Below are 72,089 nucleotides of genomic sequence, written 5' to 3'. Positions count from 1 at the left end.
CAAACAAGAAAACACAGCCGTTCCAGTTGTAAATGTGCCTTTCTCCGTGCACTTTCGCCGCTCTGAACTGAAGTCGGGGACTCGGTGTGCCGCGCGCTGTTCTCGCACGGACCTCGCGAGTGCCTGCATGTGGGTGTGTTTGCACTGTGGGGCGTATTCTCCGTATGGGTGGGCGTACCGCACCGTGACGGCCGTACCGTAAATTCACGGGGCGAATACACGTACCGTTACACCCCTATTATATTATATAAATTATAAAATATATATATATTGAGGGCGGCTGGGTGGCGCAGCGGAGATTGCGCTCGTCACCAATGCAAGAGACTCCGGTCTCGAATCCGGGTGTCAGCATTGCCTCCGGCTTGGGCCGGCCGTCATACTGGCTCATTTGGCAGAGCCAGCGGGTGGAAGTCGATGGGTGGTAATCTGGACGTTGAGGACAGCGACTCCTACAGGTCGGTTGGGGGACGCCTGCACAGCAGAGACAGGAAGTGGCGGGGGGTAGTGTGAGCCTCCCACGACGTGTTACACCTCGCCAATGAGAGTCCGCGCTGGCAGGTGAAAAGATGTGACAGGCTGCCTCCTCGTGTACCGGAGGGGACACGTGATGCAAGGCTTCCATCCTACCTACAACCAACCAGTGGGGGGCATATAAGAGCAACGTTCAAGACAGGGGAGGGGAGAATTGGAAACACGAAATTGGGATGGGAGAAAAATTGAAAAATAAGGAGAAAAAGTGGATACACATTTTTTTAACAACAGGTGATTGTATAGATTAGTATTAGGTCGCTTTCACACAGGGGCTGTTTGGTCCGGACTATCGGACCAGAATTCGATAGTCCAGTTTTTCGGGTTTGTGTGAATGCGCGTCGAACTCGGTCCGCGGACCAAACACACGAACTCTGTTCCGCCCAAAAACATAGGTCTCGGTTCGCTTCATCGGACCAAACGCGGACCAAATATAGGAAGTGCTTATTATTATTATTACCACTGCGCGCGGCATTCACTGCAAAACAAGCACACTGCATCTATCTATCTATCTATCTATCTATCTATCTATCTATCTATCTATCTATCTATCTATCTATCTATCTATCTATCTAACTGTGCATCTTGGGTAGAAGGAAGAAAAAACGCGGCTTATTATTATTACCGAGGCGCGCAGCATTCACTGCAAAACAAGCACACTGTACACATATAGGCAGAAGACCAAATAAAACAGCTACTTGTGGGCACTCATAAAAACAACGCAGTGTACAAGTTGTTTAGCGAGAGGATGGTGGTAATTGGCTTCAATAGAACAATGGATCAATGCCATGTCAAAATAAAAAAAACTCCACCACCGCTGATCTGGAGGGCTCGCAGTCCACACACACAGACACACACGCGCGCACGCACACACACAGGCTCGCAGCCACACACACACATTTCCACTCTCTATTGTCCAATAGACAAGCGCCATTTTCAACCGCGTGACATTGTTCAGAAAGTTTTGGTGCGCACGGACGTTATACATTGTTGGACTTGCTATCCAGTCTGCTCCGGTTCAGTTAGCTAGTAGCAGAGGCTCTGGCTACTGCTAGTAGTAACGTCTATGTTGTGATTTTTAATGCACAATAAATATTCAACATTCTCTTTTGAGACTCCGCCTCAGACTCTTATCCTTTGGCACTAAAAGCTAAATATGGTCACCGGTATGGCTGTCCACAACATGTCATTAATTGCGTGCATGCGAGAGGTCGATCAGTGACGACACTTAGGTTAGTCACGTTAACGTGAGCTAGATGGAAAGACAATGTAACGTTACTGGTGAAAAAGTGATTTACCTTGGAATACTCCTTTGCCAACTTGCTGTACTTTGCTTGCAGGTCTGCAGCCATTATTGCTGGATTATGAATAGCCCCAATTTTAGCCAAGGTAACGTTAAGCTAAAACTAGCTTTTCAGCTAGCTCTTGCTAATGCTAATAACACCAGCAAGCGAACACATCAGAGCTCCCACCGCTCTGTCGGGACGATGGTATTTAAGAAAGTATCTGCTGTTAAAATGACAAACAGCATTGACACTTTAATTCATGGTCGATTAAAAACACGTTTGTTTTATAATGCTCACTCTCAGCAGGAGGATACCGCACGTGTTGTTGATAAATTACGTCATATGGGATCGGAGCATAGAATTGAAGCGTACTCACCGATACCAGCATTTTAGGCTGTATCGGAGGCATTTCCGATACTGGTATCGGTATCAGAACAACTCTACAAATTACAACCATAAACTGGACACCCAGGGCATTCAGGGGATGTATGGCTTTCCTACTGTAGGTATATTGTCACAGGTTTTATACCAAATTACAACATGACTTTTTCTATGGTGTTCCTCGAGGTCTTGGTGTCTTAATGTGGTATTTGGGGGATTTTTGACCATGTGTATCAATACTAGTGGTCAAAAATGTTAAAATGTTGCCCCAAATCTGTGTAACAAATGGTATCATCTCAAAAATCGCTGCAACAACTTATGAGACATAACAGAGCATGGGAACGGCCATCATACGCTTCCATCATAATGTTCTAAGTCTTTATACACTCTGCACTCACACTACAATGTAAATATGCGCCTAACCGAAACATGTTTACCGTATTACAGATTCATGAATAGAAAGACTCTACAGTGACTCAGGAGGTGGAGCGGGCGTCTAGTAATCCGAAGGGTCCTGGTTCGATTCCAGCTCCCCTGGCAGCGTGTCAAAGTGACACTTAACCCCTAACTGCTCCCGATGAGCAGGTTGGCACCTTGCATGGTCACCTCTGCCGTCGGCGTGTGAATGTCTGAGTGAATGTGAGGCATAAGTTGTGAAACGCTTTGGTTAAAAGCACTATATAAATGCAGTCAATTTACCATTTAGCCTACTTGACACACAGTGCTGAGCTTCATCTAAATTGAATCTTCAGGTTCCTAGCTTTCAGATGATGTCATCACTTCTAAGTGGCATGTGCTGTTGACCAGCTACCTCCCTCTGGGTCTCTTATGGTTAATGTCCCCAGGTGTGTTGGATGCTGAGAAAAGGCACTCACCTTCATCCCTCACTGCACTGTGCAAACTCACTCTGTGTGTGTGTGTGTGTGTGTGTGTGTGTGTGTGTGTGTGTGTGTGTGTGTGTGTGTGTGTGTGTGTGTGTGTGTGTGTGTGTGTGTGTGTGTGTGTGTGTGTGTGTGTGTGTGTGTGTGTGTGTGTGTGTGTGTGTGTGTGTGTGTGTGTGTGTGTGTGTGTGTGTGTGTGTGTGTGTGTGTGTGTGTGTGACTGGTAAGCTACGGTTTAGCTGACGTGTCTTTTGGGGATGTGGTGAAATTCCATGTACGCTGAACTCAGCAGAAAGTATTCCTCCACCACCTTCCCCCTTTCTCCCTCCCTCTCTCTCCCTGTGTTTACTCCCCGCGGTCTCTCCCTCATCCTTCCCCCTCTCCTCAACAACAGTGACAACGGTGGCTCAGAGGAGGTAGAGCGGTCGTCTGGTAACCCGAAGGTTCCCGGTTGGATTCCGGCTCCTCCCAGCAGCGTGATGATGAAGTGTCCTCGAGCGAGACACTTAACCCCCTAACTGCTCCCGATGAGCAGGTCGGCACCTTGCACGGTTGCCTCTGCCGTCGGTGTGTGATTGTGAGCCATGAGCGCTTTATAAATGCAGTCGGGCTGTTAACTAATATTCTATATTGGAATGAATAATCGAATTGTAAAATAAAACATACATTCAATTGTGAAAATGTATATTAGATTGTGAAATAAGAATGTGCCAATAACAACAACAACTGCATTGCATAAAGGCAGAGAGTTCAGAACCCAACTCGTCACAAAGAGAGTGATTTGCACTCTGAGCAAATCTAAAAAGCCCCGTTTGGAAATACTTTGGAATTGTATCAACTTTTGGGACTTTATTGTAAATCATCCCTCAGGATAAAACTAGATATTGAATAATGAATAGAGACAGAAGCGTCATGCAGGTCTCCAGTGGTTTGATGATTACTATTTCCCGTTTCGTGTCAAGGAAAAGCTATTCTTCCATGTTTATCACACCTTGTATTATTATTATTGTCATGTCCGTTCTATATACCGTAAAATGTTATCTCGCTCTGAGAGACCGCCCCTTCTCAATTTAGCACCAGTTTCTCCTCACAATGTCTGACGTTGTATTGGTTTGCCCTCTTGTGGACATAATGCGCAATAGATATTTGAATGTCTCAAACCTGTGTGTGTTTTTTTCCCAATGAATTTTGGGCCAATTTTGACAGCCCTAAAATGCAGTCCATTCACCATTCACCTTTAGTCTATTCCTCTGGGGCCTCAAACACACCAGCTACCCCCAGGCAGGGATGAGCAGCGGAACACACCTGGAGCTGTATTTCTGCAGCACGGCCTCCAGGGTGGCGACCAGCTCGTCTGAGTTGATGGTTTTCTGGCTGGCCAGCAGGTGCATCTTCTCGTACAGGTCGGCCATCTCCATGCGGGCCTGGGTGAAGTGGCACAGCTGTTCCGAAAGGTGCGACAGCAGGTCCTCCAGGTAGGGGGCGGAGCCTGGCTGGGCGTGGCGCCCCATGGTCACCACCCTCTTCAATTCATTGTACAGGGAGGTGTAGACGGTTCGGATGGAGTCCTTCCTGCTAAAGAAGGACTGGCCGCCTAAAGTGACAGAGTGGGCAGATTGGGGGATGGATGGGGTGGTGGAGGACATACATTTATTACGAGCAGCTCCAAAATCCAATGACTTGCCCAAACACAAAGAGGAGTTTGTATTGTAAGTGTGCCACCATTACAGGAAAGGTAAATTACTATAAAATGTCATATGGGGCACCCAAGTGGCGACCCATGTTAACACGCTGCGTCGCGAAGCGGCCGACCCGGGTTCGATTCCCGGACCCGGCGTCCTTTGCCGAATGTCTTCCCCCCACTCTGTCTTCCGTTCTTCCTCTCTCTCTCCCTCTACCGGACTGCCCGGTAGTACAAAAATACAAATCTACCAAAATCATAATAATAAAAAATAAAAAAAATGTCATATGAATGGGCTTCAACGCCATCTGCTGTTTAGAAATATATAGCTGCCAAAATGACAAAATAGTTTATGGCTGCACTCAAATCCAACTGAAAAGCGAATTTCTAGTTTGGTTTTACATTCTGCTTTGGCAATTATATCCTGCACCCCTGACTAAGAACTTGGGGGCCAGTAGGCGTCTAGTTTTTTACCAACCCAATTTCCATTTCCATTTCCATTTCCATTTCCATTTCCGCGTTCGTGTTCTGCGATCTGATTGGCCACTGACGTTTCTGGTGCGATCTGATTGGCCACTGACGTTTCTGGTCATGTGACATGTGCGCCCAATCGCGTGACGCCTGTTCCTGCGCCCATTTCCGCCTCGAACAGCCTGCAAACTACCTAACGCCTAGTTTATCACTGGTTAAGCTTAGGCAACTCTTTCGAAGTTGGTTAAGGTTAGAGTTTGGAATCAGGGCTGGCATTCTATCGCCCAGCTCTAAGACAAACTCTAACTTTAACCAACTTCGAAAGAGTGCCTAAGCTTAACCGGTGATAGAAACAGGCGTCACACGATTGGCGCACATGTCACGCGACCAGAAACGTCAGTGGCCAATCAGATCGCAGAACGCGGAACTGGGTTGGTAAAAAACTAGACGCGGCCAGTAGCTATAATACCTGAGCCGTTTTGTGTTCTGAAAAAAATAAAACATATACACATTAGGTAAAGGCCTAATATTACCCATTTTTTGCCCGAGGAACGTCATGTTGTGGTAGGCCTTCTCCGCCGCGGCCAGGTGCGCCAGCGCGGCGAGCAGAGCGGCCCAGAGCCCCGCCCCCCCGGCCCAGAGCCCCGCCCCCCGGTCCTTCTCCTTCTCCACGTAGCTGGCCGCGCGCTCGAAGGAGCAGAGCCCGAGCTGCGTGAAGAAGCTCTCCAGGATGGCGCGCTCCCGCGGCACGGGCCGCAGCTCGTCTTCCCGTGACACCTTCAGTTCAGTTCAGAGTTCAGTTCAGAGTTTTTATTTGCCACATGGAATCAATACAATCAGAGTTTCTTCATTACACAATCATAAATATCATTCCATGGACAAAAGGAGCAGGAAGAAGAATAAATCTTATAGTTACCTGCCCCTTATTCCTAAACTAAACAAGTATTTACTTAATGGTCGGCGTACAACCTAATTTACACAAAATAATAATGTATACCATTAAACAAGAAACACACAATCCACAGTTAAACAAGAAAAAATTAAATAATAATAAAGAATAAATAAAATAAAAGATTTAAAAAAAAAATCTCACTATTCAGATCACATTTGATTTTCATACTGACTAATTTTTTTTTTTTTATAATTTTTTTTGAATTGATTTGATTGATTGATTGAAAAGTTTATTAACAGATTGCAGAATGGGTACAGTACAGTACAGCTCAATACATACAATTGTTAAGGGGATGCAGACCAGAGAAAGACTTTCGTCTTGTTTACATCAGGGTCCCCCATTTTCAATTCATCATAACATATATAACATACATGACATACAGATAGACAGTACTGCTACATCTATACATTTATGACATATCAGATTTGCAAATACAGTACTGTTTGTGATACAAAAGTGTCCAGAAAAAGAGTGTATATACATTTGGCGTAGAAACTGTACATTGGAGGAGGTTGGGTGGGTGGGGTGGGGTTGGGTGGGGTTGGGTGGGTGGGTGAGGGCTGTACATTGGAGGGGGGGGGGGGGGGGGTTGGGTAGGGGACACACACACATTTTACACTGTACATTGGAATACTGACAAAGCCTTACTTGGTCATTTACTGTACAACTAGGTTAGGACATTTGTAGGGGCCAGTTTCGAATTGCAGTCTCACGTAGGTGTTTTTTTAGAGTGTTTTTGAAAGTGGGTAGTGATTCACATTCCTTTACAGCTTTAGGTAGGGCGTTCCACATTGATGTGGCATAATTGCGAAACGTGTTTAGTCCCTTGTTTGAGCCGAATCTGGGTTTTACATGATTTGTGGAGCTCCCTCTGGTGTTGTGATCGTGGTATTCACTGACCTTTGGGAAGTATTTTGACATGTACATGGGTACCTTGGTCGCGTAGTGTATCTTGTAGACCAGGCCCATTGCAAGTTGCTGTACTCTGTCGTCTACTCTAAGCCATCCTAGGTTGTCAAAGTGGGCAGGGGTGAGGTGGGTTCTAGGAGTCAGGTCAAGCAGTAGTCTGACTAGCTTGTTTTGAGATGTTTGTAATTTGTTTTTTAGTGCCTTTGAGGTGCTTTGGTACCTGTCTGATCTCCTCCACCAGTACACTCCATCCCGGAACCTACGATCCTCTGATCTAGGTCTCCTCTCCATCCCTCGCACCAGGTTACGGACTTTTGGGGACAGAGCCTTCAGCGTGGCGTCCCCTACCCTCTGGAACTCTCTCCCCCCAGAAATCCGCAACGCCCCAACCCTGGACACCTTCAAATCCGCTCTAAAAACACACCTCTTCACCAAGGCTTTCCCCATCAGTTAGTTTTAGATTAAATTAGGTCCATTATCCCCTACTTTCCCTCATCCCCTCTTCCCCCTCCCCCCCTACTTTCCTTGCCCTATTTTTTGTCCTGATTGTAAAGCGACCTTGGGTTCTATGAAAGGCGCTATATAAATTTGATTTATTATTATTATTATTTTTACCATGAGGTGCAAGCATAGTCGTAGTACCCTTGAATAAACACTATTACATCCCTTAAGCTCGCTATGGAGAGAATTCCACAACTTTACACCAATAACTGAAGGACACATCTGTTTAAGTGTGGTACGTGCAAACTGACTTTCTAAATGAAAAAGATTTTGTAGTTTTTCTGGCAGTGTATTATTTCTTGCCCTAAACATAATTAACATTGTTTGAAACTTAACCATGTCTTCAAGTTTAATTATTCTAGATTTAATAAATAATGTGTTTGTGTGTTCTCGATAATTCACTTTATGTGTGATTCTTACAGCCCTCTTCTGTAGTATATATAATGGTTTTATATTGGTCCTATAAGTATTCCCCCATACTTCACACAATAACTGAGATAAGGTGAGATGAGTGAACAGTAGAGTGTTCTCATTGCCTCATACTTCTAACACATCCTTTACTTAGTTTATTCATAACAAAAATACGCTTGGACATCTTTTTTTTAACGTGTGCTATGTGAGATTTCCATGTTAATTTATCATCCATAATCACACCAAGAAAACAAAATTCATTAACTCCGTCATGCATACCTCCGTCATGATGCGAGATAATATATCAACTCAGATAATAACCGTCAAGGAGATTGAAGCGGGTGTTGTGGCCGCAAGGAATGACTTCTTGAATGAGCTCCACCATAGTCAATAAGCTGAGTTAACGCTATAGCCGTTTGATCTAAAACCACAAGACCGACCTGAGCACGCGCGGAATACAGCGACACTACTAAACATTGTTCGCCAAAGACCCAACAATCAAGTCAATAATGTTCACATAGTCAGTAAATGAACAGAAAAAAAACATATTCAACCGGCTGGATGGCTAACCATCAGACGCCATGACAGTTCCGCGTGACATGTCAATACTACGGAGAGTAAAACGTACCAAAAAGCACCGATTGCAATAGCTAATGGTGGGGTGCTAGCGCCACCGCGTGGTGATTATAGTAAAATACACATATACAATCTTCTACTTCTTCCCGAGCATGGGGGTATAAAGAAGATTACAAGTCATTCCTAATACATTTTCACTGCCTTTGTGAAGTGAAATGTTGGGTTACAGTAGGGTTAGCTAAGCTGCAATACACATATTATTTTAGATTTGCAGTGTGTGATTGATTGATTGATTGATTGAACATTTTATTAACAGATTGCAGAATCGGTACAATACAGTACGGCTCAATACACACAATTGTTAAGGGAATGCAGACCAGAGAGAGACTTTCGTCTTGTTTACATCAGGGTCCCCCATTTTCAATTCATAGTGACATTTATGACATACACGACATACAGATATACAGTACTGTTACATCCAGACATTTATGACATACAAGATATACAAATATACAGTAGGCCTACTGTTTACTTACAGACAGAGTTTCGAAAAGAGAAAATATACATTTGAGGGGGAGGAAACTGTACATTGGAGGGGGGGGGGGGGTTGGACATTTACCGGGGTCAGTTTCGAATTGCAGTCTCCCGTAGGTGCTCTTTTAGAGCGGTTTTGAAGGTGGGTAGGGAGTCACATTCCTTTACAGCTGTGAGTAGGGCGTTCCACATTGTTGTGGCATAATTGCTAAAGGTGTTTAGTCCCTTGTTTGAGCCGAATCTGGGTTGAACATGATTTGTGGAGCTCCCTCTGGTGTTGTGATCATGGTATTCACTGACCTTTGGGAAGTATTTCGACATGTACATGGGTACCTTAGTGGTGTAGTGTATCTTGTAGACCAGGCCCATTGCAAGTTGCTGTACTCTGTCGTCTACTCTAAGCCATCCTAGGTTGTCAAAGTGGGCAGGGGTGAGGTGGGTTCTAGGCAGTAGTCTGACCAGTTTGTTTTGTGATTTATGTAGTCTTGTTTTTAGGATCTCGGCCTATCTCGGCTTCTGTATGATTGTAATGAATAAATTACTCTAATATACATAGAATGTCTATATGTATGGCTGGCTCCAATACACACAATCACACATGTGCTTACATTTACAGATGGAGAATCTATAATTGTTCGTATTATTGCATAGCCCCCTCTGGGCAGCAATAACAACAAAAACTGTAGTGTATAATAATCGTTCTACTCTAACATAGTCCCCTCTGGGCAACAACTATAAATACTGTACTGTACTGTATATAATACTGTACAAATTATATGATTTTCTGTACCCGCAAAAAGCTAAAACAGAAGGCCGGCTGTCACAAAACAGTCACATCTAGAGACCTCAAAACTTCCTCTAGAGAGGCCTTTAACCTAGAACTGGGGAGCTTGGACTGGTCAGATGAACTCAGTGGTACACAGGTTGAAGAAACATGGCTTGGATTCAAAACCAAATTCACAGAAATACTCAACAACATGGCACCCATAAGAACCACCAGGGTTAAAAATCGTGCTGAGGCATGGATGCACACTGAAATACTGGCCGCTATGAAAACCAGAGACAAAAAATGCTCTGAACTTCATAAAAGTCAGACAAAGCTTTCCAAAAGCTCAAACAGTGAACTCCAAGCCCACGTGGTTGAACTAAAAATTCAAAGAAACAGACTAAGAAATGACGTAAACACCATGATCAGAACCGCAAAAAGAAATTTCATCAACGACAAAACTGAGGAAAACAAAAACAAACCCCACGAACTTTGGAAATTACTCAATAATCAACTAGGCTGCAGTAAAAAACTTAAAACCAGATTCTCAAACATAAACATAAAGACGGACAACACGCTCATCACAGACAAGCTGGATGTAGCCAATTACTTAAACATCTTTTTCACAAACATAGCCACAACACTGGTAAACAAACTACCCTCCCGTCCCACTCAGGGCATTATGGGGTAGAACACATAGTAGCATACTACAAAAACCTAGGGGTCCACAAAGACGACTTCAAACTTGAAATGGTAACAACCGATGAGGTACTCAAAAAATTGAGCGCCCTCCAACCTAACAAGGTGTGGGATATTTGTAGATATCCTGATGAAGAATGTGCTCAGTCAACCGAGGCTTGGATAATAACAAAGGTTTATTAACCAAACAGATAGATTACATAGAGAGAATGGCTGAGGGGCTCTCCCCAGGTAGTCAGCTGAAGTGACCCAGGTAAAGCGACCTTGATTGTGGTCGGGAGGAGCCCTTTATAGTTCAACAAAGGGGGTGTGTGGTCCCATTTGATAGGTCAGATGGGGGGGAGGGGGTACAGGTTTGGGGACACAGGGGAGGGGGGTGATTCCACAGAGAGGGGGGGGGGCACAGGTAAGGGGAACATATTTACATGAGGACATATTATACCACAATACTCACTTTTCTTTCTTATAATGTGGGTGAGATTAATGTATAATATACCAGGATTGTTTGGAACAGGTAAAAGTGGGGACCGATGTAATCCATCGGTTATCAGATAATGAAAAAAATAGAAAATAATTAAAATAATGAAAATGTTGGCCAATGTGTTCTGTTGGTTGGCCTAATAATTTAAACTAGTATTATTTATATACATGATTCATGACATGTGGTCTGTGTTATTTTGATATCAGAGATGTGGGAATAGATGTCACCCTTTTCTTTTATTAATCGGTCAAAATACCTATATCAATGAGTGGTCCTCATCTCTGATATCAAACAACAATTAACATAATCATTTGAAGCTATCGCTGTGCAAATATCTTGGCATACCTTCAGTCGTTCATGTCGTGACTCTGGGGAGCTAATGTGATCGTTGTGCATACAGGCATCGTAATAAACCAATTAAATACATGCACTGTCTGTGTGGTCAGAGTGCACAGGGTGAAAAAACAAAATTGTGTGCATAATTATTAGGAATAGGATTTACACATAAGGCTAATGTGTACAAAAACATTTTAACAACCGTTAACCTGGTGGTTAATAAAACTAACATGATTGATTATGGGAAACTGTTTGCACGTTTTATGATGATTCTTGATGAAATTACTTAGGATCCAGTTGTATTTACCCTGAGTTTGAGTGTCACTTTCATCTGTGATTGCCTCAGTTTTGTTGGTCTTTACTTAGAATCAGGCAATTTTCTCCATTTCTTCTCTATAAATGAGGAGATAAAACGTCTTATGCATCGCTTCTGTATGTAATTCTAGTGCATATACTATCAATGGTTCACCATACAGGTGCAAAACAACGTTACATGTCCTCTTCTATGAGAGAATAAAACAACTGATTCTTTCTTGTCTGACAATACAATTTTGTAACCTAAGTGATTCAAATGTGATGTAATGTGATCATGTGGTCACTTCTTCCTTCAGCAATACATTTTAGCTCATTATTACTAACCATTGTTAATGCTTTCTCATTGATTTCTTTTCATCACATCCCTAGTTCATCGTTTTGCAGATACATACAATTGTGTGAAAAGTTTCCTGCTTGTGAAGGTATTAATCTGAATGATGTTGCGTCGTTGTTGACAAGGTGTTCTCTGTCGGTCGTGTGGCAGGGCCAAACAGTAACACATAAAAATTAAATAAATACATACAATAGACATTACCTTAGTGGCTAATGTGTCAAAATAAAATTGAAAACCGTTAACCTAGTGGTTAATATAAAAGGTGATTATGATAATCGTTATGCATTGTTCTGTGGTGCATACTATCAATGGTCAAAACAAACTTGGTGTCTTGGAACAATCCAACTGGTTCTGCCCTGTTTAACAATACCATTTTGCAATGTGACTCTGTGATCATTTCTCATTGTCATTATAAAATTGGTTAATGCAATCTTACTGATTGTATTTCATCATATTCCTAGTCAATAATTTTCCAGATACATATGAACTCTGTGAAACAGTTCTTGTTTGTGAATCTGACAGTTGCTGTGAAGTGTTGATCATCTGTTCTCGGTCTGTCGTGTGGCAGGGCCAATACATACATAACAATGTGGACAATGTGTGTTCAGAAGTATCTTGTTCCACAGGTCTCTGATGATGTCTCTTCTTGACGGTGCAGTCGGGAACATTCACTGGTCGTCGTTCATTCAGAGGGGGCCTACAGGAGGTCGCCGTCCGCTCTCTGTGTACCTTGTCAAGGGTCACTTGTCTGCGCTGCTCTCCATCACCACCACATGTCTGCCACTGTGCTCACGCTTGGCCCCCATCAGGCCCAGAGACATGGTGGTCAGGGCGTTTTTTGATTGTGTTGTGCTGGTTTCGCTGTCCTCTCCTCGTCATTGCGGTACCACTTGATGGAGGGCGAGGGCCCGCCGGTGTAGTGGCTAGTCAGTAGGACGCTCTTTCTCACACGGATGACAATCTTGTCATGGGAATCCACCTTGATGGTCGGGGACTTCAGTTCCCGTTTGCAGGTGATGGGTTTGGTCTGTCGATGGGTTTGGTCTGTCGTGGTCTGCAGTGCCGGGGTGGAGGTCGTCAAAAGGTTGATCTCCTCTTCGTCAGTGTCTCCTTGTTCAGTCTCCTTCGTGGTCCCCTGCTCCACTTTCTTGGGGATGTCTGTGGGCTGGGTTGGATGGTTCTCCCACGGTTGTTGTCGTCGCCTCTGGTTGTGTCCGCAGCTCCTTGGCGGCGTCCCTGATGGTTCTATGCTGTCGTGGGTCGCTCAGGTCACTGGGTTGTGTTCCTCTCTGTCTGGTCCTGCTGTCGTTCGTGGTTCAGGTCACGCATCGTCTCACTCGTCCTGTCCTCTCACCAATTCGTGATCTGAGGGTGATAAACACTGCCTTAGAAAACTCCTCGCATAAATGATTCAACGCCTTTCTGCTAAAGAGGAAAATCATTTAGGGTTAATTCAATTTATTGTAAATAAAATCACTTAATTGAAAATAGGAAATGCAAGCCAATTGCATTAGCAGTGATTCCTTGTGTCAAGAAGGTCACATTCACTACAATCTTATCATTAGGCTTTAAATAAAATTAGTAAATGAATGGCCAAAGTCTTGAATCAGATAAAATTGAAGTTGATCTTACCTCAGGATGCGTACGATGGTGTGCTTCTTCAAGATACTTACCTCGCCATGACTTCTCGGTTGTTCTTCACATCTCAGTGTGGCTCATCATAGCATAGCATGGGGAAAAAACATAAAATCTAGGTAGCCAGTTAATTTTGCATGAAAAACAATCATTCGTTTTGTCATCTAATCCTAACTAACCTTACTGTCATGCATTTGTCCTAATAAACTAACCTACACTGTAGCACTCAACACTTTGATGACCATTGTTACTCAGCTGATAGAGGTGTGCCCTGCCTGATGTCCTGTCGTACAGAACCTGTGAGTCGCTTTGGATAAAAGTGTCAGCTAAATGATCAATGTTGTTGATATCTTGTACATTTAGATAATTGTGCTGCAATTTTGGTGGTTGATAATTTTGCAGTCATGGAAAGTATTAGTTGTTAAAAGAATAGTCTAAGGAATAGTCATGCATGTTATTGGTTATAAACAGAGAATAGAAGGAGGGGATTGTAAGTAGTTGTTTTCATCATTAATCTTTCATCTCGGGCACTTCTCTAATTCATGTGCCTTTTGAAAAGAGATGATGAAAACGACTGGTTAGTTATTGTTAGTATGGGAGTTAGGTAGATTTTCATAACTGCAAATTCATCACCGGTGTCTAATTCATGTTAATTAAGTGGTTCTCTGTTGCCATCCACCGCCAGGTGAGTTCATCAAGTCTGTGGTCACGAGTGTAGGCATTTGCATTGCTTTGTCTCCCAAGTGTAAATCTGCATCTAAAGCGATACTTCCTACTATACTAAGTAGAGATACTAAGTTGAGTCTCTATAGGTGTGGTCAGACTGGCTATTTGCATTGTCTTTCACTCCACATCGTCCTCAGCTGGTTTGAGTGTTCAAATGTAGATTACTTTGGGGTCTCAATTTAAATGATTGTAGCTGGTCTCACTTTGTGTCTTGTCTGTGTTCAGATGCAAATCACTGGAGTTTCAACTTTTGTGATACAATGTGTTTACACCCATTCTGCATCTTGACCCAGAGCCAGATCTCTTGGTTGTCTGTAAATACAAACACATGTTAATTTCCCACTCTTTTCTTTTATTCTGGGTGAATCCGGTGTAGTCATGCACTGTTTTGCATCTCGCCTCAGAGCCAGATCTGTAAATACAAACACATGTTAATTTTCCACTCTTTTCTAAGACCATCTGAGTGGGTTCTCCTTGATTGTCTGTGAGCTTAACAAAGCATCAGCTATTTCTCATCCATCCCGTTCTAGGATGTAATGATAGTGTTATCATTTATCAATCATATCGCATATGTACACAGGCATCATATCGCTGCTGTCGGGACAAAACCTCATAACTCCAAAAACCCAACTTTTCAGCAGATGAAAAAAACTAACACAGATTTGAGGGTGAATAGAGTTAGGAGGTTTAGACAGATGATCGGTTTAATGCTTTCCCATTGTTTAAACTTTGTAAAACACACACACACATATGGAGGATGATCTACGGAGTTGATTTATATAATAAAAAAAAATTCAAAAAATGGAGTTATGAGGTTTTGTCCCGACAGCAGCGATATGAATGTGGAACCACACATTTTGAATCATGTTTAAAAATGTCTTACAATGGAAAGGGCTAGTTATCTTTCATTGGTTCTTTAGATAAACACATTAACTCAAGTGAATATAACCTAAACATCTTACTTTTAAACATAATCTATGTTGTTTGTGTTCCATGTTTTCAACATTGAAAGCTTATAAAGTCTAATCTAACGCTGTTTATGTGGACTACAATTCCTGTACTGCCATATACTGGGAACCGGAAGTGTTTGTTTAGCTCCCATGGTCAGTATGACCGGTACGCCCACAGATGTATTATAATTCTGAAACAGACATTGTAATTAGCTTTATGTGACTTATAATGTGTAAATTAAAGCAACATAAACACTCAAGTGATCTGAGATAGTTGTAATTTGCTGTAACTGAGATGATAGTTGTGTATATGTACAGTTTCTACGTCAAATGACTCCCTTTTCTTGACTCCTTTTGTATCACAAACAGTACTGAATTTGCAAATCTGGTATGTCATAAATGTACAGATGTAGCAGTACTGACTATCTGTATGTCATGTATGTCATAATATGTCCTGATAAATTGAAAATGGGGGACCCTGATGTAAACAAATCTGGTATTGAAAATGGGGGACCCTGATGTAAACAAGACTAAAGTCTCTCTCTGGTCTGCATCCCCTTAACAATTGTGTGTTGAGCTGTGCTGTATTGTACCTATTCTGCAATCTGTTAATAACGTTTTCAATCAATCAATCAAAGCATCCATATTTATGATTTTCATACTCACCGGGGAAAGCTGCAATGTTCGGTTCGTTTCTCCGGTGGTCTGGGATAATGCAATCCTGGAAACACTCTTCTGCATCTCGCCACCGCAACTCAACACTTTCCAATAGCAGCGCGCACATACATATACAAATAAAACATATACTGCACGTGGATTTCATATACCTTCGGCCTTGGGCATATTAAACTTTACGTTTGCCTATGGATAGTTTAATATAAAATCATAACTTTAACGGCGCGCATAGCGTCACGTCATTGCTCCATGCGACGTTCGTGTGTTCTCATTCGCCTCGGAAATAACGCTTTGCAATTCATACAGTATTTTTCCCACGAGCTCTCAATAGCCTGGAATTCCTATACCAGCGTTTTGTTACCGAATGAACGCGCCTGTGCATATGTGAAACGTAAACAAACTGAAACGATAAAACTATACTTCCCCAAATGGTTGTTCCCGTGGGCCGGTTCCGGAAATTACTATTCTAATTTGTCGCGTGAACTGCACTTCAATGTTATTCTCTGTGTATAACGGTATCTTGACCCAGAGCCAGATCTCTTGGTTGTCTGTAAATACAAACACATGTTAATTTCCCACTCTTTTCTTTTATTCTGGGTGAATCCGGTGTAGTCATGCACTGTTTTGCATCTCGCCTCAGAGCCAGATCTGTAAATACAAACACATGTTAATTTTCCACTCTTTTCTAACCGATGGATTACATCGGTCCCCACTTTTACCTGTTCCAAACAATCCTGATATATTATACATTAATCTCACCCACATTATAAGAAAGAAAAGTGAGTATTGTGGTATAATATGTCCTCATGTAAATATGTTCCCCTTACCTGTGCCCCCCCCCCTCTCTGTGGAATCACCCCCCTCCCCTGTGTCCCCAAACCTGTACCCCCTCCCCCCCATCTGACCTATCAAATGGGACCACACACCCCCTTTGTTGAACTATAAAGGGCTCCTCCCGACCACAATCAAGGTCGCTTTACCTGGGTCACTTCAGCTGACTACCTGGGGAGAGCCCCTCAGCCATTCTCTCTATGTAATCTATCTGTTTGGTTAATAAACCTTTGTTATTATCCAAGCCTCGGTTGACTGAGCACATTCTTCATCAGGATATCTACAAATATCCCACAAAGGCCACTGGCCATGACAACATCCCCTCCAAATTCCTCAGAGACGCAGCAGCCGCCATCACCCCAGTCATCACACACATAATAAACCTCTCTATAAAACAGGGGCACGTCCCCAAGGACTTCAAAATTGCGAGAGTGACCCCTCTGCACAAAAGGGGCAGCAAATTAGACACAGGCAACTACCGCCCTGTTTCTATTCTTACCTCCATCTCGAAAGTCATGGAGAAAATAGTCTACGAACAGGTCGAAAAGTACCTGGCGGAAAAAAATCTAATCTACGAATTCCAATCTGGCTTCAGAACGTCCCACTCCACTGACACATGCCTCCTCTATTTGAACGACCACATCAAACAAGAGGTGGACGCGGGCAAATACTGCGGCATGGTCATGCTGGACCTTCAAAAGGCCTTCGACACTGTCAATCACTCCATTCTAATGGACAAGCTAAAAGCAATTGGTTTTGATAGCTTATCAGTGAGCTGGATGCAATCCTACCTGGAGGGGAGAGAACAGATGGTAGAGGTAAACGGTACTCTATCCCCCCCCCCCCCTCACAGTGAGCTGTGGTGTTCCACAAGGAAGCATACTAGGACCACTACTCTTCCTAATTTATGCAAATGACATGTCGTCAGCCTGTGACTGCAACTTGTTCCTGTTTGCGGACGACTCAGCCCTGCTGGTCTCTGACAAGAACAAGTTGCAGGTTGAAAAAACCCTCAGCACGGAACTAGGCAAAATCTGCATATGGCTCGCTGATAACAAACTATCATTACACATGGGCAAAACAGAGTCCATTCTCTTCGGTTCAAATAACAAACTCAGCAAGACCGACGGCTTCTCAGTTACAGTGGGTGACAATATTGTCACAAGGAAAGACGAAATTACCTACCTGGGTTCCATCCTAGAGGCAAATCTTTCCTGTGACAAAATGGCATCCAATGTAATAAAAAAAGTCAACCAACGAACTAGATTCTTGTACCGGATCTCCTCTCTGGTAAACAAGAATACCCTGAAGACTCTGGCAGGAGCACTCATTCAAGGGTACTATGACTATGCGTGCACCTCATGGTACCAAAGCACCTCAAAGGCGCTTAAAACAAAATTACAAACATCACAAAACAAACTGGTCAGACTACTACTTGACCTGAACCCCAGAACCCACCTCACCTAGGATGGCTTAGAGTAGACGACAGAGTACAGCAACTTGCAATGGGCCTGGTCTACAAGATACACTATATGACCGGGGTGCCCATGTACATGTCAAAATACTTCCCAAAGGTCAGTGAATACCACAACCACTACACCAGAGGAAGCTCAACAAATCATGTTAAACCCAGATTCGGCTCAAACAAGGGACTAAACACGTTTCGCAATTATGCCACAACAATGTGGAACGCCCTACCCAAAGCTGTAAAGGAATGTGAATCCCTGCCCACATTCAAAACCGCTCTTAAAGAGCACCTACGGGAGGCTGCAATTCGAAACTGGCCACCGTAAATGCCGAAAACCCCCACCACCTCCTAATAGACAGTCTCCTCCCCACCGCATGTATATATTCCCTCCCCGCCGTATGTATATTTCCCTCCCACCCACCCCCTCCTAATGTACAGTCCCCTCCCCATCATATGTATATACTCTGTCAGGATCTAGGGGTAACAGTACTGTATATTTGAATACCGCTTATGTCAGAAATGTATCAGTACTAAATACCTATATGTCCCTATGCCATAAATGTCATGTATGTTGTGTATGTCATAAATGTCTATATGAATTGAAAATGGGGGACCCTGATGGAAACAAGACAAACGTCTTTCTCAGGTCTGCATCCCCTTAACAATTGTATTGAGCCGTACTGTATTGTACCCATTCTGCAATCTGTTAAATAAAGTTTTCATTCATTCATTCACATACATTAGCTTAGCACGTTTACTCCACATATTCACGTTACACTGTATACTGCTATGCACTTTACTTTGCACTCTGGTTAGACACCAACTTAATTTCAGAATCAGAAAGGTCTTTATTGCCAAGTAGTTTACACATACAGGGGATTTGAGTTGGTCGTTTTTGGTGCGACATTAACAGACAGACAATTTCGGTAGAATAAAATAAAATTGCAACTAACAACTAAATTAAAATAGAAGCACAATAGAATAAAATTATAAAATAAAATAGGCCAGGGGCTGTACAATTGTACACAATGTGGTCAAGTATATACACACTATAGTTAGAAATGAAAATAGCAATATTACAGTGGGATGGAATATTTAGCAGGGCTGTGCAATGACAATACAATCTAATCTAAAATCGTGTTGACAGTCAGACAAACATACAATGTCAAAGGTTCAAAATAAACGCCTGACTGTGTCCGGGGACCCTGATGTAAACTAGATGAAAGTCTTTCTCCGGTCTGCATCCCCTTAACAATTGTGAGTATTGAGCCGTACTGTATTGTACCCATTCTGCAATCTGTTAATAAAGTTATCAATCAATCAATCAAACCATGGGGTGTCTGTCCGACCCCCACAGCGTCCACTGGGGGGCAGCAAACATCAATTTGAGACCCATTACACATTGGAGCAGGAGCGCCCCCGCGTGGTCAAAAGGTTTGGAAACACATCTGCTCCACAACAGTAGTGGCGATCGGACATCCGCCTGTTGTTGTGTTTTGGTTCCAACATGTCCAGCTACACTAGAATCATTCACCATGCGACGAGTGTGCTGTGTAACAACAAAGGCTCCATGGTGCTCCTGCAGCTGCACAGGAAGGTGTTCCAGCGCTTCGACATCACGGAGGACGAGTTGTGGTTCATCGTGAAGAAGTGCCCCCGCTTCGTGATCGTGAAGAACGCGGAGGAGCGGACGGACGAGTGGGGCGCTGACTGTACCGTTGTCGCGAAAACATCGCTGCGACTGTGCAAGATATATAGAAAACAGGACTGCTCGCATTGCCAGGAGCTGCACCTTTGTAAATATTTTGTTTATGGAAATTGCAGATATGGGAAAGGCAGGTGAGTGTCTTTGTTGTTTAGCTGGCCTCCATCACTTTTGCTGCTAACCCGAGTTAGCTTCTCTGGGAGTGACCACCGCCAGCAGCCCTGACCACGCCCCCGTGTTGTGTCTGACTGGTGCAATTAATAACCTGCAACATACAACAGTGCTTCTGTATTTTTTTTGGTTATGCACCTGATCTAGTGATGAATGAATGAATGAAAACTTTATTTAACAGATTGCAGAATGGGTACAATACAGTACGGCTCAATATACACACAATTGTTAAGGGGATGCAGACCAGAGAAAGACGTTTGTCTTGTTTACACCAGGGTCCCCCATTTTCAATTCATAGTGACATTTATGACTTACACAACATACATGACATCATGACATTTATGGCATAGGGACATACATGACATACAGGTATAATAGTACTGTTACATTTGTGACATATATGATATGCAAATATACAGTACTGTGTTACCCATAGATATTGACAGAGATTATATACATATGGTGGGGATGAGAATATACACATATGATGGGGAGGAGACTGTACATTAGGAGCGGGTGGGTGGGTGGGTAGGAGAGAAATATACATACGGTGGGGAGAGAATATATACATACGGTGGGGAGGAGACTGTACATTAGGAGGGGGGGGGGGCGTTGGACATTTACGGTGGCCAGTTTCGAATTGCAGCCTCCCGTAGGTGCTCTTTAAGAGCGGTTTTGAATGTGTAATAGACTGCGTGTTGACAGTTTGAGTCTCTCACCCCCTCCTCGTAGGAAACCGTGCAAGTTCTCCCATGATATACGTTCAGAGCACAACTACCCCATCCTGAGAGAGTGCACCCTGCATGAGCTGAGTGAAGACGACCTGTTTCTACTGCTCCTGCAGAACGATCCCACCTTGCTGCCGGAGGTAATGCACCTATGTGCCCAAAGATGTGATTGGCTCACCTATGGCGGGACACACATCTGTATCCCTTGCACTTCCAAGCTGGCCAAATACTGTCGTTTTCCTTTGTTCTTTGCGAAAAATATTATTATTTTATTTTTTATCACATGCTTGTTTTGCTATCCACTGTGACCTCCGTTTAAATGTGGGACATTTTTTTTGCATTGCAGGTGCTTCTGGTGGTTTGTGTGGCGCTCTGGCGTTGTTGTCAGTGCTCTTAAGTTGTGCTCTCTGTTTAGTAAAGCGTTGGAGAAATGTTTCCACCGCAGCTCACTGTCGTTTCGACTTTTCTCTGGAGAAGAACAAAAGACCAGAGTAGCCTTTTTCGTATTCCTGGGATTTTGCAGAGGGAGAGAGAGAGAGGGGGAAGCGCCTGTAGACGTAGCGGTACCGGTGAAACGAGAATCCAGCTATCTGATTTGGATGATACTTCCTCGAATGAGAGCAGTTTCACTGGCCACAATCAAAAAGGAGTACTACACGGTAATGTCAACGCAGGAGATGTAAGTTGATTTTTTTAAGGTCAGGCTGCTGTTAAAGTCAAAACACACACAAAAAACAAGTCAAGTCAAATAGTTCCAACACCAGAAAATATAATGCCCAGAACTGGGTGAAGAAAAACTGGAACGAAGAAATGCCCTCGAAGGACCTGACCCTGTTTTGTAAAAAAAAAAAAAAAAAAAAAAAAAAGAAAAACAACAACAACAACAAAAGAAAATGTAAAAACAAAAAGTGCCCTGTTGATGTGCGTTTGACCTGAGAGGGAAGTGTCCATTTCCGGAGAGGTAAAGTAGTGTGTGAGAGGTTTGGATTATTGACTTGTGATTGTCCCAAGAGACTCTGGATCTGGTTTGAAAAGTGTGAGTGAAACACGTTGCGGCAGCGAATCGACGGTGTTCCTCGTGTGCTCCCTCCCTCCTCCTCTACAGGTGTGTTCTCACTACAACAAGGGCCCAGGGCCGGACGGCGCCTGCACCTTCATGGACAACTGCACCAAGTTGCACGTGTGCATGCACTTTGTGCAGGGCGCCTGTCTGTTCGGCCACAAGTGCAAGCGGCAGCACGTCGTCGACCAGCACGGCCGCCGCATGCTGGAGGAGCGGGGCCTCGGTGGAGACGTCGTCCACGACCTGCCCTTCATCTACCAGAACATCCACCACCTCACTGCGCCCACGCCCTATGTCCCCAGAGGTAAGTGTGTGTCATCTACCAGAACATCCACCACCTCACTGCACCCACGCCCTACGTCCCCAGAGGTAAGTGTGTGTCATCTACCAGAACATCCACCACCTCACTGCACCCACGCCCTACGTCCCCAGAGGTAAGTGTGTGTCATCTACCAGAACATCCACCACCTCACTGCACCCACGCCCTACGTCCCCAGAGGTAAGTGTGTGTCATCTACCAGAACATCCACCACCTCACTGCACCCACGCCCTACGTCCCCAGAGGTAAGTGTGTGTCATCTACCAGAACATCCACCACCTCACTGCACCCACGCCCTACGTCCCCAGAGGTAAGTGTGTGTCATCTACCAGAACATCCACCACCTCACTGCACCCACGCCCTACGTCCCCAGAGGTAAGTGTGTGTCATCTACCAGAACATCCACCACCTCACTGCACCCACGCCCTACGTCCCCAGAGGTAAGTGTGTGTGTGTGTGTGTATGTATTTGCGTGTGTGTTAGAGTTTATTGTAATTTTTAGGGATGTCCGATATTATCAGCCTACCGATATTATCGGCCGATATCGGCATTAACACTTTAACTGCCGGGAAACGCTTTACAGCGTCATTCCCGGCCATGCTCAAGTTGCCGAAGGACGCTTTACAGCGTCTTTAATATCAATATTTAAAAAATCTGTGATCGGATTCATATTTCCCCTCCGCTGGCCTGAGATCCACCAGGAGGACCCACTGAGCTCTCTGGCGGTTCAGGAGCGCCATCTGGTGGCCGATCGGCGCAATCGCCAAACAGGATGTGCTATGGAGGTTGTGCTGGTCGGCCATATTACTTCCGGGCACTCGGTTTGGCTGCCGGCACTCTGGCTCGTCACAATATAATAGCGATCCATTGCCAATAACTCGATAAACAACATGATTTGGACGTATATAGTATTATACAAGCTGGAAATGGTTCATCAGGATAAACATCCCATAATCGAAAACGGTCTACACCACGCTGATCGTCCAACGGCGCGAGGAAGATCCGGTGAGATTCAGCGTTATTCTTGAACGTGTTCCATATAAACTGTTATGATGAACATATGACCCACACTAGATGAATGATATAACGCTGCCCACGGAATTATAAACGATCCCCCGCCCATCCGGTCATCATCAGATCATACGTAGATCATTCTAGAAGTACGTCCAATTGAAATTTTTTATATCGCCCCGATTGCCATCAAACTGTATTTCATCATCAATATAATGCATTTGAGGCTATAGATCACGTTCTGGAGAAAGCTGCAGAGAGAGATGAAAACATACTTATACATTAGACCATACTTTACTATGAATATGTGAATGAAAAAGTTTAACGTTGCTACACAATGAACAATACATATAGGACTTTGAATGGGCCCTAATAATGGCAATGTAGCAATAGAATTTAAAAAGTTATAGCCATGCAAAGAAGGGGTACTTATCCATAGACAAATAGAGCTGGCAACCCATGGTATAGCATGAATTTAACCTCCGGCACCCATAGTGTTAAAATGTGATATCGGAAGATATCGGTATCTGTTTAAAAAAAAAACTTTTCTATTTTATTTAATTTTTTTACATTTCTATAACCTTTATTTACCCAGGCAAGCAAGTAAGAACAAATTCAGATTTTATTTATTGTCAAAAGTATGCATAATGTTGTGTTAATTCCACAACAAGAGATATGTAATGTTAATTACCTGAAATTATTAAATTTTTTGGGGGGGGGAACCCTGCATATATCTGTATCGGTTGATATCGGTATCGAAAATTAAGAGTTGGACAATATCGGTATATCGGTATCGGTAAAAAAGCCAATATCGAGCATCCCTAGTAAATTTTTTATTTTTACTTGTATGCATGTACATAACCTTGTTTTTGTTGCAGCTCCCCCCCCCCTTCGTTCAAAAGGCCTTTGCTTTTTGGTCGGCTGTTTTTGTATATAATAATTTGTTCGTACTTGCTTGCCTGGGTAAATAAAGGTTAAATAAAAATAAAATGGAGCCTGACCGATAAATCTGTTGCCATGATACTACTGGCTTATTACTGACATGTATCTCAATGTTAATGATTCCCCCACAGGTAATCCCGTCTGTTGGTTAGCCATATTTTATGTAGCTGTAGTAGCAGGCTCATGTTGAGCTGGCATGAAGATATGTTATACATCACCCGCAAAGGGGATAAATATTGCTCCAAAATCAAGTTACATTTGGAAAATGGGCATGGCCCTTCACTGAGATATCCGAATAAAAATGGGCTCATTGGAACCACACAAGGCTCCTCTTTGCAGCCATGGGCAATTTATGCTAGTTGTATGCAGATTTAGGCCCAAACCATGCAGTTTTTTTTTGCATGCAGTACAAATAGGCTGTCCTGCAAAAGGATGTGTCAGAATATTGTCCAATACATCGATATTGGACTTTTTATGAATACAATTAAAATTTTATATATATATATATATATATATATATATATATATATATGTTTCTGTATGTCAGAGAGAATGTGTGACCCAGTCCACAAGCCCATCACTGGGACGGAAGAGAGGAATGAGATCTGCCTGCACTTCATCCGCAAGAACTGTCGCTTCCAGGGTGAGCTCGCCGCCTTCTAGCCGATTTGGCTTTAGTTTTTTTGCACGTTGCCTTGGGTGAGATTGTGTCAACAATAGGGGTGTAACGATGCATCGATTAATCGAAATGCATCGATTCTAATGTGACGATTCAACTGCATCGATTTGAATATGTTAGAATCGATTATAATCTAAATTAATCGGGGGGGGGGAAAAATTATGTTTTTTTTTTTTTTTGTGTGTGTATTGTTTTTATTGACATAGTCCATTCATGCTGAGTGAATCAGTTCCCCCAGCCACATTTGTCTATTCAAATTTTTTGGGGAATTAACTGATAGAAAATGTATCGAATCGAATCGTGGTCAAATAAAGAGATTTCATGATGCATTGACTCGTTGCCTGAATAATCGTTGTGAGGTCGCATCGTTACACACCTAGTCAACAAGCTATTGTCCTGTCTGTCTGTCTGTCTCTCTAGACCAGTGTATCCGTGTGCACTCTACCCTCCCCTACAAGTGGGAGGTGTTCGACGGGAGCTGCTGGAGGGACCTGAGGCACATGGAGGAGATCGAGCGGGCCTTCTGCGACCCCCGCAAGACGCAAAGGTCAGGGGTCGGCTCCTTCCGAACGCCGATGGGCGTCATAGCGCTCTTGCCGGGAGCTAGGCACAGAGCTTAAAGGAACACGCCAACATTTTGGCAAATTAGCTTATGTCTTCTCCAGAGAGAGACAAGAAGATAGACACCAGTTTCCTCTCATGTGCGTTCAGTAGAAAGCTATCTGGCTGCATGTTAGCCTAGCTTAGCACAATGAATGGAAGCGGACAGTGATGGGTAGCCTTTGTTAGTTGGACAATGCCTAGGCTACCCATCACTGTCTGTTTCCATTCATTGTGCTAAGCTAGGCTAACATGCAGCCAGATAGCTTTCTACTGAACGCACATAGAGGACACTGGTATCTATATTCTTGTCTCTCTCTGGAAAAGACGATAAGCTAGCTAATTTCCCAAAATGTTGGCGTGTTCTCTTAAACGCTTTGTTGGTTGTTCTGTTCACAGCACAGGAGCGCGGCCCATAGACTTCCTGACCATGACACGGGAGTTGGACCCCATCCGCCGCCTCTCCACGGTTTCCTCGGTTACAAAGCCCGCCCACTACATACTGACAACCGAGTGGCTGTGGTACTACAAGGGCGACCACGAAAACTGGATCGAGTACGGACGGCCTGTGAGTCCCGTTAGGCCACAGGTGTCTCGTAATTTTATTTTGGGATAACCTTTTAGAAGTTAAAAGGAGAATTCCACAGTGTCTTCCTTACACAAACTCGTTTTACACATTCGCTAATCGCTCGACAAAACAACATGTGCTTCAGAATTACAATTTAGTCATTTTAGCTGACTCTTTTATCCAAAGTGACTTACAGATTGTGAACAACAAGTCACCAGGAGGGGTACATGTCTGGCAGCTAAGGGTCAGTGGCGTTGTTTGTCAAATAATATCGAGCTTGAGTGTTGCACTCTTGAGTGCATAGTAGTATAGACATATTAGCAAGATAGGTAGTAGTATAAGAATAGCATTGTATTAGGGTACATAATGTTAAAGGTTAGAGGGTTATTTTATAAAAAATGTATCTGATATTATTTCAGATATTGTTTGAGGAGGTGTGTTTTCAGTCGACAGTGGAACATTGGTTGTATTTCAGCTGTACGTCAACACGGGTGTAGTGACACCTGTCTGCCAGGGTGAGGCAGGCTATTTATTGTCAATGTACTCTGCAGTTGGGGAAACCTTTTTGTCGCTATTATCACAGCCAGTTGGCTCTACTCACATTTTGCTATATTCACTTCGCTAGCATAATTATCGTTTCACTGTTGGGAAGAAAACTCTGGTGTCTCCTTCAGCCCTGTATGATGATGAGAGATAAAGGGCGCTGTTTCCCCACATAAAAAAAAAAAAACCTGAATCCTATGTTATTCAGACATAACATGGACCGACGTGTCGCCTCCTCCCCCAGAAACTCTGTATGAGCAGACGTCTAGTGAACTGCCGACACTTATTTCCTCCACTATGTTTTCAACTTTCCTCGACTTGGGCCCTATTGAAATGAATTGAGGAAATGGTGTCTACAGTTCACTAGAGACACGGAACACATTGGTAAGTTTCATGTCCGGTTAGCTTATAGCTTATCCGCAACAGTAAGTTACTTCCGGGCCCGGGGTAGGCCTGATTGGCCCCGACAGGCACGTGACGCGCAACTTTCTCTGCCGCAGAGCGGCAGAGCGGAGCTCATTATATGCCAGTAACCGCCCCCTAATTCAGTATCCAGAAATAGCTCAATTGGCAAGACTGCATGGCTGTGGATCCTACGGCTCGTTGCTGGCGAGTTCGATTCCCTTCAATTTTTTTTTTTTTTTTTTTAACTATTCGCATTCTTTCGCCGTTTCATTTCGCCGGTTAAGTTTAGGCATTGTTTCGGAGTTGGTTAAGGTTAGGCATTGTTTCGGAGTTGCTTAAGGTTAGAAGGGTTAAGTTTAGGCGCTGTTAAGGAGCTGGTTAAGGTTAGAGTTTGACTTAGAGAATGGCAATCTTTTTTAACGTGCATTCATTTCGCCGGTTAAGTTTAGGCATTGTTTCGGAGTTGGTTAAGGTTAGGCATTGTTTCGGAGTTGCTTAAGGTTAGAAGGGTTAAGTTTAGGCGCTGTTAAGGAGCTGGTTAAGGTTAGAGTTTGTGTTAGAGAATGGCAATAGACAGCCTATTTCCGCGCGACAGCTCTCGGCAGCCTCGTTGCGCGTCCTGAGTTTGCCGCGTCACGTGCCTGTCGGGGCCAATCAGGCCTACCCCGGAAGTAACTTACTGTTGCGGAACAGTTACAGGCGTCCGGTTAAGCTAAGCTATACCTTCTGAAAGGTCTACCTTTTTAAAAGGGCTGTCCAGGGCACTTATGGCTGTCCCTCAGCGACACGCTCCGCTCATCCTGTCACAGTTAGCGTTATTAGGCCGACACAACATCCTATACAAGCGAAACAATTGATTAGGAGGAATAGATTGATCCACGTTTCAGCACCACAGTGAAGGACAGCTCCACCTTATGATGTACCTTTGTCCTTCAGGGACCTCTCTAGGAAACGCTCTCTTAGAAGCAAGCTCCTTTTTGAAAAGGTATACCTTAGAAACCTGTGTAGAACATTTAAGGTCCACCGAAATGGGGAAATAGTATAGTAACTTTTTGTGTAAACTGTTATATAAGAACATGTATGTGTTGGGTTCATTGATGCATGTATGAGTGATTGTGTTTGTGTAGATTTTTGGTGTTTATTATAACATCGGGGGTATTTGTTAGGGGCAAGATTTGAGAAGGCCGGAAGGTATTATGTAATATAGTCAACTCACTTTATGAAGGCAATTGAGTCGTGTAGACACCCAAGTCTTGATAAACTTGTGCACCAATACCTCCTCGTGCTTGCTACCTTGACTAATTAGATTAGATTAAAATGTATTGTCATTATACAGCACAAGTACAGTACAACAAAAATAAGTTTGGCATTCAACCAGAGTGCAAATATAACGGTAAAGTGTAACAGCAATATACAATGTACAGGTGATTAAACCGGGTACAAAATATACAAATTAGTACTACTGAGTGTAGTACTAATCAGATGTACTGTATGTACAGAGTTGTAGTATAATATGTACTGTGATACAGGTATAAAGACAGTATGGTTGTAGTCATACTGGCCAGCAGTGTAACTAGTAAGAGTAGGATATGTACAGTTATAGATATAGTATCTATAGATATGTAAAAGGACTATGTACAGATGGACGTGGATATATATATGCGGTGAGAATAAATATATATATGGTATATACAGCATTTGTACATGCTATCATACAGAGCTATGGGTTATATTCAGGTCTACAAGTAAGTATATAGTGGGGATATATGCAGTTGCATTCAGACAAATATGGATATATATATATGCAGTAAATATAAATGTAAATATGCGGTATATACAGCACTGTTGTAATTTGGCCATATTTACAAAGACTTAAGTTTTAGTTTTGTTCGTTTTAGAAATGCACAATATAATTTAATTTTTTTTTTTTTTTTTTTTATTAAGAAAAAAAAATGTCACCAGTTTTTTTGTTTTTGTTTATAATAACCTTAGTCCAAGACTAATGGACCCTTTCACCCTCCCCCTCTTCTGCGGTCAGGACGACAAGCTGCGCAAGACGTCCCTGACGTCGCAGGACCTGGAGGAGGCGTACATGGCCGACAGGACCGCGGAGGTGACCGTGGTGAAAGGGCGCCGCGAGTACCATCTCAGCTTCCACGGTAACTCCTGATCCGTCTCCCATCGCCGTCCACCTGTGGCCACGGAGAGACGCACTCTACTACGCCTCTCTCTCTTCTGATCTTCCTCCCAGTTGACTTGATTTCATCTCACCTCATTTTGATATTTTATTTTGTTTTATCGTACTACTACTTAGTATTAGTAGTACGATAAAACTAAATAAAATAAAAAAGAATTGGTAAGATGAAATAGTCAATCGTTTACAGAAAGTGTCTTGTGTATGTGCATGTTAACTCATTCAGCGCCAGCTATTAGATGGGGCCTGTTGTAGCAATGCCACGCTTTAAAAGATAGGAGTGCGTCACCTTGTTTGTAGAGCTATAACTATATTCTATATTATAGCTATGGATACAATACTATGGCCCATTTGACATCAACTATCTATTGTTCAGTATGTGAAAAAGAATAAAAAAATGTCATCCATACGTTCCCGTGTTATAATACCGTGGTGAATATAAGTATGGTTTTAGAGTGGTCTGGGGTCATTCCCGAAAGGCTGAGTTATAGCCTCATACGTGAATCCTACTATAAGCGTTGCCGTTTCTTGCCTGGACACGCTACTATTCCCAAATCAAATGTTTATAATAGGTATTATGTTTCATCATGAATGCATGCAAGGGGGGGTGGGGTCGTTTCTGATTATTTGTTTGCCAGTAATGGCATTCGTATTGAACACTAAACTTTTATCAGCTTGATCGTTATAAAAGCATTGCACGATTGAGCCAGAATTCACATCAGATAGTCCTTACCTGTGATCGGGAGTATTCCAAAAATAATATTCCAATTGTTTGATCACCATCTGGTCCATCCAATGTCCATTTGGTCCACGACATAACCCACCACAACATATGGATCGGGAGCATTTGACGCGCTTCAATGCAACTGGGAGAACCGCTCAACTGGCCCGACCCAGAAAACTGCGCCCGGAGACATTTGACCGCTGCACAGGCCAAGATATAAGGTTTCAAAGGGTGCCCGTCTAGATGGATGCGGCCGGTATTGCACTTTGGCGATCTCAGACTCATTCCCTATGGGAACACCAAGGTCCCTGGATGAATAATGAATAAAAAATATTGAATAAAAGAATAAACGACCAAAACCTGAGATATCTCACATTCTGGCGTCCAACGCATGGCGAGTTAACTCCACTTATCTCGGGTTTGGCAATTAAAGAGTTAAGGTGCAGGGTGCGTGTGTGTCCAATAATAATAAGTAGTAGTAGTACGATAAAATAAAAGTACTAATAATAAGTACTACTTATTGTTATTGGACGCACACTGCACCCTGCACTGCACATGCATTGCACTATACGCAAGACACTTTCTGTAAACGATTGATTTATCTTACCTCATTTTATATTTAATTTGATTTTACTACTACTACTTATTGTTACCATTCTTGTATTCATTGTTGTTTCTTAATTGTGCACCGTTGAGTCTGAGCTCTAAACGCACAAATGTCATTACCTGCAATGTCTCCTGTATTGTTGTGTATTTGACAATAAAGAACTTGAACTTGATCTCATCCCCTTCTCTCTCTCTCTCTCCTTCTCTCTCACACTCTCTCCCTCTCTCTCTCTCTCTCTCTCTCTCACACTCTCTCTCCCCCTCTCTCTCTCTCTCTCTCTCTCTACTACAGATATGTATCAGCGGAACCCTAAACACAACACTAAGAGGAGGGTTCGTCGACGACCTCACTTTATCTCCACCTCGGAGGTGGAGAAGAAGACGACTTCCCGGTAGAGAGAAGAGAGAACTGACAGATCTGTTTCTTTCTGAATGAAGAAGAGTGCCTTTACTCTAGCTGGCTTGCTGTCTGAGCGGGCGTATACGTCTGTATTTGGTGAAGCGGGGGTGACCCCACTCTTGTCTGCATTAGACCCTACCTACTTTTGAGTTCGTAGTAGACTAGTATCAATTATGCGTCTTAACTAACTGCAGATGATGTTGTGGTAACGATGTTTCTGAATCGTATTATTATTATGTTACATTTTCTTTTTCTTTTTTTTTTCTGCAGTAGCTTCTGTAAAGTCTAACTATGATGTAGGGACTATGGCTGGATGGATGCTTTGTGTAGGTGTTGTTTGTGTTCGTGACCAAATAAATCTACAAAGAATGTTTGTCATTGTATTGTCTCTTGATTTGAAATGTGCAATCTGTACACATAACTTGTAGAAGATGACAGAAAGGCGGCCTTCGGTCGAGAAGAAAGGTCAAACAGATTCAGTCATGTGGCTAAGTGGCGCAGTGGGCAAGGCGCTCGCCACTAACGCAGGATATGCTGGGTTCGAGCCCAGCTCTCGGCGTTGCTTCCGGCTTGGCTGGTCGTTCATACTAATACAATTGGCAGTATTAGGGGGTGGGAAAGCCGGTGGGTGGGGATTGGACGTTGTGGACAGCGACTCCTACAGGTTGGTTGGTGCGCCTGTACATCAGAATCAGGAAGTATCGGGGGCAGCGTGAGCCTCCCACGCGTTACTCCTCGCCACTGAGAGACCGCGCTGTACAGGTGAAAAGATGCGACGGCTGCCTCCTCGAGTACCAGAGGGGACACGTGATGCAAGGCTTGGTCCTCACTGCAGCCGACCAGTGGGAGGCATGGTCTAGCAACGTTCGAGACAGGGGAGGGAAGAATTGGATAATACGAAATTGGGATGGGAGAAAAATAGAAAATGGGGAGAAAAAGTAGATCAACAACAAACAGATTCATGTGATGTCCTCAAATCAATGTGTAATCGTGTTCAATAATTGAGATTTCAATATCGGTCAAGATAATCGTGATTAGGATTTAGACCATAATCATCAAGCCCTAACACACACACACACAGTTAGATTGTGTGTTGGCTTAAGTGGTGCATACTTAGCGCTGGTGATCAGATCATCGTCATCAAACCTGTATGGATGGACTAAACGGTTGTGCGTGGGCCGCTATTCTTAGACAATCTATCTCTCCTGGCTTTATCTATCAACTCTCTTTCTCTCTATCTATATCTCTATCTCTCTCTGTGTCTAATCTGTTTTCCCCTCACCATCCTTCTTCACCGGTCCCTGTCTCGCTCCCTCCCTCCTCTATCTGTCTTTCTCCCACTCAGTATTTGTGTGTGTGTAATGTATATATGTGTGTGTGTGTGGTGTTGGGGGGGGGGGGGGGGGGGGGTATTTGTGTGTCTGTGTGGGTGTGTGCTGATGGCATTCACATACACACGTGTGAGGGGAGACAAGAGATGGATTGAACAGCTGGGGAGAAAAGAGTGCTGTGAGGAGGAGGAGAAGAGAGAAGAAAAGGAAAAAGAACGACAGAGCGTGAGAGAGAGAAGGGGGTGTGCATTCATAGGACTCTCTGACTTCAGGCAACACTTTTTGTGATTCTCTTTTGTTTATTTATTTTGTGGAGTGGAGTGGGCAGCCCGTGCCCTGGGTGTTTTCTTAGTGAGATCACTGAGACAGTAGGGAGGATGAGAGGGAGACGCAGAAGGGGAGACACGTAGGAAGGAAGGCTCTGGTTTTTGGATGGATTTGATCCCAGCTAAGACTAGAGGTTATTGCACACCTGAGTCCAAGGCGACGGGTTGGCAATTAAGAAGGAAAGAGTTCACGCTGTCTTCTAATAAAACATCTTCATTGTCATCTTTACTTTATATATCGTTAGCCTCATAGCATAATTGCCTAAGTCATTTTTCAAGACTTTCGGAAAAGAATAAAAAACGAATTTTGGCACAAGCCACACGAGTGAGTTAGGCAGAAAGGGATTTGTAACATAACAAGGTTCTGATTGGCTGAGGACACAGCCACTAAGCCAGGGTGGTGCAGCAGTGTGAGGAGAGTAGAGTTAGGCAGAAATATCAATTTGGCCAAAAAATTACTTAGGCTATGAGGCTAACGATATGTTTCGATACAAGGACCTACGTCAGGCTCTGATGAAACTTAAGTTCTCGGTCGGTATTCTCGGTCCTTGCTCCACAATGGTGAAACGAACTTCCCACCACAGTCGGGACAGCCAAAACCAGACACATTTTCCGCCGTCGACTAAAAACACACTTCTTCAATCAATATCTGAAATGAAAAGAATAACTACTAACCTTTGTACTGTCTTTTACTATTATGCACTTTACTACTAAAATAATCTTCCTTGCCTATACTACTACCTACTATGCTAATATATGTCTTTACTACTATGCATTCAACACTGCAGCACCCAGGTTCAACACTGTTTGACGAACATTGTCATCACTTAGCTGCCAGAGTTGTACCATTCCCGCTGACATGTTGTACAGAACTTGTAAGTCGCTTTGGATAAAAGCATCAGCTAAATGACTAGATGTAAATGTCAAGTACGGCTGTGTGATCTACAGTCATAGCAAGGAGACATACCTAATAATGTTATGATGTTCATTTACAAAGAGGGGTGAAATTGGTCTAATATGCAATTTGTTATATATCGCATATCAGCAATATTTTGTAGATTGCTTTTCTTGCATGAAAAAGCGCTGTGTGGAACATTCTGTTGATTCCACTGGATTGAACCCTTACACACTAAACCTCACTCTAATATATATGCTGCTTCATAGGCATTGTTCCCTAGCCCATGCATGTTTTAATTTAAAGGCCCACTCTCTAATCCAAATCTTAAAGGTGCCGTATGCCGTTTCAGAGGAGGAGGATTTTTTTGCAGAGAATTGCAAAAGGCTTTAACCCCGAGATTCATATCACGGCATAAATCGATCAATAGAGAACATATTCATTAATGTTGCGTTTTTCCCCCCTCAAATGTAGCCAAGAGTAAAGACCTTAATCATGTCAAAACAGCAGTCAACGTGTATATTTTCAGCACTACATTTGTTTACCAATGATTTTAAGTGTTATTAGTGAAATAGGAGTTTATAGAAATCTATTTGACGGGAGGAAGTGGTGCAGCGAAAAGTGAGTGTAGTCTTTTGAAGGAAGAGACCCAGGGCTTTTGAATTTTGAAAAACTACACTAGCTCACGCCAGCCCCTGTCAAACTTTGAGCCGTCTGACGTGAAATTATTTTTCAACTTAATTTTTGGGATCATATCTCACAGGGTCGAACAAACCTGAACGTTATTGCCATAAAATAGAACGTACTTAGTTTCTCTACCTTTCTGTGAACGTCTGGAAAAAAACGGCTCAATAGATAAAAAATGGCGGAAGCAATTTACATTACAAAAAAGTAATGTAAGTAGATTTCATTCACGGTTTTTGCTGCCCTGTCAGGGGCGCCTGGTGGTACTAAATCCAGATTGAACTGTGCCATTTGAAAGAGGAGATTTGGCCCAATCCATAGATGTGTGAGTTGGCCATAATAAGGTAATTTATAGGCCTGATATTCTATATTCATGTCTGGATGGCAAAATTATGTACTGTAAAAAAAAAAAGATAAAAAAGGGAATACCTGTAAATCATCTGCCCTTTATTAATTTCATTCGATTTTTTTGTACACTTGATCTCAAGAAGGTGCTTTCACGTCTGGTCAATGTTAGCATGGTGTTATTCACTGTCAAAGATGAAAAATTAAATATATATATTGATATTCTCCTTTGGTTCATTACAATAGACTCAAGCCTAGTAACAGATACAATATTTATGACACTGAGAATACATTCCATGAGGTCCATAGATGTCCCTAGATACCAAGAACATGCAAATGGACCTTGTAGAAGTGGAGAAATCTTCCATTTCCTTAGGTATGTATTTTTAGGCGAATTTTCTGAAAATATGGCTAGGGCTTAAGTCTTCTATCTTATGTTATCATAAATGAAAAAAAGATTTTAGGTGCTGTGAACCAATCGTAAGCCTAGAATATATATTTGTTAACAAAATTGCGGGCCCTGCAATTTACATCAGGGTCCCCCATTTTCAATTCATAGTAACATTTATGACATACAAGATATACAAATATACAGTAGGCCTACTGTTTACTTACAGACAGAGTTTCGAAAAGAGAAAATATATAGGGGGAGGAAACTGGAGGGGGGGGGGGGTTGGACATTTACCGGGGTCAGTTTCGAATATATAATACTGTACATACATTAGCTTAGCACGTTTACTCCACATATTCACGTTACACTGTATACTGCTATGCACTTTACTTTGCACTCTGGTTAGACACCAACTTAATTTCAGAATCAGAAAGGTCTTTATTGCCAAGTAGTTTACACATACAGGGGATTTGAGTTGGTCGTTTTTGGTGCGACATTAACAGACAGACAATTTCGGTAGAATAAAATAAAATGGCAACTAACAACTAAATTAAAATAGAAGCACAATAGAATAGAATTATAAAATAAAATAGGCCAGGGGCTGTACAATTGTGCACAATGTGGTCAAGTATATACACACTATAGTTAGAATGAAAATAGCAATATTACAGTGGGATGGAATATTTAGCAGGGCTGTGCAATGACAATACAATCTAATCTAAAATCGTGTTGACAGTCAGACAAACATACAATGTCAAAGGTTCAAAATAAACGCCTGACTGTGTCCGGGGACCCTGATGTAAACTAGATGAAAGTCTTTCTCCAGTCTGCATCCCCTTAACAATTGTGAGTATTGAGCCGTACTGTATTGTACCCATTCTGCAATCTGTTAATAAAGTTATCAATCAATCAATCAATCAATCAATCAATCAATCAATCAATCAATCAATCAATCAATCAATCAATCAATCAATCAATCAATCAATCAATCAAACCATGGGGTGTCTGTCCGACCCCCACAGCGTCCACTGGGGGGCAGCAAACATCAATTTGAGACCCATTACACATTGGAGCAGGAGCGCCCCCGCGTGGTCAAAAGGTTTGGAAACACAACAGTAGTGGCGATCGGGATGAGAGGCTGCGTGAGGGAGTAGGGGGTATGTGCAGAGCCGCAGAGCCAGGCTGGACGGGTTGGAGGCGGTCTGGACAAGTAGTTGCGGATGGGGGGGGGGGGCGGGAGGGCGGGGTTCGTCTCGTTTACATAGGTACATTATACATAGACAGTAATGTTACATCTAGACATGTAATAATAGAGTAAACTTGTACCCATACAGTGTTACATCTAGACATACCAGATCTAGTAATAATAGAGTAAACTTAACTTTCGTCTCAGTAACAATGTTCATAAAGTGTTGAGTGCTACAGTGTAGGTTAGTTTATTAGGACAAGTGCATGACAGCAAGGTTAGTTAGGGTTAGATTTTTTTTATTTAGATAATGGTTGAAGTAGTAATAATAGAGTAAACTTAACTTTCGTCTCAGTAACAATGTTCATAAAGTGTACATCTAGACATGTGTACATAGACAGTAATGTTACATCTAGACATACCAGATCTAGTAATAATAGAGTAAACTTAACTTTAGTCTCAGTAACAATGTTCATAAAGTGTACATCTAGACATTTATGACAGATTTTTTTTATTTAGATAAATGGTTGAAGTAGTGAGTCTTTAGTCGACGGCGAAATATTAGATGGGATTCGGCTGTCCTAACTGGGGTGGGTAGTTCATTCCACCATTGTGGGGCAAGGACTAAGAATAGGCGACTTCTCTTTGATGACCCGACTTCTCTTTGATGACCCTCCCGGAGCTTGGATAGGAGTAGGAATAAACTGTACATATACAGCACTGTTTGAACCTGGCACACAACATACTTCACATGTCATTTTTCTTTTTGTGGAGACGAAGATGATGAGTACCGGTCTTCTCCTCAGACATAAAATCAGTTTTTCAATACAAGTACGATGGTGGAATGAACTACCCACCCCAGTTAGGACAGCCGAATCCCGTCTAATCCCGACTCACTACTTCAACCATTTATCTAAATAAAAAAAATCGAACCCTAACTAACCTTACTGTCATGCACTTGTCCTAATAAACTAACCTACACTGTAGCACTCAACACTTTACTCTATTATTACTAGATCTGGTATGTCATAAATGTCTAGATGTACACTTTATGAACATTGTTACTGAGACTAAAGTTAAGTTTACTCTATTATTACTAGATCTGGTATGTCTAGATGTAACATTACTGTCTATGTACACATGTCTAGATGTACACTTTATGAACATTGTTACTGAGACGAAAGTTAAGTTTACTCTATTATTACTACTTCAACCATTATCTAAATAAAAAAAATCTAACCCTAACTAACCTTACTGTCATGCACTTGTCCTAATAAACTAACCTACACTGTAGCACTCAACACTTTATGAACATTGTTACTGAGACGAAAGTTAAGTTTACTCTATTATTACTAGATCTGGTATGTCTAGATGTAACACTGTATGGGTACAAGTTTACTCTATTATTACATGTCTAGATGTAACATTACTGTCTATGTATAATGTACCTATGTAAACGAGACGAACCCCGCCCTCCCGCCCCCCCCCCATCCGCAACTACTTGTCCAGACCACTTATACTTGTCCAGACCGCCTCCAACCCGTCCAGCCTGGCTCTGCGGCTCTGCAGACACCCCCTATTGGCCCTATTGCGCAGAAGGGACAGCATGGGACGTGGAAGGGGGCCAGAAGATGGCGGTATTGTGAAGTTACGATCGTGTCAAACTAGAGGAAGTGGCGGTAATGCACCCTGAAGGATGTGCCAACTGCCAATAAATCAAACGAAGAAGAAGAAGAAGAAGAAGAAGAAGAAGAAGTGGCGATCGGACATCCGCCTGTTGTTGTGTTTTGGTTCCAACATGTCGGACATGTCCGACTCCAGCTACGCTAACGCTAGAATCATTCACCATGCGACGAGTGTGCTGTGTAACAACAAAGGCTCCATGGTGCTCCTGCAGCTGCACATGAATGTGTTCCAGCGCTTCGACATCACGGAGGACGAGTTGTGGTTCATCGTGAAGAAGTGCCCCCGCTTCGTGATCGTGAAGAACGCGGAGGAGTGGACGGGCGAGTGGGGCGCTAACTGTACCGTTGTCGCGAAAACATCGCTGCGACTGTGCAAGATGTATAGAAAACAGGACTGCTCGCATTGCCAGGAGCTGCACCTTTGTAAATATTTTGTTTATGGAAATTGCAGACATGGGAAAGGCAGGTGAGTGTCTTTGTTGTTTAGCTGGCCTCCATCACTTTTGCTGCTAACCCGAGTTAGCTTCTCTGGGAGTGACCACCGCCAGCAGCCCTGACCACGCCCCCGTGTTGAGTCTGACTGGTGCAATTAATAACCTGCAACATACAACAGTGCTTCTGTATTTTTTTTGGTTATGCACCTGATCTAGTGATGAATGAATGAGAACTTTATTTAACAGATTGCAGAATGGGTACAATACAGTACGGCTCAATATACACACAATTGTTAAGGGGATGCAGACCAGAGAAAGACGTTTGTCTTGTTTACACCAGGGTCCCCCATTTTCAATTCATAGTGACATCTATGACATACACAACATACATGACATCATGACATTTATGGCATAGGGACATACATGACATACAGGTATATAGTACTGTTACATTTGTGACATATATGATATGCAAATATACAGTACTGTTACCCATATATCCTGACAGAGATTATATACATATGGTGGGGATGAGAATATAATATACACATATGATGGGGAGGAGACTGTACATTAGGAGGGGGTGGGTGGGTGGGAGAGAAATATACATACGGTGGGGAGAGAATACATACGGTGGGGAGGAGACTGTCTATTAGGGGAGGGGGGGGGGGGGGCATTGGACATTTACTGTGGCCAGTTTCGAATTGCAGCCTCCTGTAGGTGCTCTTTAAGATCGGTTTTGAATGTGTAATAGACTGCGTGTTGACAGTTTGAGTCTCTCACCCCCTCCTCGTAGGAAACCGTGCAAGTTCTCCCATGATATACGTTCAGAGCACAACTACCCCATCCTGAGAGAGTGCACCCTGCATGAGCTGAGTGAAGACGACCTGTTTCTACTGCTCCTGCAGAACGATCCCACCTTGCTGCCGGAGGTAATGCACCTATGTGCCCAAAGATGTGATTGGCTCACCTATGGCGGGACACACATCTGTATCCCTTGCACTTCCAAGCTGGCCAAATACTGTCGTTTTCCTTTGTTCTTTGCGAAAAATATTATTATTTTATTTTTTTATCACATGCTTGTTTTGCTATCCACTGTGACCTCCATTTAAATGTGGGACATTTTTTTTGCATTGCAGGTGCTTCTGGTGGTTTGTGTGGCGCTCTGGCGTTGTTGTCAGTGCTCTTAACTCTTTCAATGCCATGCCTGGTTTTCCGTTTTACCGCTTGAATGCCACCATCGGCGCCAATGTTAACGTTAATATCGCCTAATCTATGTTTTAAATTATGGCTATGTGTCTAATCTGCCCATCGCATTATCAAATACTATTTTCCAGTCAGTGCTGTGAAGGCAGATTCTTTTTTTATCGCGTCGTTTCCATTTCAGAGCAGTTAGAAAAGCCCCCGTTTTGATATAAAAAACAGCTCATTCTGGAGCATTCTATGAAAATCGTCTTTTAGTGGAATATTCCACAACGTTGATATTCGTCGGCCTTTTTATGAATCGTTTTCAAATAAACGCTAGATGATCAATATTATACGTGCACGCACGCACATTACGGCCGCGCACTGATAATCGCCCCGTTGATTTCCTCTCGGACTTTTACAATGAAACCGAAAGAAGACATTTCACAAAACAGCTTATAACTTCATCAAACTTACTCCGATTATCCTACCACTGATAACACAGAGTCCTTACCTGACATCAGATGGTATCCAACTGGTATATTCCAATTCCTGATCACCATTCGAAAAAATCGATAAGTGTATGGATCCAACGCGACACAGTAGATCTCTATGATCCGCGGGGATCTGAGGCTCCAGAATGAACTGTGGTAACCCCGGCTGGATCAGTGAACTGGAAAATGTGGAGTACCGGATTTTTTTCCCCATTCATTTTCATTGAGTCCATTCCAAAATCACTTATGTCATCTGGGAGACGACAGGGGGCGCTTTTTTCCACAGTGATCGTCGGCGGCCCTCGGCTATACTCGGGTAGGCTCGGGTGATGCAATAATTTTTCAGATCGCAAAAAAAAATCCGAGAAATCTCGTGAGTGGCTAGCAACCACCTATAAAAAAACACGAGAAATCTCGTGAGTGGCACTGAAAGAGTTAAGTTGTGCTCTCTGTTTAGTAAAGCGTTGGAGAAATGTTTCCACCGCAGCTCACTGTCGTTTCGACTTTTCTCTGGAGAAGAACAAAAGACCAGAGTAGCCTTTTTCGTATTCCTGGGATTTTGCAGAGGGGGAGAGCGAGAGAGAGAGCTAGAGAGGGGGAATCGCCTGTAGACGTAGCGGTACCGGTGAAACGAGAATCCAGCTATCTGATTTGGATGATACTTCCTCGAATGAGAGCAGTTTCACTGGCCACAATCAAAAAGGAGTACTACACGGTAATGTCAACGCAGGAGATGTAAGTTGATTTTTTTAAGGTCAGGCTGCTGTTAAAGTCAAAACACACACAAAAAACAAGTCAAGTCAAATAGTTCCAACACCAGAAAATATAATGCCCAGAACTGGGTGAAGAAAAACTGGAACGAAGAAATGCCCCTGAAGGACCTGACCCCGTTTTGTAAAAAAAAAAAAAAAAACAACAACAACAAAAGAAAATGTAAAAACAAAAAGTGCCCTGTTGATGTGCGTTTGACCTGAGAGGGAAGTGTCCATTTCCGGAGAGGTAAAGTACGGTAGTGTGTGAGAGGTTTGGATTATTGACTTGTGATTGTCCCAAGAGACTCTGGATCTGGTTTGGAAAGTGTGAGTGAAACACGTTGCGGCAGCGAATCGACGGTGTTCCTCGTGTGCTCCCTCCCTCCTCCTCTACAGGTGTGTTCTGACTACAACAAGGGCACAGGGCCGGACGGCGCCTGCACCTTCATGGACAACTGCACCAAGTTGCACGTGTGCATGCACTTTTTGAAGGGCAGATGTGAGTTCGGCCTCAAGTGCAAGCGGCAGCACGTCGTCCGCATGCTGGAGGAGCGGGGCCTCGGTGGAGACGTCGTCCGCGACCTGCCCTTCATCTACCAGAACATCCACTACCTCGCTAAGACCACGCCCTATGTCCCCAGAGGTAAGTGTGTGTCATCTACCAGAACATCCACCACCTCACTGCACCCACGCCCTACGTCCCCAGAGGTAAGTGTGTGTTAGAGTTTATTGTAATTTTTAGGGATGTCCGATATTATCGGCCTACCGATATTATCGGCCGATATCTGCATTAAAATGTGATATCGGAAAATATCGGTATCGGTTTAAAAAAAACTGTTTTCTTTTTTATTTTATTTTTTACATTTCTATAACCTTTATTTACCCAGGCAAGCAAGTAAGAACAAATTCAGATTTTATTTATTGTCAAAAGTATGCATAATGTTGTGTTAATTCCACAACAAGAGATATGTAATGTTAATTACCTGAAATTATAAAAATTTTGGGGGGGGGGGGGGAAACCCTGCATATATATCGGTTGATATCGGTATTGGAAATTAAGAGTTGGACAATATCGGTATATCGGTATCCGTAAAAAAGCCAATATCGAGCATCCCTAGTAAATTTTTTATTTTTATTTTTTCTTGTATGCATGTACATAACCTTGTTTTTGTTGCAGCTTCCCCCCCCCCCCTTTGTTCAAAAGGCCTTTGCTTTTTGGTCGGCTGTTTTTGTATATAATAATTTGTTCGTACTTGCTTGCCTGGGTAAATAAAGGTTAAATAAAAATAAAATGGAGCCTGACCGATAAATCTGTTGCCATGATACTACTGGCTTATTACTGACATTATGTATCTCAATGTTAATGATTCCCCCACAGGTAATCCCGTCTGTTGGTTAGCCATATTTTATGTAGCTGTAGTAGCAGGCTCATGTTGAGCTGGCATGAAGATATGTTATACATCACCCGCAAAGGGGATAAATATTGCTCCAAAATCAAGTTACATTTGGAAAATGGGCATGGCCCTTCACTGAGATATCCGAATGAAAATGGGCTCATTGGAACCACACAAGTCTCCTCTTTGCAGCCATGGGCAATTTATGCTAGTTGTATGCAGATTTAGGCCCAAACCATGCAGGTTTTTTTTGCATGCAGTACAAATAGGCTGTCCTGCAAAAGGATGTGTCAGAATATTGTCCGATACATCGATATTGGACTTTTTATGAATACAATTTTATATATATATATATGTTTCTGTATGTCAGAGTGGACAGAGTGTGCCCCAGTCCACATGAGGGATGAGATCTGCCTGTACTTCCTCAGCATGATCTGTCGCTTCAAGGGTGAGCTCGCCGACCTTCTAGCCGATTTGGCTTTATTTTTTTTGCACGTTGCCTTGGGTGAGATTGTGTCAACAATAGGGGTGTAACGATGCATCGATTAATCGAAATGCATCGATTCTAATGTGACGATTCAACTGCATCGATTTGAATATGTTAGAATCGATTATAATCTAAATTAATCGGGGGGGAATTTTTTTTTTTTTTTTGTGTATTGTTTTTATTGACCTATGGTCCATTCATGCTGAGTGAATCAGTTCCCCCAGCCACATTTGTGTATTCAAATTTGTTTGGGGAATTAACTGATAGAAAATGTATCGAATCGAATCGTGGTCAAATGAAGAGATTTCATGATGCATTGACTCGTTGCCTCAATAATCGTAATCGAAATTAATCGTTGTGAGGTCGCATCGTTACACCCCTAGTCAACAAGTTATTGTCCTGTCTGTCTGTCTGTCTGTCTCTCTAGGCCAATGTAAGCATGTGCACTATACCCTCCCCTACAAGTGGGAGGTGTTCGACGGGAGCTGCTGGAGGGACCTGAGGCACATGGAGGAGATCGAGCGGGCCTTCTGCGATCCCCGCAAGACGCAAAGGTCAGGGGTCGGCTCTTTCCGAACGCCGATGGGCGTTGTAGCGCTCTCGCCGGGAGCTAGGCACAGAGCTTAAAGGAACACGCCAACATTTTGGCAAATTAGCTTATGTCTTCTCCAGAGAGAGACAAGAAGATAGACACCAGTTTCCTCTCATGTGCGTTCAGTAGAAAGCTATCTGGCTGCATGTTAGCCTAGCTTAGCACAATGAATGGAACCGGACAGTGATGGGTAGCCTTTGTTAGTTGGACAATGCCTAGGCTACCCATCACTGTCTGTTTCCATTCATTGTGCTAAGCTAGGCTAACGTGCAGCCAGATGGCTTTCTACTGAACGCGCAGAGAGGACACTGGTCTCTATATTCTTGTCTCTCTCTGGAAAAGACTATAAGCTAGCTAATTTCCCAAAATGTTGGCGTGTTCTCTTAAACGCTTTGTTGGTTGTTCTGTTCACAGCACAGGAGCGCGGCCCATAGACTTCCTGACCATGACACGGGTGTTGGACCCCATCCGCCGCCTCTCCACGGTTTCCTCGGCTACGATTAAGTCCGGCAACATCATACTGACAACCGAGTGGCTGTGGTACTACAAGGGCGACCACGAAAACTGGATCGAGTACGGACGGCCTGTGAGTCCCGTTAGGCCGCAGTTGTCTCGTAATTTTATTTTGGGATCACTTTTTAGAAGTTAAAAGGAGAATTCCACTGTGTCTTCCTTACACAAACTCGTTTTACACATTCGCTAATCGCTCGACAAAACAACATGTGCTTCAGAATTACAATTTAGTCATTTTAGCTGACTCTTTTATCCAAAGTGACTTACAGATTGTGAACAACAAGTCACCAGGAGGGGTACATGTCTGGCAGCTAAGTGGCGTTGTTTGTAAAATAATATCGAGCTTGAGTGTTGCACTCTTGAGTGCATAGTAGTATAGACATATTAGCAAGATAGGTAGTAGTATAAGAATAGCATTGTATTAGGGTACATAATGTTAAAGGTTAGAGGGTTATTTTATAAAAAATGTATCTGATATTATTTCAGATATTGTTTGAGGAGGTGTGTTTTCAGTCGACAGTGGAACATTGGTTGTATTTCAGCTGTACGTCAACACGGGTGTAGTGACACCTGTCTGCCAGGGTGAGGCAGGCTATTTATTGTCAATGTACTCTGCAGTTGGGGAAACCTTTTTGTCGCTATTATCACAGCCAGTTGGCTCTACTCACATTTTGCTATATTCACTTCGCTAGCATAATTATCGTTTCACTGTTGGGAAGAAAACTCTGGTGTCTCCTTCAGCCCTGTATGATGATGAGAGATAAAGGGCGCTGTTTCCCCACATAAAAAAAAAAAACCTGAATCCTATGTTATTCAGACATAACATGGACCGACGTGTCGCCTCCTCCCCCAGAAACTCTGCCGTATGAGCAGACGTCTAGTGAACTGCCGACACTTATTTCCTCCACTATGTTTTCAACTTTCCTCGACTTGGGCCCTATTGAAATGAATTGAGGAAATGGTGTCTACAGTTCACTAGAGACACGGAACACATTGGTAAGTTTCATGTCCGGTTAAGCTAAGCTATACCTTCTGAAAGGTCTACCTTTTTAAAAGGGCTGTCCAGGGCACTTATGGCTGTCCCTCAGCGACACGCTCCGCTCATCCTGTCACAGTTAGCGTTATTAGGCCGACCAACATCCTATACAAGCGAAACAATTGATTAGGAGGAATAGATCGATCCACGTTTCAGCACCACAGTGAAGGACAGCTCCACCTTATGATGTACCTTTGTCCTTCAGGGACCTCTCTAGGAAACGCTCTCTTAGAAGCAAGCTCCTTTTTGAAAAGGTATACCTTAGAAACCTGTGTAGAACATTTAAGGTCCACCGAAATGGGGAAATAGTATAGTAACTTTTTGTGTAAACTGTTATATAAGAACATGTATGTGTTGGGTGCATTGATGCATGTATGAGTGATTGTGTTTGTGTAGATTTTTGGTGTTTATTATAACATCGGGGGTATTTGTTAGGGGCAAGATTTGAGAAGGCCGGAAGGTATTATGTAATATAGTCAACTCACTTCATAAAGGCAATTGAGTCGTGTAGACACCCAAGTCTTGATAAACTTGTGCACCAATACCTCCTCGTGCTTGCTACCTTGACTAATTAGATTAGATTAAAATGTATTGTCATTATACAGCACAAGTACAGTACAACAAAAATAAGTTATATATCGTATGGCTATCGCGTCCCGCTCTAGCCTTATGAGATATCCCTTATCTCCTAGTACCTAATGTACTCCAATACGAACAACTTAATGCACCCCACCTGATCGGGCCCCGCCCCTATGGAGGCGTAGCCTATATAACCATAGCTATGGTCACCAACACACTCTTCCTCTATTTTCGTTCCATCATAACGGCTGCGTGCACCGTATGTAACTAGTGGGATGAAAAGATCAGAGAAGATTCATAATGTTGGAAGCTTACCGGAGGTTGCTGGCCCCTGGCATCTTCGAAGCATGTTTTCAGCGACACGACGGGCCTATGTTGATGTTCCTCGTCTGATGGCAGCAGACCAAGGTTCAGCTGTGCAAGATTGGCTGTCGGGCCAGCTTGTACCCAGGTAGGCCCTGTGTCTTCAGGCATGGGTATTAGTGTTAGTAATGCTGGTTTGTTTTGTTACACAACCATGTTGTGTGTTGGCACCGGGGGCAGGATGGTTTGGTGAACGTTTCACTGCAGTGAACGGTTTCCAAATGGTCTTGGGCGTGCTGTTAAACATCTAATGCTATGCTACATGCTATCGCTAATGCTACATGCTACCACTACTGCTACATGCTACGCTGTTCTAATATCTCCGCCGTGAGATGTTGTCACTTCTCCCTCCTCTTACCCGGTTCATCAATGAAGGTCAGTCGGTAGCTGTTGTGGTTTTTTTTGCTGAGTCCTATTTACCTTTTTTACGGGTAAATGGGTTGACAACTGGGTAGGCCGTGGCTAGGTAGCCTAGCCAGATACGTTACCTTTGTGTTCCGGCGGGGTCTGTGGAACGGTGTCCCCATCTGGGGCCGATGCGTGAGCCCTGTGCGAGATTTAAATGCGAGGCCCCCCACCCCCTGAGGCGGCCCTGTGTAGGGGGCTACTGTTTCGTTCTGTCACTCTGCTATGAGAAGGTCTGTCTTTGCTACAGCTTTCTCTCCTCTCAACCATTTATGCTGACTGTCAATCGGTGTCTACTGGGGGAGTAGTGCGGGGGGGGCTTTGTTTACCTTTTTTGGTAAATGGGCTAAGCTAGGGCTGGTGTGCTGTTGTGAATATTTTGAATGAAGGCGGGACTAGTTCGCTCTGGTCCGCCTCCCCTTAATGTTGTGTATATGGGTTTGCTCATTCTACAGTATTTTGCGGGTTAGTTCTTTTATTCATTTAACCCAGGGGTCTCAAACTCAATTTACCTGGGGGCCGCTGGAGGTAGAGTCTGGGTGAGGCTGGGCCGCATCAAATATTCCACAAAAAAAGGGTTTCAAGTATTCAAAAAAAAAGTACAACTGATCCAATCTTCTCAATCTTTAGCAATAACATTTCAGAACATGAACAGTTCTTCAGAACATTAACGGTTCTTCAGGCTTCTCAGTGGTGTCAGTGGACTCATCCACAGCTATGGAAATGCACTGTGCATTTTTTTTTATTCTATCACAAAGCTGCTTATAAAAAAAATAGGTAAAAACCATATTATGCGTTTTCATCAATAAATAAATGCCCCAAATTTTTTAATAGATTGGGGGCCCACAAATTGATTCTTTAGTGGGGCCCAGAATCTCCAGCTACGCCCCTGGCTGGGACTTTTTCCGTCCATTCACCTTTGAATTGCAGTCGACTTTTCTTTTACTGACCATCTTTGAAAATGCCATATTTTTCTGCTGGTTGCCTGCTGGCGAAAATAGGCTAATAGCTACATTTATCTCAGAGATAAAACTGGGAGTGAGTTTACTGTATATGCGCTTTCAACTCTGCTCCGATTTGAACTGAAAGAGAAAGACGACAGCAGTCCGTGAAGACCCGCCCTACTCCCCTACTCTGCCTCTGATTCGCAGACTGTGGCTGAGGGGGAAAAACGCTGACGGGACGCGTATGTGATTGGACCAGACCCGTACACCCAGACAGACATATGGGGCAGTGCAGGCGGACAGCGCGCAGCACTGCTCGCAGAGGAGAGATAGCGAGGATGCATTTGCTTCCACTTTACTTGATATCATATCACTCCAGAATCACGTTTCAACCAAGTCACTAACATAACGTTGCTGTCATGAGCCTGCGCTATGGTAGCCTACAAGTGATCAAATAAATAAAACTTCCAACTCTCGCGCAACGACTCGGCAAACAGTAGTGCACGGGCCGCATTAACACTACACTTTGATGTCCAGTAGGGGGCCGCAAAATATCATCCCGCGGGCCGCAATTGGCCCGCGGGCCGCGAGTTTGAGACCCCTGATTTAACCCTTTCATGGTGCACACCACAGTGGAGGTTGCTGTTTGCAACCACCACTGGTGCTCCGTGTTAACATCAGTTCTTTGTTTTTGACATATTGAAACAGTGCCCCGCCCGGCGGACGCCATGGGTGGGTCGGCCTGGTGAGTGGCTGGTGGGCTGCTAAAGCCTGTACCGCCACGGTATGGAATTGGCAGCGATTAGAACTGTGTTCGTATTTTGCTGTTTTTTTCTATTAAAAAAAATTGTGTCTGGTGGCGGGGCCTTGAGGGCCAGCCGACGTCGACACATCGCGCGAGGTTGTTGACGTTATTAGCTTTGACCCAGCCGCAAGCTATAACCGTTCAGGGTTCCCCTCTCCGCAGGGGATTTTGGTCTTCTGCTGGAGCGTGGGCGGTATTGTCCTAGGCCCCACACCGCCTCACACCGCACAGCCAGAAGAAGAGAGAGCACGGCCTCGTCAGCGGCGATGACGAGGCCCTCGACAGGCGGCCATGTTTTCCCCCGCCGGAGGTATCCTGGGCGTTGATTCGACAGGTGTTCACAAGGCCGACAGCCTTGGCGGCCGAGGGATCGGCCATGTAGGATGGGTTCGGCTTGAACAAACAAGCCGTCACCATCCTGCCACGAGCAGCCCGCTCTCCGATCATTCCCTTCCCCAACACCAGCGGAAAAAGTGGGCTCTGATTGTTTCCTTTGGCTGCGGGCCACGTGCCTTCGTTGAAGCGCGGGCGGCCCCACTTTCGCTTCTCATGGGGACAGGGGCTGACACCCAGTTGATGGCTGAGCCTGGGTCTGTCCGTGAGAATGTTGTGCTGTCAAGCGGCTCCCACACCATAAGCTGTGTTGGTTGAGCCTGGTGTTACGTCTGTCAACTTAAGTGTTGTCAGCAGGGGGGCTCGAAACCTTTTGAGGCACACAGTGCGGGCTTCCCCGGCCTCGCCTTCGCCAGGCCAGGTATCATGTTGGTGCCTCCCACTCCTGAAATATTGGCAGTGGTCTCGCAGGCACGTGTGATTTGGGGTGGTAGTAATATCACTGCAGGGCTACGGTGTGTAGGAACTTGGGATGCTCGATATTGGCTTTTTTACCGATACCGATATTCCGATATTGTCCAACTCTTAATTTCGATACCGATATCAACCGATACCGATATATGCAGGGTTTCCCCCCAAAAAAACTGAATAATTTCAGGTAACTAATAATTTCACTGGATGCATTCAAAAGGCTTTCTAAATGTAAGCATTATCTGTGCAAAATATGATAATTAAAAAAGTAAAAATTAACATTACATATCTCTTGTTGTTGAATTAAACCAACATGCATACTTTTGACAATAAATAAAATAAGAATTGGTTCTTACTTGCTTGCCTGGGTAAATAAAGGTTAAATAAATGTATATTAAAAAAAAAAAAAAAAAAAAAAAAATTTACCGATACCGATATTTTCCGATATCACATTTTACTGCCGATAATATCGGTCGGCCGATAATATCGGACATCCCTAGTAGGAACCCATGGGGTCCTTACACCTTGCATGTCCGCCTGCAGAACAACTCCTCAGCATGTTCTGGAGGGGTGTTCAGTGGGGGGGCTTTTTTCACCTAGGAAGCCCCCCGTATCAAACCGGCCCTTGGGTGCGATTGCCTCGTGGGTGGTGTCAGAGCAGGGTTAGAAATTAACATTTTTTTTCAAGGGCTTTTTTTGCCCCCCTTAATTGCTTTTCGGGGGCTTTTTTTTTGTATTTCGGGGGCACAATATTTGTATAATGAAAATTAACATAAAGATTATAAAACATTGTTGACACTTTTTTTTACAGTCTTCATCCCTATGTTTGATAACGTAATGTTAATGTCTCCATATATAGGGCTCTACGCTAACCTTTTTCCCAAGGAGCACATGTGCTCCTAAATAAAATGTTAATAAATAAAATCTAAATACAAATTTAGGAGCACACAGAAATTTAGGAGCACAGTGACAATTGTTCAAGTAACACACACACGATGTGTGACATCATGGCTTGGTTTCATGTTTTGAGGTACGTACCTTCAATTATCTGTAAATAATACATACATACTCTATCTAAATAGATTAAATATTATTGTCCCTGAGGGCAAGTTGTGTTGTTTTCTTGATACATCTACAAATAGCAGACGAATAACCGGTTGCCTCTGGATCAATGAATGTCTAATATTGAATAATATTATTAGATATTTTATTTTTAACATCCCTAATTCCAACAGTCAAGAGGCTTGTTTCAAATTGATGAAAAACCCCACACACGCAACGTTTCTGAGTATAGGCTCTGGCCAGATCGATCAATGAAATACGTTGCGCGCTCAGCGCTGTGGAATGAAGGAAATGCGCATCGGGATCGGATTTGGATGTTATTCTTTGTAGTTGTGTTACAAATGGAACGGTCTTTCCCCGCCGAACACAAGTTACTTAACGTTACACGGGTCGCGCTATGCAGATGCTTAGCTTGCTAACGTTAAGATAGCAGTGTAATGCTTGATGAGAGCAGAGCGCTCTCTCTGTGTTCGCACCTCTCAAGTGCCTGGAAGCATCTCCCTGTAACACGCAGCGGGCCCCGCCTCCCTCCTCCTTGGAACAAACATTCCACCCAAAAACTGAATTTCAGTCCAGTTTCAATCTGAACTATTAACAGCGGAGCTGTTTTGTAATCTTCACAATCACTCGTCTGTCTCGCACTGCAAGTAAATGATTTTTCCGGTGTGCACACACACATATTATTAGGGGCAAATACGCACTGTAGAGCATATATATAATTATATATATAATTAGTAAACTGTCGGGGGCTTTTTTTGCCCCGCTTAACTGATTATCAAGGGCATTTGGTCAATTTTCGAGGGCATTTTGCCCCAAGCCCCCGTTAATTTCGAACCCTGTGTCAGAGTCAGATGTCCCGACACGGAACGCGCTGCTTGCACGGTTCCAGGGTTGGCTACGCACAGCGGGGGGACCGGGCCAACTATCTACAGTTCCTGGCGGACCTGCGCCACATGGCGGCGGGTGCGTTGGGAGTGTCATCACATATGACTACGGCAGTAACATATGTCGAGGTGGATGGAGAGAACGCTGAGGCGGGGACTTGTGTTTACACAAGTTTCAAGTTTCAAGTTTCTTTAATAGTTGTCATACAGAAGTACAGAATACTTTTGTACAAAATGCTTCTTACTGTTGCGCTCCAGAGACTGTGCATGACAAGATAAGTATGAAATAAAAACATAGTAAAAATTAGAAGAAAAAAAAGAGGTCACAGTGTTCAGTTTAGACATATGTACAATGTTCGTAGACGTAGTTACCATACAATATACAATACTGTGCAGTGTACTAATATACAATACTATATAGTGCAAGGCATAAATGGACGAGGTGCAGTTTAGGTACAATTCACAGTAGGTGTACGAGTTGTAGTGCAAATCCTTTATCAATAAATATAAAGTGTAAGTGTGTTTGTGTGATCTAAGTGTGGAGAGTGGGTGCTGCAGTGTGTTGTTTGTTTGAGTGAGTGTGTGTGTGCGTGTGGGTGTGTGTGCTGTGTGCATTTGATGGTTGTTGCATAGTGATTATTGTTCGTTTTAGCGATTATTGTTCGTTTAGCAGCCTGATGGCCTGGGGATAGAAGCTCCTTCTGAGTCTTTCTGTGCTCGCCATAAGACTCCGGTATCGCTTGCCTGACGGCAGCAGTTCAAAGAGGCAGTTGTTCGGGTGGCTCGAGTCCTTAATAATTCTCTTAGCCTTCCCCTTGCACCGCTTGTTGTAAATGTTCTGGAGGGTGGGAAGCCCCCCTCTAATTGTGCGTTCGGCTGAACGTGTCACTCTTTGTAGTCTGCTACGGTCTTGTGCAGTGCTATTCCCAAACCAGGAGGTGATGTTGCCGGTCAGGATGCTCTCTATTGTACATGAGTAGAAGTTCCTAAGGATCTTCTGGCTGACTTGGAACTTCCTTAGGCGCCTGAGGAAGTAGAGGCGTTGTCGTGCCTTCTTCACAACACTGTCAATGTGTGTGGTCCATGACAAGTCCTCGGATATGTGGGCTCCGAGGTACTTGAAACTGTTCACTCTCTCAACTGGTGCCCCGTCGATGCTGAGGGGGCTGTAGTCCTTGACCCCCGACCTCCTGAAGTCCACAATCATCTCTTTTGTTTTGCTGACGTTCAGGGAGAGGCAGTTCTCCTGACACCACTGTGACAGGTTCTCTACCTCTTCCAGGTAGGCCCTTTCGTCGTTGGCAGAGATCAGGCCCACCACTACTGTGTCATCAGCAAATTTGATGATGGTGTTGTTGTTCCGCTGTGCCCCCACCCCTTTTCACGTTTGGTACAGACCCTATTGTCAGGGTCTCCAGCAGTGACAGCTCTGGTCAACGAGATCCAATCTCTGTGGACGAAGCAAGCCATCGTCATGGCGTTCTCCTCCCGGTGTTCTCTGCCTGAGAAATCGGGAGGTGGGGGTGTCAGTCCCAGGCTGGACCTGTCCCACGGGAAGGTTCAGCATTTTTTGGATCGTCTCCTGCCTGTTGAACACTGTCAGGTGGGGGTCTGGTTCTCCTCCATAGACCTGTAGGATGCGTATGCGCATCTCCGATCTTCCATCCTAGGGCTTACCTACGCTTCCTTTGCAGGGTTAGCATATGAGTACCAGAGGCTGCCGTTCGGTTTTCTCTGACTCCCCGCATCTTCACCAAGTGCGTGGAGGCCGCACTGGGGCCTCTGCGTCGTCAGGGGTTACGGAGTGTTCTGCCCTGACAACGTTCTGGTCCTTCGCGGTCAAGGTGGATCGTCAGGTCTCGTACCAGGCAGGTCTCTACCAGCCTGGGGTTGCTGTAGACTGGATGTAGAGTACTCCTCTTCCCAGTCAACGGTTGGAGGGCTATGGGCATCCCTCTCAGAGCGTGTTGTCAACACGCTCGGGAGGTTCCGTCCTAGGACGGTTACGGCGCTGTCTCACGTCGCGTTTTCACCGACGCCCGGTCTGCGCTACGTTCAATGTGATGGTGTTGAAAGCGGTCCTTCTGTTCCACAAATGGTGTTGATCAGGACGGACGATACGACGTCAGTGTCGTGTATCGACAGACAGGGAGGAGTACGCTCCCCCTGTCTGCACCAGGCGGCTGGCTATGGGCGTCCTCCACCTGTGCGGCCTGAGGGCTCCCCACATCCCCGGCAGGGAGAATGTGGGTGCAGGTGTACTGTCGCGGGGCGGTCCTCATCCTGACGGGTGGGGATTACATCTGGACATAGCCAGGCAGGTCTGGGACCGATGCCGTGCCGCCAGGGATTCTTCCCCATACATCTGTTAGGTCAGTTGTTGGGACGGGTACGTTGAGGGGCGCAGGTTCTTGATCCTGATGGTGTTACCATCCGGAATGCGCATGCTCCCTCCACTGTCGCGCTTACGCAGGCAGATGACGTATGTTCCAAGTGTGGTGTAAGGCGGGGGGCCGGGACTCAGTCTCCTGCCCCCTGGATGCTGTCCTTAGTTACCTCCAGTCTCTCCTTGATAGACTGTCGGCTTCGACGGTGAGGGTATATGCAGCAGCTATATCCTCCTATCATGAGGGGTTTGAGGGGATGTCTTGTTCAGCCACCCTCTTGTGAAGCGTTTCCTGCTTGGCGCTCGACGCGTTAAGCCGGTGCAACGCTCCTGGGCTCCGACTTGGGATCTTCAACTGGTCCTCGGTCGGTTGTCCTTGGCCCCGTTTGAGGCCAAGGACGCGTGGGTGTGCTTTGTGCTCTCTCGGTACGCCCAGAGTGCCTGTCTTTCGTTCCGATTGCGGTGCCACTCTGCGGCCTAATCCTGCCTTCGTGCCTGTAAATATCCGGAGTTCTTCCGCTCCAGGGATATTGTGGTTCAGGCGTTTCATCCGCCTCCTCACGGTGGTGAGTTAGATGCGGGCCTTCACCTGTCATGTCCGGTCCGTGCTTTGGGAATTGCCTCAGCCGTACTCAGGACCTCGGGGTCACCGTTCAGCTTTTTGTCTGTCACGGTGGTTCTCATGCCGGTAAGGCACTATCGAACAGCGCCTGTCCCATTGGTTGTGCAAGGGCATTGCCCTCTGCTACACGTTGGCTGGGCAGGATCCCCCTGGGGGCGTCAGGGCGCACTCCACTCGTGGGGTGGCTGCCTCTGCCGCTCTCCTGGGTGGGGCCTCGGTGGAGGACATCTGTGCTGCAGCTTCATGGTCCTCCCCGGGCCCCTTTGTAAGGTTTTACCTCATGGACGTGACCGGGGGTTCTGTCTCCCAGGCGGTTCTGGGGTCTGTGGCCTTCCTGCTTCCCGTCCTTTGGTAGGGTAGCAGGAGTGTGTGGGTATGGGCCACAGTGTGTTGAGTCACATGTGGTTCCGCCTGTGCGGTGTGTTCAAGGGGTTCTAGTTCCCTCTTGTTCGCATTCAGGTGGAGTTGACTGCGCCCCCCCTTCATTAGGAATGATGGGGTGACAGGGCTCCCCGCACCCCTTGATGTGGGCTTACGGGTCCTCAGGGGGTACATCTGTCGGGTCTCGCGTCCGCTCTAACCCATATCTCATAAGGCTAGAGCGGGACGCGATAGCCATACGATATATAACGATAGGTTATGTATATAACCTAGTTATATTAGTATTGGCTGAGCGTCCCGCTCTACGCGGCCCTGAGTTCCCTTTTGAGGGATCTTTTGCTGGAACGAGATTTGGCGAGGAAGAGTGTGTTGGTGACCATAGCTATGGTTATATAGGCTACGCCTCCATAGGGGCGGGGCCCGATCAGGTGGGGTGCATTAAGTTGTTCGTATTGGAGTATATTAGGTACTAGGAGATAAGGGATATCTCATAAGGCTAGAGCGGGACGCTCAGCCAATACTAATATAACTAGGTTATATACATAACCTATCGTTTGGCATTCAACCAGAGTGCAATTCAACCAGAGTGCAAATATAACCGTAAAGTGTAACGGCAATATACAATGTACAGGTGATTAAACCGGGTACAAAATATACAAATTAGTACTACTGAGTGTAGTACTAATCAGATGTACTGTATGTACAGAGTTGTAGTATAATATGTACTGTGATACAGGTATAAAGACAGTATGGTTGTAGTCATACTGGCCAGCAGTGTAACTAGTAAGAGTAGGATATGTACAGTTATAGATATAGTATCTATAGATATGTAAAAGGACTACGTCCAGGTATGTACAGACGGACGTGGATACATATATGCGGTGAGAATAAATATATATATGGTATATACAGCATTTGTACATGCTATCATACAGAGCTATGGGTTATATGCAGGTCTACAAGTAAGTATATAGTGGGGATATATGCAGTTGCATTCAGACAAATATGGATATATATATATATATATATATATATATATATATATATATATATATGCAGTAAATGTAAATATGCGGTATATACAGCACTGTTGTAATTTGGCCATATTTACAAAGACTTAAGTTTTAGTTTTGTTCGTTTTAGAAATGCACAATATAATTTCATTTTTTTTTTTTTTTTTCAATTAAGAATTTTTTTTTTTACCAGTTTTTTTTGTTTTTGTTTATAATAACCTTGGTCCAAGACTAATGGACCCTTTCTTTTTTTTAAACTTTGACCAGACAGCTGGTTCTTTTTAGCGTTTATCGCTTTTTCTGGTCAAGCATGACCGACAGAAACAGGTTGAATGGGATATAGATGGGGAAGACACTCTGAGAAAATACGGCGAGTCCGGGAGTCGAACTCGTGTACCCCAGATCCGTGACGCGCACGGTTGTCCCCGACGCCGAAATAGCGCCGAGATACGCGGTGAGCTACTGGAGCTCCCCTACTAATGGACCCTTTCACCCTCCTCCTCTTCTGCGGTCAGGACGACAAGCTGTGCAAGACGTCCCTGACGTCGCAGGACCTGGAGGAGGCGTACATGGCCGACAGGACCGCGGAGGTGACCGTGGTGAAAGGGCGCCGCGAGTACCATCTCAGCTTCCACGGTAACTCCTGATCCGTCTCCCATCGCCGTCCACCTGTGGCCACGGAGAGACGCACTCTACTACGCCTCTCTCTCTTCTGATCTTCCTCCCAGTTGACTTGATTTCATCTCACCTCATTTTGATATTTTATTTTGTTTTATCGTACTACTACTTAGTATTAGACGATAAAACTAAATAAAATTAAAAAAAAATTGGTAAGATGAAATAGTCAATCGTTTACAGAAAGTGTCTTGTGTATGTGCATGTTAACTCATTCAGTGCCAGCTATTAGATGGGGCCCGTTGTAGCAATGCCACGCTTTAAAAGATAGGAGTGCGTCACCTTGTTTGTAGAGCTATAACTATATTCTATATTATAGCTATGGATACAATACTATGGCCCATTTGACATCAACTATCTATTGTTCAGTATGTGAAAAAGAATACATTTTTTCATCCATACGTTCCCGTGTTATAATACCGTGGTGAATATAAGTATGGTTTTAGAGTGGTCTGGGATCATTCCCGAAAGGCTGAGTTATAGCCTCATACGTGAATCCTACTATAAGCGTTGCCGTTTCTTGCCTGGACACGCTACTATTCCCAAATCAAATGTTTATAATAGGTATTATGTTTCATCATGAATGCATGTCATTTGAGACTCCTCAGAGTCTCAAATGACATCATGAGATCATCTGACGAGGGAAAATGTTCTGTGCTGGTGCTATTGGACTTAACTGCAGCTTTTGATACAGTCGACCACTGTATTTTGATCGAAAGGCTGAGGCAGTGGGCTGGCATCACTGGGAGTGCGCTGGACTGGTTCTCCTCCTGTTTTTCTGTGTCTACTGGCACTTTCACATCCGAAACTGCTCCATTGTCCTGTGGCGTGCCCCAGGGTTCTGTGCTGGCTCCTACTCTGTTTGCACTTTACATGCTCCCCCTGGGAGTAATCATTAGTCAATTCAAAGAGGTCTCTTATCATTTCTACGCTGACGATATCCAATTATATGTCTCTTTCAAGCCTGAACAAACTGACAAATTATCTGCCCTCTTTGACTGCCTGACTGCTGTCAAGGATTGGATGGCAAACAACTTCCTTCAGTTAAACGCAGAAAAAACTGAGGTTCTTATTATAGGCTCAGAAAAAGTCACCTCAGAAGTTGCCACATGCATGAGGACCCTCTCAACAAATCTGATGCCCAAGCTCAGAAACCTTGGTGTGATCTTTGACCAGCAGATGCGCTTTGATCACCACATTAGATCTCTGACACGTACCTGTTTTTTCCATCTACGAAATATTGCCAAACTCCGATCTGTTGTGTCCCAGGTAGAGCTGGAAATGATTATTCATGCTTTTGTTTCATTCCGCCACTTGCCTCGATGCATCCATTTTGGGCCGGCTACAAATGGTCCAAAACGCAGCCGCTAGGCTGCTGACTAGGTCCAGAAAATATTGCCACATCACTCCCATCTTAGTTTCCCTTCACTTAGGGCTGGGCGATATGGCCTAAATATGATATCACGATATTTTCTGACCTTTCGGCGATACACGATACGCATCACGATGTTTTTCTTTTTTTCCCCAAACAATTCATTATGAGGCTTACCAAGACAGTATTTGAGTTTGCAAGCTAACATTAAAGACAAAATAAAATACCCATGCATTTAGCATTTTTATATTATATATTAGATTTAGATTATTGGATTATTAGATTATATATTGCATATATTTAGCAATGAGATATTATATAATTTAGATATGAAATATGATGAATCGAAAATGGGGGACCCTGATGTAAACAAGACGAAAGTCTTTCGCTGGTCTGCATCCCCTTAACAATTGTATGTATTGAGCTGTACTGTACCCATTCTGCAATATGTTAATAAAGTTTTAAATCAATCAATCAATCAATCAATAGGATTTTAGCATTTTTATGAAACTACTGTATATTTGTATGTCTCTAAATGTTTTGATGAATTGAAAATGGAGGACCCTTATGTAAAAAAGCCGAAAGTCTTTTTCTGGTCTTCATCCTCCAGTCAGTCCACTGTTGTTGTATTGAGCTGTACTGTATTGTACCCATTCTGCAATCGTTAATAACGTTCATTCGTTCAATCATTCAGCCGGCAATAATAATAATTTTGATTGACAGTCGAGTCTGCCAATTACGTCACACCGCTTGTACCCGCCCTGCTGTTCTTAGCACCAATCGGCAGCGCTATTCTTTTTTTACTTCCTGAATGCCCTCCTTGATTTTAACGAGAGCTCAGCTCAACGACAACAACAACAGCTCACCGCAGCCGACGAGTGATTACTAGCGCACCGCAGCATGACAACGAGGCATAATGATTTTACTGCAACAAATGTTATAATAAAAGCCTTTCCATACATCTGTCTGATTGAAAACTTTATTAACAGACCGCAGAATGGGCACGCACAACTCGGCACGGACTGAGATATGAACAGTAACGCTTGCTATCTATGTCGTCATTGGACGTTGCTATGTTTGGGTAAATACGCTGATGTGTAACTATATAACGTGTAACTATATAATGTTGATGCCACAAAACGAATGCCTTTGTTAATCATACGTACTAACTTTGATGCAGTAGTGTGTGTGTGGGAGCGGCGTTGTTCAAAAGTTTGAACGGGGTGGACCAGATTGACGCGACACAATCCTCTTGGGCAAAACATCACGATATCCACGATACGTTAAAAAAGTGTATCGTTAATGAACTGTACCCGATATTTATATAATATCGTCATATCGCCCAGCCCTACCTTCACTGGCTCCCCATCAAATTCAGAATTCACTTTAAGGTTCTGGTCAGGCACCTGCCTACATCTGCGACCTACTGCGTCCATACACCACGAACAGATCGCTCAGGTCGTCTGATCAGGGCTTGCTGGCTGTCCCCCTGTCTAGATTGAAGAAAAAAGGGGACAGAGCATTCGAAAAAGCAGCTAAAGACTGTTTAATGTGGTCAAGAGGCATGGTTTCTATCTTGAGCCTGAACTGGTGTGGTTTCTTTTTATTCACATGGAAAGAGCAGCAGTAACATACTTGTTCTTCTCTCACTGAGAGACATTGGGGGAGAGAACGAAGTGGGAGTATACCTTTGCTTTTATACTCGCCACAAGGTGGAGTACCTGGGTGGCTCTGCCTAGAGCTGCTATCTTTTGCATTGTATTGATGTTTTTACTATGTGAAGCACTTTGTGACCCTGGTCTGTGAAAGGTGCTATATAAATAAACTTTACTTACTTACTTACTTACTTACTTACTTACTTACTTACTTACTTACTTACATGCAGGGGGGGGGGGGGGGGGGGGGTCGTTTCTGATTATTTGTTTGCCAGTAACGGCATTCGTATTGAACACTAAACTTTTATCAGCTCCATCGTTATAAAAGCATTGCACGATCGAGCCAGAATTCACGTCAGATTAGGCCTGCCACGATAACACATTTTGCTGGGCGATTAATTGCCCCCGAAAATATCGCGATAAGCGATATTATTGCGACCGGTTAGAGAATTTTTTTTGAGAAATTTATTTCCCAAAACTTTTATTTTGAAGCCCACCGCTCCGTCTTTTCCGGTTTTAGACTTTTATTTTGAAGCCCACCGACCGGACCGGAAGTATTGTTGTGATTATCCTAAGCAGAACATATGAGCCGACAACTTGTCTCGTCCGGTTGTTTTTGAGCTAATAACAAATGTTGAGATTGTTGGTGAACAACTAACTTTAGGTAGTTTTAACGTTAGCTACTAACGTTAGATGCAGCTACTACAGGCAATCAACGATGAGGAGGAAGCGTCAAAGCAGTATATAATAGAATAGCTGTGGTGCGTAAGCACTGCAGCACGACTCGAAACTACCGGAGTGTTATAATAAATTAATTCATGTTTAACTTGTCCCCGTGTCCAGTCCTTTGACTAGCCCCACCCGTTCATTGTAAACAATGATGCATGTAATTGTATTAACGTTATTCTGTGTTGTACTTGTAGCTATGCTATACGTTGTATTTCGTTTGTTAGGTATTTAGCTAATGTTGTTAGCATGGAATGAGAATCAAAGCTCTATCTTTCATCTTTATTTAGCAGTCCAGTTTCTCCGGGCAGTAGCGAGTAACTACTTGGGTCTAAAAATAGCTAACGTTACACTACAAATAATGCTACTTGGTTAAAAGGAGCAACACTATTGAGAAATGTAGTTAAGCTGTGGCGTTGCCCCACGGAGCTCCCGTGCTGTACTCTAGTAACGTCAGCGGCCCGCCTCCCAACACGGACAGTGACTGACAAGCGGCACTGGTTCCGCCTCATTAAAACAAACGCGCAAATAGCAATTAATCGCGCCCGTCAAAATCATTGCATTCATTTTAATTATCGCAGCAATTAATCGATTTATTGCTTATCGCGGCAGGCCTACGTCAGATAGTCCTTACCTGTGATCGGGAGTATTCCAAAAATAATATTCCAATTGTTTGATCACCATCTGGTCCATCCGATGTCCATTTGGTCCACGACATAACCCACCACAACATATGGATCGGGAGCATTTGACGCGCTTCAATGCAACTGGGAGAACCGCTCAACTGGCCCGACCCAGAAAACTGCGCCCGGAGACATTTGACCGCTGCACAGGCCAAGATATAAGGTTTCAAAGGGTGCTCGATACCGCCGTCTAGATGGATGCGGCCGGTATTGCACTTTGGCGATCTCAGACTCATGGGAACACCAAGGTCCCTGGATGAATAATGAATAAAAAATATTGAATAAAAGAATAAACGACCAAAACCTGAGATATCTCACGTTCTGGCGTCCAACGCATGGCGAGTTAACTCCACTTATCTCGGGTTTGGCAATTAAAGAGTTAAGGTGCAGGGTGCGTGTGTGTCCAATAATAATAAGTAGTAGTAGTACGATAAAATAAAAGTACTAATAATAAGTACTACTTATTGTTATTGGACACACACTGCACCCTGCACTGCACATGCATTGCACTATACGCAAGACACTTTCTGTAAACGATTGATTTATCTTACCTCATTTTATATTTAATTTGATTTTACTACTACTACTTATTGTTACCATTCTTGTATTCATTGTTGTTTCTTAATTGTGCACCGTTGAGTCTGAGCTCTAAACGCACAAATGTCATTACCTGCAATGTCCCCTGTATTGTTGTGTATTTGACAATAAAGAACTTGAACTTGATCTCATCCCCTTTCTCTCTCTCTCTCTCTCTCTCCCTCTCTCTCTCACACTCTCTCCCTCTCCCCCTCCCCCTCTCTCTCTCTCTCTCTCTCTCTACTACAGATATGTATCAGCGGAACACTAAACACAACACTAAGAAGAGGGTTCGTCGACGACCTCACTTTATCTCCACCTCGGAGGTGGAGAAGAAGTTAAAACAAAAAAAAAGCAAAAAGTTTTTTTAAGCCTAACTATGATGTAGGGACTATAGCTGGATGGATGCTTTGTGTAGGTGTTGTTTGTGTTCGTGACCAAATAAATCTACAAAGAATGTTTGTCATTGTATTGTCTCTTGATTTGAAATGTGCAATCTGTACACATCTGACAAAAAATTTACACATATTCATATGCAGAGCAGTTTATATTATGTTTTTATTAAAAAAAAATGTATTCATTCATTCATTTTTAAAAGCAAATATATTTGTTAACAGAATTCGGCTATAGGGCGACAATAATGTGGTCAAGAGGCATGGTTTCTATCTTGAGCCTGAACTGGTGTGGTTTCTTTTTATTCACATGGAAAGAGCAGCAGTAACATACTTGTTCTTCTCTCACTGAGAGACATTGGGGGAGAGAACGAAGTGGGAGTATACCTTTGTGTAGCAGGGTGGATTATCCCTGCTTCGTGGGAACTGTGGTGCACGGTCACTAGGTAGCGAGACACAGTAGAACTCTGGCTAGCTGCACCTCGGTCTTTGGGGTCAGGAGCGTCAACTGGAGGCTGGCAGTGGGGGTGTATGAGGCCCAGGATTTACAAACCTAGTCCGGTACTCTGGTCTTCCTCCCTCTCTCATGGGCAGTCAGCAGTACTCCCCAACACGCCCTCACTCTCCCCAATTGTCCCCTTAGCAGCCCCCCACACCTAATGACCGAATGGTAAATAAATAACTTGGTTCCCCCCGCAAGCAGTACCCTCCCTCATTAACACCAGAAACCTTACAGTGGAAAAGGGAAGGTTGAATAGGAAGGGGTTAATAATAGATATATTACCCGCATCAAAGGGTTAGGATTAGGCTCAATAAAAGACACCGTGCTCCCATTCAGTCTGAGTATTATTATATCATTGGCCTAGTTACACCATAGCTACGTCTGGTGATTATTGCACCATGGTTATTGTTACACAATAATTACAGTCTGATCATTAGATGATTACGCTCTAGGCACCAAGTGCTCTCGTTGTACCCAGACTAAGTGCGGCCCACGTCTGGGCTAGACACAATATCAATACCTTCCCTAAGGGTTTACATATACTGCTCTACTCCGTAATATGGGGAAAGAAGGGAGGACATAGGGGAGGAATAACAGGGTTCACTGAATGGGAAAATATTATTACACCAACACGGTATCACACTCAAAAGAAATAATCAGAAAACAAAAGAGTCGGCCCACAAAATACCAGTAAAGTCCTATCTTAATGCCGGCATGTATTGTTTGGGGTACCCCTATGGAATGGTAGTAGCAACGTTACTTTCGCCCGCAGGCTGCACCACACTGTATACTGTATAATAACTCGGGAGCATCAATGCCCATTTGTACTCATCCGAAATGGCCGCCTCGCCACGCCACTGTTGTCCGGAAAACAAGATGGCGTCGAACGCTCTCGGTGAGGATGTTAGCAGGCGGAGCTGGCAGAGAGGCAGCGCCGGCTGAGAGCGTGTGCTGAGCGATGACGACCCCTGCTGGACGGGACGAACTCCCATAGGCTGCAGGCAGCCGGGTGCAGGTCTGATTGAAGGCAGCCGGAGCAGACTGATTGCAGGCAGCCGGGTGCAGATCTGGTTGAAGTCAGCCGGAGCAGCCCGGTTGTTGGCCCACGCTCGTCTCGGGGCTCGCACTCTATACCGCACACAGTAACTACTATAACTCGATTGTTAAGGACTTTGATACTTGGTTAGCCGCACGTTACTTATACCGCACACAGTAACTATTATAACCCGATTGTTAGTGCCTGGCTCTGCACTAATTGTTCACACACTATCGCTGGTACTGCTAGGATATCGTGTCCACTAGCAAGTACTTCCTATCACCCGTTGCTATCTCACGGGGCCCTCTGGCATAACTTCTGCAACAGGGCTCTCCAGAGCCCCCGTCCGTTGCGACTGTTCGTGTTCAAGTTCACTGCCGAAGAGGTTCTCTTTCCATCTTCCGCTCCCATATATCACGTTCCATCTCTCTCCAACACTCTCTGTCAGACACCGCCCCCTGCTGGTCCCGCCTACTAGTCACACAGGGACGGATGTTGATTATGGTCCAGCGATACTGTGTGTCCATACTTCAGTCGATAGAAGGAAGAGAAACTCATATCATTGCTCGTGGGAATACCAATGATGTCTTTGTGTACAAAGGGAATATAAAACACCAGTCAGCAGTTTTTTTTTTTTTTTATTGGTCTTTTTCCCCCTCCATTTTTCCTCCGATTTTCTCCCATCCCAATGTTAGTCGTATGCCAATTCCCAGTCCCTTCCTGGTCGCTGCGCTCTTACCCCCCACAGTCAGATCATCTAGGAGAGTGGAGGCTACCACGTGCTTCCTCCGACACACGTCCAGCCAATCACCGCTTCTTTTCACCTGGCAGCGCGGATTCTCATTGAGAGGGCGTAGCGTGTGGGAGGACCACACTATCCCTCTCACGTCCAATCCGCGCTTAGCAGGCGCCCCGACCGAACTGTAGGAGTCGCTGTTTACAACGACCCGGACCCACCCCGCCAGCTTCTCCCACCCTCTGATACAGCCAATTGTATCAGTGCAGACGGCCAGCCAAGCTGGTGACAACCCCGGAGCTGTGAGCTGGATTCGAACAGGCAAATCCAGCTCAGCTCCGGGGCTGGTGACGAACGCAATCTCCGCTCGGCCACCTAACCGCCTACCAGTCAGCAGTTCTGAATAATATACAATATTTTCAGGCTGCTACATTTGCTTTTATACTCGCCACAAGGTGGAGTACCTGGGTGGCTCTGCCTAGAGCGCCCTCTAGTGGGAACAGATATATTATGCAACTAGACAGTCACTGGTGGAGACAGTTATATGCAGGTAAACAGTTACTACCCAGGTGGCCAAAAAGTTCCGGCCCATTAATGGCCTGTATCCGGCAGGCCGGAAGAAATTAGTCGGCCCAAGTCCGGCTGCCAGAGTCGGCCAAGTAGGCGGCAATGACTGACTGGCCGATTCCGGCCCGAGTACACTGGGCCAGGTCCGGGGTTGCCGGAAGCGGTGAACGTCCGGAATTGGCGGAATCGGCCCAGTAGGCGGCAATGACTGACTGGCCGATTCCGGCCCGAGTACACTGGGCCATGTCCGGGGTTGCCGGAAGCGGTGAACGTCCGGTTGCCTAAAGCAGCCCAGATGCGGCCCAAACACACTGGGCCAGGTCTGGTTGCCCGAAGCCTAGCCGACACTGCCAATGCAATGGTACTACACAGTAAATTCCGCAGAGTACATTTGACTCAAACTGAGTACATTTGATTCAAACTGAGTAAAGAAATTTTACTCAGTTTGAGTGAAATGTACTCAGTTTGAGTCAAATTTACTTTGCGGAATTTACTGTGTACCCAGTATTCTGCCAGAGCTACTCCACTATCTGCCTATGACCATACATTACCGGAAATACAGTAGGAAATGGTTGATTAGTAATACAATGTCACATATTTAAGGACCCTTCCCTTTACCAATGGAGTATTGGCATGTCCCTCATTGAACAATTCAGAAGTTTACATGCTGTCTCCTACCTCACTGAAATATATTCTCAGTGTATGTGCACATTGTACACAATATACACCATTCTGCAGTGAAGCTCAAATATCAAGTAAAGTAACAATTACCCCCATACATGCTACTTTTTCCAGTTAAAAATGACAACTTGAATAGATATTTAAACATTTATTAACAAAAAAATATCACATCCTCCTCTCTGAACCCAACGACAAAGCCTCTAATGAAATGAACCCATTGTTCCCCTGCAACAGCTTCTCTCACAGGGGATCTTTGATTAAACACCTGCTATCAGAAGAATATAGACAGTCAGAAAAAAAGTTCACTGTTTACTACTTAAGTACATTTAAAAGTAGAAACTTTGACTTTTACTCAAGTGTGTACTTTCACTTAAACGTTCATGTTAGTCTAGCTTAGCAACATTTTTTAGGAGAATTAATACAAAAACCGAGTGATATGGCCGTTCAGTTGTAAATGAAAGCCTGCATTTAGTAAGACGTTGTTTATAAATGTCTTTTGGTTTGGTTATGAATGAATGACAGCATCTCTATAGCACAGCTCTATTACTAGGACATAAAGTGCTTTGGAATGACTGTATACATCATTCACAACGGGTGGCCCCAGCAGGAATCAAACCCCTAACCGTGACAGTGTTAGTGCCATGCTCGGAGTGCCAAGCACAAGACCCCAATGTTATGCGGGGGTCTGCTCATAGGCGGGCGGCTCGTGGCGTGGCTCGTAGTCCTGGTTGTAGAAGCAACCGTCGCCCTCCATGGAGACCCCCCTCCTCCCGCGTCACCCCAGCGAGGTGGCGGGTGGCGACCCTGACGAGGTGAGCCATGGTGGGGTGGCGGGGGGCCGGCAGGGGGAGGCCCCTGGCCCTGGGGGGGGGGCTCCGGAGAAAAGCGCCAGGGGGCCGGGCCGGGAGGCGCCCCTGGGGCACCCCGGGAGGCGTGGGCATAGCCTTACGGACCACGGGGGAATAGATGACGTGGGGGCGTAGCGTGGCGGGGGTCTGGGGGAGCTGTCGCCGGCCCCGGCGAGGCGTGCTGGTCCCCGACGTGGAGGGGACGGGACTTCCACTCACTGCCCTACACGAAAAGTGAAAAAGGCAAATAAAAAGAACGAACCACAAATTCAACGACAGAAGAGAAGAGGATGAGATAGAGAGAGAGAAGAGAGAGAGAGAGAAGGAAAGCAAGATAACAAAATACAACAAGAGCCACAGTATGGAAGCAAATGAGTGACAGAAGTATTTGAATTTGATCAGACACCGAATTTATAGCATTGAAAATAATTACTTTGAAAACATGTATCTGAATTGAATTTATAGCATTGAAAATAATTACTTTGAAAACATGTATCTGAATTTTTTTCAGACCGAATTTATAGCATTGAAAATAATTACTTTGAAAAATGTATCTGAATTTTTTCAGACACCGAATTTATAGCATTGAAAATAATTACTTTGAAAATCATGTATCTGAATTTTTTTGCTCCGAATTTACCTATGTGAAATAAAAATTCAATGTAAAAAATTCGAATGTATAATAAAATTCAATGTAAAAAATTCGATGCATAATTGCGGTGTATAAAATTCGATGTAATAAACCATCATCCGGGCTACCCAGACAGGATAAGCAATCGAGCCTGGATGCAATCGAATTGACTTCTGGCCTATCACTGCACGGCTTTGTCAGTCATGTGATCACACCAACCCGGGAGAAAGATGGCGGTATATATACATACGTTGGGGAGAGAATATACATACGGTGGGGAGGAGACTGTACATTAGGAGGGGGTGGGTGGGAGAGAAATATACATACGGTGGGGAGAGAATATATACATACGGTGGGGAGGAGACTGTACATTAGGAGGGGTGGGAGAAAATATACACATACGGTGGGGAGGAGACTGTACATTAGGAGGGGGTGGGTGGGAGAGAAATATACATACGGTGGGGAGAGAATATATACATACGGTGGGGAGGAGACTGTATATTAGGAGGGGGTGGGAGAGAAATATACATATGGTGGGGAGAGAATATATACATACGGTGGGGAGGAGACTGTACATTAGGAGGGGGTGGGAGAGAATATATACATACGGTGGGGAGGAGACTGTACATTACGAGGGGGTGGGAGAGAAATATACATATGGTGGGGAGAGAATATATACATACGGTGGGGAGGAGACTACATTAGGAGGGGGTGGGTGGGTGGGAGAGAAAATACATATGGTGGGGAGAGAATATATACATACGGTGGGGAGAAGACTGTACATTAGGAGGGGGTGGGAGAGAAATATACATATGGTGGGGAGAGAATATATACATATGGTGGGGAGAGAATATATACATACGGTGGGGAGGAGACTGTACATTAGGAGGGGGTGGGAGAGAAATATACATATGGTGGGGAGAGAATATATACATACGGTGGGGAGGAGACTGTCTATTATATGTATATTTCTCTCCCACCCACCCCCTCCTAATGTACAGTCTCCTCCCCACTGTATGTATATATTCTCTCCCCATCATATGTATATATTCTCTCCCCACCGTTCTCTTGGTGTAAAAAGTTTAAGACCAGGGTGAGGCCAGGCTATGGATGGCTTTGAAGGTGAGGAGTAGTGTTTTGAAGTTAATGCGTTCCTTGATCGGGAGCCAGTGGAGGGAGTGGAGGACAGGAGTGATGTGTTCGCGGGACCGGGTGTTAGTGAGGAGGCGGGCAACTGAGTTTTGGACCATCTGCAGTTTATGGAGGGAGCGGGAGGTGATGCCAGTGAGGAGGGAGTTACAGTAGTCCAGGAGGGAAAAGATGAAGGCGTGTATGAGGGATTCAGCAGCAGGGGGTAGAGGCAGTGACGGATTTTGGCAATGTTGCGGAGGTGAAAATATGAAGTTTTGACAATGGAGCGGACATGGGGTCAAATGAGAGGGTGGGGTCGAGGATGACACAGAGGTTGCGAACTAGGGGGGAGGGGGTGATGGTGGAGTCATTGATGGTGAGTGTGATGTAATACAATAATTTATACTGTAGCATTACAAACCATTTGACAGCCAGGTCCTGCACCTCCGTTCTTGTCCTCTAGGAGCCATCGCAGCATGGCCAAGACCTTCCTCATCCAGCATACTGTCCGCGTGTAACTTATTGCCAGCGGAAGAGTGCAAGAATGCTTCCGCATTCGTCACCGCATGCCAGTACGGTAATGCGCCTTTCCTTTCGCCCCGCTCAGACAAATGCATGTAGTACATTGCAACACAACGCAGCATTTCCGCGGCTGTCTTTAACTAGCAGGACGCTAGTGGGCTAGTCGCTAAAATATATAATTGTACCAACACAGATATTAGGCAGTACACACATTGTCCTGCAATACATGTACAGTGAATGCACAGCTACATTCGCCATATATTTCTATCGCTGCTGCGGTCTACAGTGAAATGCAATATTATTATTATTATTGTAAAGATTATCATTACAATCGCAGCCTGGAGGCAATGTTACAAGTGTACGAGGGTTGTGTGCAAAGAGCACAGCCTCTCAATTTGCACAACGTGCACAAAATAATAATTGTAATGATCTTTACAATAATAATAATATTGCATTTCACTGTAGACCGCAGCAGCGATAGAAATATATGGCGAATGTAGCTGTGCATTCACTGTACATGTATTGCAGGACAATGTGTGTACTGCCTAATATCTGTGTTGGTACAATTATATATAAAACGATATATATATTTGAGCGACTAGCCCACTAGCGAGGCAACCTCCTGCACCATCGCAGCAGCGCCAAGCGTGGTGATACAAGCGGGCTGCTCTGAGGAAAGGAGCCCCTTCACGCTAGTGGGCTAGTCGCTCAAATATATATCGTTTTATATATAATTGTACCAACACAGATATTAGGCAGTACACACATTGTCCTGCAATACATGTACAGTGAATGCACAGCTACATTCGCCATATATTTCTATCGCTGCTGCGGTCTACAGTGAAATGAAATATTATTATTATTGTAAAGATCATTACAATTATTATTTTGTGCACGTTGTGCAAATTGAGAGGCTGTGCTCTTTGCACACAACCCTCGTACACTTGTAACATTGCCTCCAGGCTGCGATTGTAATGAAAATCTTTACAATAATAATAATAATATTGCATTTCACTGTAGACCGCAGCAGCGATAGAAATATATGGCGAATGTAGCTGTGCATTCACTGTATGTATTGCAGGACAATGTGTGTACTGCCTAATATCTGTGTTGGTACAATTATATACAAAACGATATATATTTTAGCGACTAGCCCACTAGCGTCCTGCTAGTTAAAGACAGCCGAGGTTGAGTAGTTTCTTCTGATATCACTTTCAAACTCCAAGTGATTCGTTGCAATGTACGCGGAAATGCTGCGTTGTGTTGCAATGTACTACATGCATTTGTCTGAGCGGGGCGAAAGGAAAGGCGCATTACCGTACTGGCGTGCTGTGACGAATGCGGAAGCATTCTTGCACTCTTCCGCTGGCAATAAGCTACACGCATACTGTCCTTCTGAAGCTCTGAAGTCATTAGTGGCCATGAACCTAAAGAGAGAGAGCGAGAATACGTTAGTAGATAGTCTAAGGCCAGTGATTCTCAATATTATTTTGCATATCTAGGACCTCTAATTTAGTCCATGTCATGCACATCTACATACAATATACTGTAGCATTACAAACCATTTGACAGCCAGGTCCTGCACCTCCGTTCTTGTCTTCTAGGAGCCATCGCAGCATGGCCAAGACCTTCCTCATCCAGCATACTGTCCTTCTGAAGGTCTGAAGTCATTAGTGGCCATGAACCTAAAGAGAGAGAGCGAGAATACGTTAGTAGATAGTCTAAGGCCAGTGATTCTCAATATTATTTTGCATATCTAGGACCTCTAATTTAGTCCATGTCATGCACATCTACATACAATATACTGTAGCATCCATCAACACAGGATGACTCTTTCCAGCTGTTGAAATGAAAGTCCCAGATTGAAAAGTATATATATACACAGTCACACACACAATAAAACATTTTATACATCACTTACAAGCATGACCACTTGAAGATCTTGAAGACTTGGTAGATCTTGACCGTCTTGGGAGAGAGAGAGATAGAGAAGGCATTACAGGATGACTCTTTGAAAATGATGTCCCAGATTAAAAAGTATATATTATATATACACAGTCACACACACAATAAAAAAAATGTATACATCACTTACGACCACTTGAAGTAGTTGTTCTTGAGCCGTCTTCTGCGTTCATCTCATTGATGAGATCCAGCACTGTAACAGTATATTTGCAACAATGAAATTATATATTTTATTACAACTCTATCAGCTGAGTAACAATATTCATCAAAGTGTTGCGTGTTACAGCGTAGGTTAGTTTATTAGTGCATGACAGTAGGGTTTTACATACTGTAAAAAAACAAACACTTAACAAGTTAATATCTGAGATTTGGAAACACAGTAACATCACTACAATAAACTCAAACCGGTCTACATATAAATCAGAAAATCTGACAGGTTTGTCCAGATTATCTTAATTTGGAGGCCTAACCAAAAGTAAGCATATCTGACTAGGGGCAGGTTGGTGTAGACCGACTAGGGGCATGGTGGTGTAGACTGACTAGGGGCATGGTGGTGTAGACTGACTAGGGGCATGGTGGTGGTGTAGACTGACTAGGGGCATGGTGGTGTAGACTGACTAGGGGCATGGTGGTGGTGTAGACTGACTAGGGGCAGATTGGTGTAGACTGACTAGGGGCATGGTGGTGGTGTAGACTGACTAGGGGCAGGTTGGTGTAGACTGACTAGGGGCATGGTGGTGTAGACTGACTAGGGGCATGGTGGTGTAGACTGACTAGGGGCATGGTGGTCTATACTGACTAGGCGCAGGTTGGTGTAGACTGACTAGGGGCATGGTGGTGGTGTAGACTGACTAGGGGCATGGTGGTGGTGTAGACTGACTAGGGGCATGGTGGTGTAGACTGACTAGGGGCATGGTGGTGGTGTAGACTGACTAGGGGCATGGTGGTGGTGTAGACTGACTAGGGGCATGGTGGTGAATAACAAAACAACGATTGTGTGCAGACAATTGAAAATGTTGGGTTCCTTTCCACTTTCTTGAATATAGAAAAAATTTAAATACTTGTTCTAGAACTGTATTTTTTGCACTTGTTTTTAAGTTACTGGGAATACCCTTTCCTTGTTTTTGCTCATTTTAACAGACAAAACACAACACATTCTAGTAATTCTGGTTTACACCCAACCCTTATTATTGCTGTTATGATTTCCAAAAATAAAATCTCACCAATCTTTAGTAAAATAGGAGATTTAAGTGTTTATCTGGAATTGTGAGGATAGGTATTCGCGGTAACCTGGGATCAATATGTGAAACGTAATTATCTCCTCAAATAATTGGCCACAAAAGACGAAACTCATTTTGGTTGTTCATTGGGGTGCCAAGATCATGCCCAAAACATATCATGCATCTGCCATGAAAATTAAGCCTTTTATGTTTGTTATCAATTGAAGGTCATGAACTATGTTGACTCATATCCCATACCCGGATTTTTCCTTCAGATTCAGCTAAATTTGAATTCTCTTGAGATAACTCGGGGAGAACTATGGTATTATGTTACATGATGATGATATCCCTACAAAACAACCAAAACATTTTAATTCTCTCTTAAATTGGAGGAGATTTAGAGCCTTTAGAGGTCCGCCATCCCTCATTACATGATGTTTTTTTTTAAAGGTGAATTATTTGGCATCTATAACAATCATTCTTGACATGAGAAAAGATTTTAATGTTGTTTGTATAACGTCCTGGGTTATATGGCTTAGAAATGGGGCAGGTTACCAGGAATACATGCGTTACCCATATAGAGAGAGAGAGAGAGAGAGAGAGAGAGAGAGGGAGAGAGGGCATTACAGGATGACTCTTTGAAATGATGTCCCAGATTAAAAGGTATATATTATATATACATACACAGTCACACACACAATAAAAAAAATGTATACATCACTTACGACCACTTGAAGTAGTTGTTCTTGAGCCGTCTTCTGCGTTCATCTCATTGATGAGATCCAGCACTGTAACAGTATTTGCAACAATGAAATTATATATTTTATTACAACTCTATCAGCTGAGTAACAATATTCATCAAAGTGTTGCGTGTTACAGCGTAGGTTAGTTTATTAGTGCATGACAGTAGGGTTAGTAAGCTTCCCAAGCTAACACAAGCTAATACAACACGGACCACAGCTCCCCAAGCTAACACAACACAGACCGCAGCTCCCCAAGCTAACACAAGCTAACACAACACAGACCGCAGCTCCCCAAGCTAACACAAGCTAATACAACACGGACCACAGCTCCCCAAGCTAACAAAAGTTAGCTCTCATAGTCATAACGCTATCAGCTCCGGGTATAGGTACCAACGTTAGCTAGTCATACCGTTAGCCAGTTAGCAGCTCCGGTAGTTTACGGATCCCGCCAGTTTCATAATATCG

General features: G+C 44.0%; 3 protein-coding genes across 3 annotated transcripts in view; 2 read left to right on the top strand and 1 right to left on the bottom strand.

The window, feature by feature from the left end:
- kics2 (KICSTOR subunit 2) overlaps positions 1–8,578 on the bottom strand; it is a gene marked incomplete at its 3' end in the record, with an annotated part of 27,319 nt that extends 18,741 nt beyond the window's left edge. The window contains exons 1-3 of the mRNA XM_084330105.1: positions 8,281–8,578; positions 5,762–6,005; positions 4,382–4,670 (exon numbers count right to left, since the gene is read on the bottom strand). Of these exons, the coding sequence (XP_084186231.1) occupies positions 4,382–4,670; positions 5,762–6,005; positions 8,281–8,289 (542 nt within the window). The 5' untranslated portion in view covers positions 8,290–8,578. The remainder of the gene's footprint in view (positions 1–4,381; positions 4,671–5,761; positions 6,006–8,280) is intronic.
- An 11,111-nt stretch (positions 8,579–19,689) lies between these two features.
- Positions 19,690–31,358, top strand: LOC311241923 (protein mono-ADP-ribosyltransferase PARP12-like). Its single transcript, XM_084330876.1, has 8 exons — positions 19,690–20,166; positions 20,936–21,071; positions 22,037–22,298; positions 24,814–24,909; positions 25,366–25,492; positions 25,945–26,113; positions 29,100–29,220; positions 30,878–31,358. Exons 1-8 carry the CDS (start codon positions 19,835–19,837, stop codon positions 30,979–30,981), a joined length of 1,347 nt encoding a protein of 448 aa, XP_084187002.1. The 5' UTR covers positions 19,690–19,834; the 3' UTR covers positions 30,982–31,358.
- A 6,489-nt stretch (positions 31,359–37,847) lies between these two features.
- On the top strand, positions 37,848–61,092 carry LOC311241438 (protein mono-ADP-ribosyltransferase PARP12-like). Its single transcript, XM_084330267.1, has 8 exons — positions 37,848–38,294; positions 39,059–39,194; positions 41,090–41,336; positions 42,458–42,535; positions 43,002–43,128; positions 43,581–43,752; positions 55,479–55,599; positions 60,900–61,092. Exons 1-8 carry the CDS (start codon positions 37,942–37,944, stop codon positions 61,019–61,021), a joined length of 1,356 nt encoding a protein of 451 aa, XP_084186393.1. The 5' UTR covers positions 37,848–37,941; the 3' UTR covers positions 61,022–61,092.
- Positions 61,093–72,089: the final 10,997 nt, after the last annotated feature.

This window comes from Notolepis coatsorum (genome assembly GCF_963971535.1).
Source record: "Notolepis coatsorum genome assembly, chromosome: 15".
NCBI classification, from domain to species: domain Eukaryota; kingdom Metazoa; phylum Chordata; class Actinopteri; order Aulopiformes; family Paralepididae; genus Notolepis; species Notolepis coatsorum.
The sequence above is the reverse complement of the archived record's forward strand: the minus strand, read 5'-3'. Positions and strand labels throughout refer to the sequence as shown.

Bases quoted from the DNA above. Each gene is read 5' to 3' on its own strand.
- LOC311241923 (XM_084330876.1), top strand. From the start codon at position 19,835: ATGTCCAGCTACACTAGAATCATTCACCATGCGACGAGTGTGCTGTGT. The intron at 20,167-20,935 runs GTGAGTGTCTTT...CCCTCCTCGTAG, and splicing joins TGCAGATATGGGAAAGGCAG to GAAACCGTGCAAGTTCTCCC. The intron at 24,910-25,365 runs GTGAGCTCGCCG...CTGTCTCTCTAG, and splicing joins CAAGAACTGTCGCTTCCAGG to ACCAGTGTATCCGTGTGCAC.
- LOC311241438 (XM_084330267.1), top strand. From the start codon at position 37,942: ATGTCGGACATGTCCGACTCCAGCTACGCTAACGCTAGAATCATTCAC. The intron at 39,195-41,089 runs GTAATGCACCTA...CCTCCTCTACAG, and splicing joins ATCCCACCTTGCTGCCGGAG to GTGTGTTCTGACTACAACAA. The intron at 43,753-55,478 runs GTGAGTCCCGTT...TTCTGCGGTCAG, and splicing joins GGATCGAGTACGGACGGCCT to GACGACAAGCTGTGCAAGAC.